The 72089-nt window shown below is 34.1% G+C and overlaps 1 protein-coding gene and 2 long non-coding RNA genes across 4 annotated transcripts; 1 reads left to right on the top strand and 2 right to left on the bottom strand.

Moving 5' to 3' along the window:
- Positions 1 to 30918: 30918 nt before the first annotated feature.
- On the bottom strand, positions 30919 to 54534 carry LOC123535008 (uncharacterized). Its single transcript, XR_006683123.2, has 3 exons — positions 49566 to 54534; positions 32860 to 32943; positions 30919 to 31357 (listed from the first exon to the last, which is right to left on the bottom strand). It is a non-coding gene; the product is annotated as an uncharacterized LOC123535008 (long non-coding RNA).
- LOC123535231 (actin nucleation-promoting factor WASL-like) lies at positions 54527 to 58318 on the top strand. Of its 2 annotated transcripts, XM_045317806.2 has the most exons (5): positions 54538 to 54898; positions 57354 to 57368; positions 57569 to 57638; positions 57756 to 57868; positions 58208 to 58318. In XM_045317806.2, the coding sequence occupies exons 1-3, from the start codon at positions 54538 to 54540 to the stop codon at positions 57610 to 57612; spliced, it is 420 nt and encodes a 139-aa protein (XP_045173741.1). In that variant the 3' UTR covers positions 57613 to 57638; positions 57756 to 57868; positions 58208 to 58318. The 2 variants fall into 2 exon arrangements, with proteins under 2 accessions (XP_045173740.1, XP_045173741.1); XM_045317805.2 differs by lacking the exons at positions 57354 to 57368; positions 57569 to 57638; positions 57756 to 57868; positions 58208 to 58318 and adding an exon at positions 55016 to 55901 and having other exon boundaries at positions 54527 to 54898.
- Positions 55757 to 57062, bottom strand: LOC128547426 (uncharacterized). The gene is made up of 2 exons (XR_008366533.1): positions 56853 to 57062; positions 55757 to 56651 (listed from the first exon to the last, which is right to left on the bottom strand). It is a non-coding gene; the product is annotated as an uncharacterized LOC128547426 (long non-coding RNA).
- Positions 58319 to 72089: the final 13771 nt, after the last annotated feature.

The following is a 72089-nucleotide window of genomic DNA, read 5'->3' as shown; positions in this document are numbered from 1 at the left end:
TTATAGTGGTTTTGGGATAAAAGCATAAATTACTGAAGTTTATAAAATACCAGCTTTCTTGTTTGTGAACCGAATTTAATAAAATTGACATGGAAATTTAACTTATGAAATACAGAAAAACATGAGAGGCATTTTATGCGTAAAATCTGACATTTACCTCAATAACTCAAAAATTTACAAAAAGATGATGCAATACCTGTATTTACACTACAGATACATTGAGGCCCGTATGTCAGTTTGTGACATATGTGTGTAAAACCAACACTGAATACTTGCATGTAAACGACGCTGAAGCGTTCAATTAATTATTTAATTAAGTAGGATAGCGAGTCACAGACACTCCATCCCCACCCCCAATGGATTAGTGCAAGCATCGCACGAGGGGTTCGACATTAAATGACATTATAAACATGACGACTGATCAAAAGAGACAATTTTGTATGCATTTTTTTTATTTCATTTACGCCTTTAAAGGACATAAATCGCCTTCTGTACTCGCAAGATGGAATACAGTATCACTCGCAAATACGCGTTCAGATCAAATATCAAAATTGGCAAGTCGGCATACAGTTAATGTTTTTTACACAGACTAGATAAAAATCAATTTCATTCAAAAACGCAATAAATACGAAACATTTTATTTACATATATTTATGGAGTATGCATACATATTACAGAAAGCATCATAGATAATTGCATTACGAATCAATCTGGCGTGATATTCATCAGTTTCGTGACTTGGTCGAGTGAATTTTCATGCAATGAGTGTGATCAGTCAAGATTTTGTGAACATTTCCTATCAGTTTCATCTATTATATCACCATATACATATATTTATGTTAGACTTATCGTTAAACTTTATTACACATACAGTGTAAAGCAAAATAATGAATTTGAAGAGGATTCTTACCTTTCGCGTGTCTGTTTATTGTTTTGAACACTCGCAAGAGGAAGAAGGGGGCTACAATCGTTTATAGGGTGTGCATGTAGTACTACAGGAAAATGGTCTTGGATTTTCCCTACGGCCAATAATAAAAAAGTTACAAAATATGCTATTTATAGTAACATAAAAGTAATTAAAATATTTATATCTCCCACCACACAGTGGTGTGGGAGGCATATTGATTTACTTCAGTCTGTGTGTGTGTCTGTCACAAAGCTTGTCCGCACTCGAAGTCGAACATTTCTCATCCAATTTTCACCAAACTTTAACAAAATGTGTTTGACCATAAAAGCACGGCAAAGTTCGATAACTAGCCAAATCGGTCCAGCGTCTTGGAGTTATGGCCCTTGAATTACCAAAAATCGGCCTTTTTACTCTTGTCCGCACTCTATTTCAAACATTTCTCATCTGATCTTCACCAAACTTTAACAAAATGTTTTTGACCATGAGACCTCGGCCAAGTTTGATAACTAGCCAAATCGGTCCAGGCATTTTGGAGTTACGGCCCTTGAATTATCGAAAAATTGGCAGTTTTACTCTTGTCCGCACTCTAAGTCGAACATTTCTCATCCGATCTTCACCAAACTTGAACAAAATGTGTTTGACCACGAGACCTTGGCCAAGTTCGACAACTAGCCAAATCGGTCCTGGCATTTTGGAGTTACGGCCCTTGAATTATCGAAAAATTGGCAGTTTTACTCTTGTCCGCACTCTAATTCGAACAATTCTCATCCGATCTTCACCAAACTTGAACAAAATGTGTTTGACAATGAACCCTCGGCCAGGTTCGATAACTAGCCAAATCGGTCTAGGCATTTTGGAGTTACGGCCCTTGAATTACCGAAAAATCCGCCTTTTTACTCTTGTCCGCTCTCTAAATCCAATATTTCTCATCCGATCTTCACTAAACTTGAACAAAACGCGTTTGGACATAAGACCTTAGCCAAGTTCGATAACTAGCCAAATCCACCCAAGCACTTTTGATTAATGGTCCTTGAATTACTGATTTGATCCACTCATCCAGACCATATAATTGGATCCACACGTCTAAACCATCTAAAGGAACTAGACATTTTACATAGGGGCAGTTGTGGGAGACATGCGCTTTTCTCAAAAGCATCTCTAATTTTGTAAGTGAACAAGAAAGGGATTTACCAAATAAAAACTAGAGCATCGCAATGCAGAGCAATATACACATGAAACAAAGTCATATGACCTTTGACCCCCCGAAGTGTGACCTTGACCTTGAAGCAAGCCATCTCAAAACAAGCGCACTACACATCGTCGTGATGTGGTGAACATTTTGCTAAGTTTCTTTGAAATCCTTCAAGCAGTTTAATAGTAATAGCAGACACGAAACAATGTCATATGACATTTGTCCACTAAGTGTGACCTTGACCTTGAAGCGAGTCATCCGGAACATGCGCTCTGCACGTCGTCTCGATGTGGTGAACATTTGAGTCAAGTTTCTTCCAAATCCTTCAAGGGGTTCAAGAGTTACAGAGCGGACACGAAATTGCTAACGGACTGACGAACGGACACGGTGGACGTCCCATCGGGCGTATTAAAATTACTAAGTTGATATATTTGTAATAGAGTCTATATGCTGTCCAGAAGTACCGTCAATGATACATTGCTTAAGTATGTGTGCATGGTCTTGATTAAATACTAACATAAACTCTTTCGTAATCAAAACATTTTTAATAAAACATGAAAATGGTCTTTCCTGAGTTTTCTGGGGGGTTTTAATATAACAACACAGAATGTAAAACTTAGAAGTCTTAAGACATTATGAAACAAAGCAAAAATAAGAATTCCCTTCACGGCTTCCATACTTTTTCTTGGTTTGTTCTACGGAGAGACATTTCTTTTCTTCAATATGTGTAAAAAGAATGCGAACAACTTTTTAAATTTTCTGTGACATCTAAAATGCTGTCAAAATTGCAACCGTATCATTAAATCTGTCTTTCGTTGGTGCTTAAATCAAGTACATATAATAAAATGGAATGATTTCAACATTATAGTATGTGCTAAGTATGTGCATGTGTATGTATAAATGCTTAAATATATGGTCAGTTCTATCTGTGAAGACCTTCCTTGGCATGCATATTAAAACGTGGTCTTTGTTAACAAGCGGTCTCTCAGCACAGGTAAAATTTAACTACTAACAGTGAAACGGGAAGAGAAAACAGTGGCCTTAATAGGAAATTTAAATAGGAGTGGCCTTTATTCGGAGGTTGACATTTACACAGGTTTCATTGTAGATTATGTGCAATAGGAAATACTTCATAACTTCCGACCTGAATAACAGTACAAGGGAGAATACATTTATAAAGCTTTTGAAACATAACCTCTCACAAAATGAACCAGACGTTGAAAAGTATAACCATTATACATTTATACAGTCACACGTTCGATAGGAGTACGTTTACTGACCTTGTGTTTAACATTGCCTTCCAGAAAGTCAGCAGTTGATAAATGTTATCGTCAACAAAATATTTTACCTAGAACTATATAAATCGGACAAAAGCGTGTGCTATGTCAGGCGAAATCTCCCTTTCTTTCAAAATAGCTGAAGGGTAAAATAAACTTCGTTTGGTTACAGTTTTAACACTCGGATAGTATTGCAAATGTATCAAAAGTAATACGTGGATCAGTTTTTCGCATGTTGTGAGGTCCGGAAGTGTGGTCCTTTTTCCTGAAAACATAAGGCATGGAAAAAAGATCATAATTTTTGTAATAGACTATATATATTTATACGCTTTACATACAAACATTTACTTTTGGTGATGCGCTTTTTCAACATATTGTTTACTGTGCTTGACTTATTTTTATATTACAGATACGATAAACGTGGCGTAAGTACATAAGACTTGTTTTTCTGTTCAAGCGCATGCGTGTCTTGTTATGATTAAATATAAGATAGAGTTAAAGTATACTAGGTTCAATAAGAATTTATTTTTATAACGTTTGACGTTAAGTCTTTATTAAATAACCTGCAATTTACAAACCATTCGTCATGTTTAAGTCAGACAATTGTTAAGATGGCATCCACACAATGTTTCTTATTTAAATGCGTTTTCTATGGATCAAATCTGATTGAATTAAGGTAAATGCTAAATGTCAAATGTAACATTAAATGGAAAACGGTACTAACAGCAATATCGGAAACTGGCATTCCAGTTTGCGTAATAAAACTTTCGCGATTGATTTCTAAAACAAAGTAATGCATTTACGTAAAATTGTTCTCTAAAAACTCTGAATAGTGTGGCATTCTCTTAGAAATAGTTGCAATATTTAGATGATTGAGAACATGATAGATACGGTATTTAATTTCTTAAAACTAACTAAGGGTTAGGGTTAAGGTTAGGGTTGAAATCGGCCCCACACTGGGGCAAAATATAGTTCTAAATAGAGGTGCACAGGGAAAACCTTTACAAATCTTCTTGTCTTGAACCACAATGCACAGAGCTTAGATAGTTGGCAAATAGCATTGTCTAGAGGATCTCTACTAACATTGTTCAAATCATGACCGGTCTACGCACGCTGAATGTTGATTTGTCAGGTGTATCGGGTGAAATATCACTGGCTATCAGTCCTGTCGGGTGTTTGATCTTATGTAAGTTCAGGAAACTATTGACTACTACAACTGAAGAAAACCAAAGAGTTAAAACTTGAATCTTGTATTCACACGTGCATTTATTACCTTATAACAGGTATGACCTGTTAGACTTTTGTTTTTAAAGTATCTAATTCTAACTAAACAGCCCTTTGCCGGCGGGGGGATAGAAAATGCCGGCTGTATCTCCATGCAGAGGGGTACGACTCCCCCGAAAATGGAGCCGCCCGTTTGCCGTGGGTGGCGGCCCGTAAGCCGGAGAGGAGGGTCCTGGATGTTGAGGTGCCCCATAGCATCCCGGGGAGGTGATGCATACTTGTTTACATGTGTGCATCCTCTTTTCGGGATGTGGGTGCCAGTACACTTCTTTGGCCTCTTATTCGGTCTAGACGTTTTGACGGTCGTATTGGCCCGATACGATCAATCGGCTAGTCATGCCAAGCCCTAGGAAATCTCACTTTAATTACTCTTACATCTTCTATTCTTCATTTAGAATTGCATTTATGTGTTTTCATCTTTATATTGCACAATATTCTTGGTTTTTTGGCAAATTTACGTTATACAAAATCTAATGTCTTCCTTTCTATTGTCATATTTTAATGCTTTCAGCAAACTTCATAGTACGTTCACACAGTTATTGAACACTTCATTGTAATATGTATTTCAATTTCTATTTCCTAGAAGGCGGTGGCTTAGGGTCAATTGGTTGGGTAAAGTAGCAATCCCTGGAGTCCCCTTATTGCATTTTTCGGCGACGCCGTCTAAATTCGTTTTCGTTACCTATGTCACGTGACTTTAATTTGCAAATCAAACTACTTGATAACGCATTATAGATAATTTATCAAAATGGAAGATTTATGCAACACTCTGCCTGATTGGACGAGAGTGTCAATTTCTTTCACTCTGTTGATTGTGCTACGCTGAGTGAAATGTAGACAGCGTTTATCCTAAACGACGCTGTTCACAGTTTTAAAGCTAACTTTGGCTCAGTATATTTAGCAAGAATATTGATATATCTCAAAATGACAAGTAAGTTTAATAAATATGATAAAAACCTGTTCAAATACCAACATATATCAAATTAAAGAAAGAGCTGAATACGGTCTGCGTATCACATAAATAAGGGTGTGATAAGAGTCTTTTATGTAGATAAGTGCTTTTTAGAAGATTTTCCTTGTTACAATTGTCGTCTGTATATGAAAAGGTTTCTTGCTTTTGTGACTTATTCAGATTGCATATTAAAATGGGTACTTGTTTGTTTTGATATATTTGTTATAAATTATTTAACTGATTTATTATATATGAATATTTTTCTTTAGTATGGTATGCAAATATTGAACTCAGTTGAAATCTGTTTCATTATATACATGTATATGCTAAATAATGACTGAATCTCATTACACTGAAATGAAGGTACGCTGCCTACAGTTTATCTATGTGATATGACTATGGTCAAACTTTGCTTATGAAACAGAAATATTGAAATAATTACAACTGTACGTTTTGCTTGACCTTCACTTTTTTATAGATGTGATGTCATTGTCCAAAGATTCTTGAATAGCGAATATGCATTTGTTAAAGCGGGATCAGTTGGCTTATTTTAGAAATAAATAAAAATAATAAATAAAAAAAATGCTTTAATTGATTTTTTCTCATGTATTCTAATCAAACTTGATTTGTAGCATCTTCATTAGGCCCGCAGCCAACTTTGTTCAGCTTGGACATTTGACCCCTTTTAGGGGCTGCTAGAGCTAAAACTAGAAATGCCTTTATACAACGTCTCATGAACAGCTTGGTGGATCTTTGTCATACTTGGTCTGGAGCATCATTATAAGATCCTCTTCCAAATTTATTTCTATAGGAACTTGGGCCCTATTAGGGACCACTATAGCTAAAATTAGATATGCCTTTCTTCGCATTAACCACTAAAATGTAATGGATTTTTATCAAACTTGATGTGTAAAAATATCGTAACAATATCCTGCTATTTTGTTACAAATGGGGATAGGGACCAATTTAGCTAAAAATATAAACACGTTTAATGACCTTCTCATGAACCGCTTCATGAATCTTCATCAAACTACTGCTGTAATTATTCGTCTAAAGATAAACGAAACAAAATTGCAACCCTACGAAAACTTTGCGAAAAATTAAAAGAGAACCATTTAAATTGTTAAAGTGCGGTGTTTAGCTTTGCAATTTGAAAAATGTTAGATGAAAGATGAATGTTAGATGAAAAATTCATAAACTTCTTTCCCAATCTGACTTAAGTACTTGATCTTCTAAACGAAGATCTGAGAACGACCCATTCACATACGTCTTCTGTATATTTTGGATTTCCAGTATTGCTATTTTTATTTTAACCAATCAGACGACTTGTTTGAATGTCAAAGAGTAAGAAAAATGTGCAGTCATTCCAGGGCTCGAACCCAGGACCCCTCGATTATAAAGCAAGTGGCCTACCGACTGAGCTAACCGGCTATCTGACACATTACGACATAAGAATTGTAAATATCAAAAGTCAAGGCTACAAGTAGATTTGCAAAATGTTGTAAGTTAAGCTCTGATTGGCTAGCGAAAGGGTCGTCAGAACGAGGCTATGAATAGGTCGTTCTCAGATCCTATGCGTAGCGTAATAGGAGATGTACTTTAGTCAGATTGCTTCTTTCCTTATTACAATTCGCCGACCATCATTTTTAAAGATATTTCTTGTTTGTAATACAGCTGGAGACATAAATAAGACTGCAAAATACCTGGCCGAGTATATCACTACAGTATCCCTAACATGTATGAGCTGGATATCCGCTCTGTTTTCATGTTCCCTTGTTGGACTCCGTGGCGGGTGGGGGCTGCGAGTGACGAATTTTAAACATTTAATATGGAAAACCAAAATAAAAAACGACCGCATACCGAAACAGTTTCTGACGGCACGGAAGGTGAGAATTCTCACCGACCATACACATCCAACATGGCATTTCCACGATTTCTTTTAATCCAATCAACAGACGAAACTTTCAAAATGTCAAGCCTCTCTCCATTTATAATTGAAAAAACGGTCGAAGGTATTGCTGGTGTACCGAAGTCAGTCAAGAAACTGCGCACAGGTGATCTGCTTGTTGAAGTTGAGAAAGCCTCACATGCTCGAAATTTACTTTCCTTAACTTCATTTTACAACCGGCCATGTAAGTGCATTGCACACCGTACTTTGAACTCCTCAAGGGGGGACATTCGTTGTCCTGACCTTGCTGGAGTTTCGGAGACGGAGATTGTGCAAGGCCTTTCAGATCCGCATGAAAATCAAGCGATTAGGAAAAGAAATTCACACAAACACTATTATTCTTACCTTTGGCACTCCGCTTCTTCCTTCAGTCGTAAAAGTTGGATATCTCATTACAAAAGTTACAACATATATTCCTAATCCTCCCCAATGCTATTATTGCTTCAAGTTCGGGCACAATGAGAAAAACTGCAAAGGCGATTTCACTTGCCCAAAATGCGGCCGGGATGGACATTCTCATGACCACGACACCTGTAGTCGTCCATTGCGTTGTGTGAACTGCAGCGAGCCACATTCAGCCAAGTCTCGTGATTGCAAGACATGGAAAATCGAAAAGGAGGTTCTTCATGTCAAATTCACACAAGGCATTGGATTTCCAGAAGCAAGACAAATTGCCAATGCCAAAGGGGGGGGGGGGGGTTCCCAGTTAGGTGTCTGCGCAAAATGTTTTTTGATTTTATTTATACTTTGTGGTAATATACCTACATGTATAAAGTTTCATTAACAAGTGTTACTGTTACCAGTTTTGACTTACTTTTATAGATATTCACATTTAAAGTGGGTGGGGTAATCTGATATGTGACCAGTGAGGAACACAATTTCTGTTATTTGTTTTAAAATGGTTATAACTTTTTACCTGAAACTTTCTTGATAAAATAACTATGCAATGGACATTCACACAGCATGTTGCATTTTAAATTGTACTAAATACTTTTTCATCACAGAGCCACAAAGTGGTCTAATCAAATTTACTGATTTTCAATGGACGAACTTCAGCCAAAAGCCAAAACATTTTTCATTAGTTGAGATATTAAGGTGTTATTTTCAGCAGATATTGTAAACTAAATAAACATAAAAATGACAGTATATCAGTATACTCTGATTAATATTAGAAGAGTGGTACACTCTCAAACTGGGTAAAAGTGGGTGGGACAAATAAATATTCGAAGCAACACAACAAAAATTGTGCAGTTGTTACGAAATGGCCTCTGATTGTCTATTACTATCTTAATTGTGCCCCCATGAGTGGTGGGGGCATATAGATTTGCTCTTGTCCGTGCGTCCGTCCGTCAATCCGTCCGAAGTTCGTGACGCGCCTAGATCAAAAAGTATTTGATATAAATTGATGAAACCTTACAAGAGTCTTTATCATGATATGAACTTGCGCACCTTCTATTTTTCGTTTGGCTCCGCCCCCTAATTTTAGTGTTACTGCCCCTGAAATAGTAAAAAAATGCACATTTTCACCTTGTGACACGCCTAGCTCAACAGGTATTTGATATAAATTGATGAAATCTTGCATGAGTCTTTATGATGATATGAACTTGCACACCTCCTATTTTTCGTCTGGCTCCGCCCCCTATTTCTAGAGTTATGGCCCCTGAAATAGTAAAAAATGCACATTTTCACCTTGTGACACGCCTAGCTCAAAAAGCATTTGATATAGATTCATGAAACCTTGCATTAGTCTTAATCATGATATGAACTTGCGCATCTCCTACTTCTAATCTGGGTCCGCGCCCTATTTCTAGAGTTATGGCCCCTGAAATAGCCAAAAATGCACATTTTCACCTTGTGCCACGCCTAGCTCAAAAACTATTTGATATAAATTGATGAGTGTTTATCATTATATGAACTTGCGCACCTACTATTTTTTATCTGGGTTTGTCCCCTTTTTCCAGAGTTATGGCCCCTGAAATATTAACAAAATGCACACTTTTTCCTAATTATGTGCCTTACTTAGAAGTATTCTGGGTGCCTTACTTAGAAGTATTTAAATGTAAATTCATGAAATCTTGCTTGAGTCTTTATCATAATGTGATCTTTGCACACATGGCATTCTTCTTGAGAATTTTAGCATTTATTACAGAGTTATGGCCCTTGAAATAGCCAAAATAGTGGATTTTTGTTTGTGATGCTCATAGTTCAAAAAGTATATGGTATAGAATAATGAATCCTTTTCATACTTTTTTGAGGCTATAGAATTATTTCCCCTTATTTGTGACAAATGTACCATGCGGGGTGGTGGTGGGGGGGGTGCAGGGCACCCCTGTGTCCTACAGACACATTCTAGTTTTATTAAATACAGACTTGGTTGATAAAATTTAACAAAAACTTTTCTCTTTAATAAGACTTTATACATGTGTGCCATGGAAAAATCAATGCAGAAAATTTAATGTTAATTTGAACAATAGCTTTCCTCAAAATATACTGCCTCAGGCAAAACCTTTTGTTAAATACTTTGAGCTTTCGGGGTTAATTTGGTTTGTCTATATGTCATGTCCAAGGTCCATGCTTTTTCCATTACACACATGTATAAAGTGGGAAATGTTTTGTTAAAATTTATCAATCAATGCTGTATTTAATAAAATTAAGATATTAATAGACAATCTGAGGCCATTTCTTAACAACTGCACAATTTTTGTAGTGTTACTTCGAATATTTATTTACCCCACCCACTTTTTCCCAGTTTGAGAGTGTACCACTCTTCCAATATTAATCAGAGTGTACTGATATACTGACATTTTAATGTTTATTTAGTTTACAATATCTGCTGAAAAATAACACCTTAATATCTCAACTAATGAAAAATGTTTTAGCTTTTTGGTAAAATTCGTCCATTGAAAATCAGTAAATTTGATTAGACCACTTTGTGGCTCTGTGATGAAAAAAGTATTCAATACAATTTAAAATGCAACATGTTGTGTGAATGTCCATTGCATAGTTATTTTATCATGAAAGTTTCAGGTAAAAAGTTTGAACCATTTTAAAAAAAATAACAGAAATTGTGTTCCTGGCTGGTCACATGTCAGATTACCCCACCCACTTTAAATGTTAATATCTATAAAAGTAACAGTAACACTTGTTAATGAAACTTAATACATGTAGGTATTTTACCACAAAATATAAATAAAATCAAAAAACATTTTGCGCAAACACCTAACTGGGACCCCCCCACCACCCTTTACATCTCCAACACTCACACAAACTTATTCATCAATAACTAAATCTGTCTCTAGCAAAACAACACAGTGCATTGATGCTTTTACTCAAACAGATTCAGTGACTGTTCAACAAAATCCAACTCAAACTTCGGTACCAAGTAAACAACCAACAAATGTACAGAAACCTCTCCAAGTAAAAACCCCAGCCGCAATACAAAACATTCCCAACTACAAGCCACAACCAAAACGTTTAAACAATGTATCAAACAATTCAACATCGGCAAAGGTGAATAAAACACCTAAACAAAAAATTGAACTGAATACCGGTGGAGTGGGGAAGGGATCTAATGATCCAATTAACCGCTACAACCGGTTTGAACATCTAGCAATAGATGTAGACATGGAGGGGGAGGAGGATGCACGCTCATCCAAACCTCCAGACATACCTCCTAAACATTTGACGGAGAAAAGGATTACTAAGATCCCTTCTCCTGAGAAGACGGATTAATATAAACACCATATTTCCAGATAAAACATTTTTATGTCGAATAAGATAATCCAATGGAACTGTCGTGGTCTTAAAGCTAATTATAACGAAATTCTCCTTCTTCTGTCAAAATATAATCCCTCTTGTTTTAGTGAAACCTTTTTGAAAGAAAATGACAACACTTCCTTTAAAAATTATTCAATGTATAACTTTATAAATAAAAATTCAGAAAGGGCTTCTGGTGGAGCATCAGTTTTAATAAATAAAGCATGTCCGCATAGAGAAATTGTTTTGGATACTATTCAGTCAGTTGCATTACATGTTACAATGCATCGACCAATTACATTTTGTTCAATATATATACCTCCAAAATACAAACTTAATCTTGAAGAGCTTGGCCACCTTTTCAATCAACTACCGCAACCTTTTATTCTGTTGGGAGATTTCAATGGTCATCATGAATTTTGGGGTTGTTCTGATACTAGTAGCAATACACGAGGTCAAATTTTTTAAACCTTCATAGAGAGAAATTCTCTCTGTTTACTAAATGACAAATCCAAAACATACCTTCATCCTGCAACAGGACACTACTCGTCTCTCGATTTATCAATTTGCCAACCAAGCCTTTTTCTTGACTTTGAATAGAGAGTACTGGATGACTTACATGTAAGTGATCATTTTCCTATTATCTTATCAAGTATCGTTCAACAAACGTCAGATGATCCCACTTATTTTAAATTTAATAAAGCTGACTGGCAACACTATCAGTCTTTATGTAAAAATGATTTGATTTTGGAGAGTTTCACAAATTTTTATGATCCTGTTGATCGGTTTTCTGTTCTTCTGTCTGATATTGCTCACAAGTGCATTCCTAAAACTTCAAGAAATGGTTTACATAAAAGTAAGCCATGGTATAATGATGAATGTAAGATCGCTGTTCGAAAACGTAGGGCAGCCATTAAAAAATGCAATATACGGCCCACAAAAGACAATTTACAGTCAGTTAAGATTCTGAGAGCAAAAGCTCGCAAAACTATAAAACAAGCTAAGAAAAGATCCTGGCATTCATACGTTTCCAAACTTAATTCTAGGTCATCGGTTAAAAAAGTCTGGGAAATGATTCGTAAAATAAGTGGAAAAGGAAAAACTTCGAATGTTTCCCATCTAACAAAATCAGACCAGTCTATTGCATCTACCAAGGAGGACATTGCCAATGCACTTGGTGAAACTTTTTCGAACAACTCTTCATCAAACAATTATGATAAAAGGTTTCAAAATATTAAATCGACTAAAGAAAGTAAACCTTTAATTTTTTATTCAAATAATGATGAAGATTATAATAAACCCTTTTCGCTCACAGAATTGCTTGACTCTTTAGATAAATGTCATGATACTGCAGCTGGTCCAGACCAAATTCATTATCAACTTTTAAAACATTTACCACAAGAATCATTAGACCTCCTCCTTGAAATTTACAATATTACATGGAAAACTGGCATTTTTCCAGATTCATGGAGAAAAGCTATAGTTATCCCAATACCAAAACCCTGGAAAGATAGTACAAACCCCAGTAATTATAGACCGATTACCCTTACTAGTTGTTTATGTAAAACTCTAGAACGTATGATCAATTCTTGGCTAGTTTGGTATCTTGAATCTCAAGGCCTAATTACTAACTTTCAAAGCAGTTTTCGCAAGCAGCGCCGCACAACTGATCATCTAGTTCGACTGGAAATTTTTATTCGTGATGCATTTATTAAAAAAGAGCATCTAGTGTCTGTCTTTTTCGATTTAGAAAAGGCTTATGACACTACATGGAAATATGGTATTATGAATGATCTTAACGACTTAGGTTTAAAAGGTCGTCTGCCAACAATTATATCACAATTTTTATCTGATCGCAATTTTAAAGTACCTGTTGGAGATACCCTTTCTGACTCTTTTGAGCAAGAACAGGGAGTTCCACAAGGTTCTATTTTATCTGTTACACTTTTTAGCATCAAAATTAATAATATTGTGAAATGTTTGTTACCATGGACAGATTGTTCATACTATGTTGATGATTTTCTGATCTGTTATCGTTCAAAGAATATGCGTACGATTGAACGCCAACTACAACAGTGTTTGATAAAAGTTCAAACTTTGGCCATAGAAAATGGTTTTAAATTTTCCCAATCAAAAACTCAGTGTGTCTACTTTTGTCAATTACGGAAACATCATTGTGACCCTGAGCTTTTTCTAAATGGTAAAAAAATACCCGTTGTTGACGAAGCAAAATTTCTTGGTGTTTTTTTTTTTTTTTGATAAAAAGCTTTCTTTTATACAATATATAAAATACCTGAAAGCCAAATGTTTGAAATCATTGAATCTTTTAAAGGTAATTTCAAAAACTGATTGGGGAGCAGATCGCAAGGTTTTGTTAAGACTTTATAGAGCTTTGATTAGATCCAAGCTAGATTACTGTTGTGTTGTTCATGGTTCAGCCAGGAAGTCGTATTTACAAATGTTGGATACTATCCATAATCAAGGTCTTCATATTGCTCTTGGCGCATTTAGAACATCGCCTGTTGAAAGTTTGTATGTTGAAGCAAACGAACCCTCCCTTTACACGAGACGTGAAAAACTGTCATTGCAATATACTCTGAGGGTAGCTGCCAACAAATCCAATCTGCTCATAAAATCATATTTAAACTAAATACCACGATTCGTATGACAGAAACCAAACAAATTAAACCTTTGGATTTCGCATCAACAATTCTATGAAAGAAACTGATTTGAATTCGATGATATAAAAGAAAATTTAGTTCTTTTACACCACCATGGACTCTTAATTCTCCAACAGTTCGTTTTGATATGAAGACTGCCTTGAAAATGTCTGAAACAAATCCTGAAATATTCAAGTCCAAATATAATGAGATCAAGTCGACATACAAAGATCATTTTCCAATTTACACGGATGGTTCAAAAGATGATTTAAAGGTTGGATGTGCCGCCGTTAGCCACCTACATCAATCAAAATTACGTTTGCCAAATAACGCTACAATCTTTTCAGCCGAGGCAAAAGCTATTGATTTGGCCCTAAATTTTATTTCAGAATATGATGAAGAAAAGTTAATCATCTTTCCCGACTCACTTTCTGTATTACAATCAATTCACAACCGAAATATGGAAAATCCTTTCATTCAAAATATTTTGTTCAGGTTTCATGAACTTTTAAAAAATCCATCATATTTTGTTGGATTCCTAGTCATGTTGGTATCTATGGAAATGATGATGCTGATACCGCAGCAGCGAAATCGCTTTCTTTACTACAATCTAAATTGAAATTACCGTATACTGATTTTAGGCCAAATATCAACAAATACATTTGAAATAAATGGCAATCTTCATTGAACAATGCTTCGTTCAATAAACTTCGTGATATTAAACCTACTCTAGGTGCATGGCACCAAGGAAACAGATCTGTTCGCAGGGAGGAAGTTGTTCTTTCTCGTTGTCGGATAGGTCATGCTCGGTTGACTCATTCGTAACTTCTGAACAATGAAGATCAACCTGAATGTGTACCATGTCAAACACGCTTACTATTAAACATATTTTAATTGACTGTGTAGACTTCGATCCACAGCGCAATTCATACTACAATGTTAAATCGTTAAAAGAGTTGTTTGAGCAAGTTCCTGTCGACAAAATTTTACAATTTTTGAAACAAATAGGCATATATCATAAAATCTGAACCTTATTTGATTTTTATCCGCAACTTATACACATTTTTATGTTTGCAACTGATTTTTAACACTATATATGTATATACCTTTTTCACTTTAATAGTTTTATATATGCTTTACAATTAACGTAATTCATTTAACTTTCTCTCGGCGATATATGACCTTTGTGTGTCGATTCGCCGTAAAACAAAACTCAATCATTCATTCATTCTAACTAAACAATTCTTCTCGGGGGGTGGGGGGGGTAATAAAACGAGGAATAAACATTTATTCTTAGTTTTTACACTACGCTTCCTTTATCAAATATACAACGTGTCCGCCGCAAATGCCTGGGGGTACCTTGGGTTTTCAGCCACCATCAAAAGCTGGGAAAACGTAACGTTAAACCTAACACGTCCTAAATCACCCCAGTGAATCTGAGGAAAAATATTTGTTGTATAATGCATTGATACATTTCTTAAACATTCACTACTACTGAAAATCACAAATGTACTATGATTAAGATATAAAGTACCTTAATATTTTACAAACCATTATTCCCTCAAGCTTGTTAGCACACCACTGATTTTATTTGTTTGTCTTTGTAATGAAACTAACTTTGCATTTCATTTTCATACATCCAGTGGTGTCGAAGACCCAGGATGCATGCAATGTCCATCATTTATTCCGTAAGTATGTCCTTCGCAATATATTTCCTGTTTACATATACCCAACAGTTTTTGAAATGAAACTTGGAAAACATTATCAACATGAAGTGGTCGAGGCCTTCATATCTGATTATTTTTAGTTATGTTTTTCTTGGACTTCGAAATATAACAACAACATGAGACCATTGTGTTTACAGCTCCTCCTGCAATTGCAAATAAAACCTCATACTTCCATTGAACACAGTATACTTTGTATCTGTAATTACATAATCCTTGTAGTCTAAGCTTATCAGCACTGCTACATATAATTTACTGCTTTATATTGACTGCATGCTGTCAAGCTGACTATCACCTTAGTTACCATGTAATTGGAGCCACATAGAAAACGAGTAGTTTGTACTCCCTCTCTCTGGTGATATAGCCCAGTAACTATATAACGAATCGAAAAAAAACCAAGTAAAAATGTTTTTTACATCTAATAAAACACACAAAGACATTATTGGTTGAATTGAACCCGCTTTGAATGAAACTATCTCAGAAATCTTGAAGAAAGTATCTAATAAAAAGTATATGTTATACTTTTTTTTATAACATATACTTTTTATTAGAAACTTTCTTCAAGAAATCTATTTAATCAGGCTACCACTAGGCCGCGCAATTAAATAAAGATTATTTAAACGGAGGTTTGGTTTCATTGAGCATTTTAAATCGTTAAAACATTTTGTTGCTTGCTGACATGAGAACGCTATAAAATTTGTGCGCACAGTAATTAAAGCAATAAGCCAGTAGATATTTATAGATATCTATTCAATTATACTTTAATTTAAAACGTATTATAGTTTGCATTCCTTTTGCACAAGACATGCAGCAGAATAGTAATTATGCTCGTGTCTAAATAGATGTAGTAAAAGACACTTTAATATCATAATTAAATATGAAACTTACCTGTAAACTACATTATAGCAGACAGTTTATTTATTCAAAAGCCTTTATGATGGTATACGGATCTGAGTAAAGTATGTGTATACGATATTACGAAGACCATCCTAATACGTGTAGGAAGTAAAACCTGTAAAAAGATCCTTTGGAAGCAAAGAATGCAACCAAGAAGAATAATAACAGACTCGGTTTGACTGAGTCTGTTCATGAGAGATAATGAATTGTGCAACACCTCTCACGCACCCTAACACCGACTTAAGCGGAACTCATATGTTGAATGGACTCAATGTTCCCAAAGGACCAGAAAATATAACAACACTGAATCAAAGTACGGGGAGACTTTTTACAGCCTCCACACGGCACTTAAAGATTGCTGTTGCAATAGTTAATAAAATCTGTAAAAAGATCCTTTTGAAGCAAAAGGTGCAACCAAGAATAATAATAACAAACTCGGTTTGATTGAGTCTGTTCATGAGAGGTAATGGAAAGCGCAATACCTCTCACGCCCCCTAACACCAGCTTAAGCGGAACTCTACTACACATATGTTGAATGGACTCAATGATCCCGAAGGACCAGAAAATATAACAACACTAAATCCAAGTACGGGGAGACTTTTTACAGCCGCCACACGGCACTAAAAAATTGCTGTTGTGTGATAGTTAATTAAATCTGTAAAACGATCCTTTGGAAGCAAAGAATGCAACCAAGAAGAATAATAGCAGACTCGATTTGATTAAGTCTGTTCATGGGAGGTTATGAAATGCGCACCACCTCTCACGCCTAATAGCAACGGCTTAAGCGGAACTCTATTACAAATATTATGTTGAATGGAATCATTATCATTAAATAATTAAATGTTGTTGTTGTTTTTTATTTCATATCTCACCAACAAAGCGTTACGTTTTATCTTATACAATTACATGATCACCAAATAAAAACAGTTTGAACAATTAGGGCATTACATTTTCTTCAAGCGAGTATCCCGTATGTCCGACCAAATTTATTACCATTAAACAAAGGTTAAAATAAATATTGTTCTAAAAACGCGGCCTACCCAAACGTGCACACGATCAACACACGTGCACCACACACACACAAAGCAAACACACAAGGACAAAACAAAGGAACACAGTGGGGCACCGCCTTGGAACGGTCAGTGGCAAAACCACCACTGGGGAACTTAAACCGGTTTATGGTGCACCTAACCTCAGCCTTACGCCCACCATGTTCCAAAGTCACAGAACAGTGTAAATAAAAGTTATCCCTGCCAAAATGTACGAATAATTGTAATAGTAATAAAAGTAAGGAAAACATGGTATGTTTAGGATTCATTTATTTAAACAATAAGAACAACAGCTATAGTACCTAGTCGTGCTAGTTACGTCACAGGGGCTCAAAATTCCTTCAAAGATACGTTGCTATATGATAAGCGGTTGTCTAGCCATAATTAATGTGAATGGTAGGCATAGATCTACTTAATATCAATGTTAAGTTAGAATATTTTTACTTTGTTATTGTCGTTTTTTAATTAAACTGATGTTATTCAGCAATCTTTAAATTCAATGAAATGTTTGCACATTATAAGCTATAAAATAAAAGTTTGGTATAATATGTTTGTGTTTTTATAAAATATCCGAAAACCTAGACGATAGATTATGAAGGATGAGTTGCAATAACATGTGTAAATGTCGAGTTTTGCTCAACCTAGGACGGTAGCTTGTATTTCCACAGGCTCAGTCAAATCTCTAATGCTGCAGCAAAGAAATCCCTTTTATTACCACAGTCTAAATTGAGATTACCATATACTGATTTTAGGCCAGATATAACCCTTTTGACTCATTCTCATCTTCCGAATACAGAAGATCAACCTGAATGTGTACGATGTCAATCACCGCTTACTATAAAACATATTTTAATCGACTGCGTGGGCTTAGCTCCGCAGCGCAGTACATTCTATGACGTTCAATCTTTGAAAGGCTTGTTTGAAACAAATTCAATCGGCAAAACTTTATTTTTTAAAGCAGATAGGCATTTATCACAAAATCTGAAATATATATTTTATGCACATCTTATGCAATATTATTATCTTTACAATTGATATTTTTAACTCTATAAATGTTTATACTTATGGCATAAATGGTTTCAGATATCGTCTCGGCGATATATGACCTTTTAGTGTCGGTTCTTCGTAAAATTCAACTCACTCACTCACTCACTCACTCACTATCTTACAGGTAAATCTGTTACGGTTTTGGTTTAATGAAAGTGACACTTGCAATCAGTACTTTATATATGTACTTTTAAAACTCTCCGATGTCATAAACCCAATCTGAATTTCAGATTTCGAAATTCCGAGTAATAAAAGGAAGCTCAACGAAAATGGTTTAGAAATAAAACTCTAAAGCATTACAATAACTATTTGATTTTATCTTAGTTAACGTTGCGTTCATTGTTTCTTATGTCTTTTCTATACATTTTAAATGCATTTTTACTTTATTCTGCAAAAGTTATTACATTTGTCGTAAATTCAAAATTTGATATAATGTCTTTCAATGCAATTACGGTTACCATTCAAATATGAGATTCAATTGTAATTGAAACATGTATTCCAACGTTTACATAAAAATAATAAAAATCGAACTTGCGTCATTTTATTATTCTGCTATAAAGTATGAAAACAAGGAAACATCTCCTATAGGACAAGCCAAGACAATTGCAACCTCAAAACCAAAGCATTGTATTGATTGATGTGTACATGATTAACATATACATAACAATCGTAAAGAAAAACATACAGAAGTCGAGGATTGAACGGTCATTTGCAAAAATATACAACTGGGAAGATATACATGTTTATTGTGTGCTCCTAACCTCACTGTTATTCCTCCGACATGTTCCAAAATCATTGTTCAGCTAAAGTACCATATAACCCCGCTAGCTGTATAAAAAAAAACACACGCAATGGTAACGAGGTATGTAAATGGTATGTAAAACACAAAATAAAATGTGCTAGTAGACATTTGCGAATTAAGCCGATACCGAATCGGAGATTGTAATCCGATATTAATACTGTATTTTAAGGGATAATCTCAAAACATTTATATGCTTAATTTGTAACATCAAACGGAAATATTTGCAAAGTATTGGTCTATCTAATTCAATGTTATATTTTTAAAACTACATTAGGCTTAAGAAAAAATTGTTTGTTTCCGGAACCATGCTAAAATATAGGGTAGGTATTTCGGTAATCTTTTGTGTGTTTGATCATTTTTTAATTGAGTTTGACCTTTGGGAATTATTTTTGTGTCAAAAAAAAATGAATAAAAAAAATAAGGGGGTTATGCCTTTAGTGCATAAGTAGTTGATTTCTAACATAACTTACCATGTTTAAAGCAGAAAAGGTGCAGTTTGGCAACTTTCTGTTAAAAAATTTAAAAAAAATCTCTAAGGCCATAAAACATATAGAGTCTGGCCAAAAAATTAGGGTAGGTCGGGATACCGGAAATACACAAATTTTCTAGACCTCATAATGTTTGGTCATTACTGTTATACAACAATGAAATTTAGTTAACGTAATTCTGTTAAGGGTAAAGAAAAAGCCACTCAAGACAGAGATACTGTACCAGACGCTATGACATTTTATCCAAGGAATCACAAAGGGCGCTCAGTAGACATCTTCCTTCCTATTTCTGGCATCATGTCTTACGTTATCCAGTTAGTACATTGGGCTAAAGGGCTATATATTATCCTAATACCTTAGTCTTTTCTGGTGCAAATAGAGATTTTCTTTTGTAATTTTTAGGATTTTTAGGTCATTAGATAGTTAAGATTTAATTTTCTTAAAAGGTTCAGTGAAGAATTTTGCATAACACGAAAACGTGTTACAGTTATGTTTCTAATTTCTTTCACAGATAATCCTGAGCATATTAAGTTCACCTGTCATGCCGTACTCGTGATGTATCTATGATCATGAGATGTCCGTCGAACGTCTGTCATTAACCCCCGTACTTACTGTTATGAGCATCGTCTCCAGTTTTGTCAAGACATAACAGGAAAATTTCCTGTATGTGCTCTTTCGATACATGAAAATATGGGGTCATCCATGCAGAGTTCCGGTTGCAACAGCAACCGAAATTAAAAATTCTTCTCTTTACTGACTTTTTTAACACTTTTTTCACAGAAATGTTAACTTCAACAAAATTTCATTAAGTCCTGGTCGCAAGTTACTTGTACAGAATGGTCGAATCTATCAGATTTCTTATTAGATATGGCTGTTGTTGCGCATAGTTTTTTATTGGATGGCCGTCAGATCATTCGCTATGTTAAACATGGCCGTGGGAGGGGGGGGGGGGGGGGAGAATCGCCTTTTTGAAGTCTGCTTAGCTGATTTAAATATGATTCCAGAGAAATGCTTCTTTGGTGAGCCTCTGCCAGATTAATTCAGATCATTTGGTACATTAAAGAATGAGACCGCCAGGGAGCGGAGCAGGGTTTGCTCATACAGCAATAGACTAGCTCCTAGACTATGATATATCTTTTAACATTTTATGACTGAATGAAGTGAACTGAGCCAGTCTATATCCCATGCCCAATATCATACTGATAATTATAACATTCCTCTGTGAAAACCTCTAAAATAGACTGGCTTTTTTCTCTGTGGAACTGAATTTGACGAAAATGGTAAAAATGTAGAAATACATTTATTATCAGTCTAGTGGCTTGTTTAATACAGCAAGAGCGTAAACTTTTGAGGTCTTCTTTGTCATAAGTAGATCGGCATAAACCTTCTACTCTGAATCTACTGTCTAGTTTTCAAAGTTATTTGGCAGAAATACATCTCTTCCAAATGTTTTTTACCTGTTTGGGCTATGGAAAATGTGGAGATGTGGCAATTTTCATGAGTATATATTTTATACAAGTACGTGAGTTCGAAAGAATAAGGAACCATACAAGATAAAAATTAAGAGAACATATATGCGAAATTGGAAAGTGAAGCATACTAAGATTTGCATTTGGCTATTTTCATGCAACATGTATTTCAGATCTCCTGTCGTGTATCTATTGTTTAAAACATGTTAGTACAGTAAACATCTATTTAAGGTATCATACTGAAAACATTTAACAGATCGCACCCATTCTTTCGTCAGAATATTGCTAACTATATTGGACGATATCTGTTCTTTGTTTTATGAATCTATTACTTCAAAAATGCATATTTTGGTATCAAGACGGAGAACACTGAATAAATTTATCATATTAATTTAAACCTAGAGAGATAACAAAATTTTCAAATCGTATCTTTTATTTTATTTAAAGTCATATTTCTTCATTGCAGTAGAATTTGTCTATTTATATGGTAGATAGGTCTAACAAAAATCAGCAACATCATGGCAATTAAAGTGTATTTACCATGTATTATGAAATAAATATTGCGACAGCTTGAGTTCCATATGCAATGAACAACACCATAAGAATAGATATATACATATATAACATGTATATATATATCACATTTGTGTGCTACAGAACGATTAACTTAAAGCGTGTAAAGTTCGATTTATTTCGACGACTACTTAGAAACATTGTGGACACAATTCTGAAAAACAAAACATGGATGCGATCTGTTTAATGTCTTCAGTATGATCTGTAGACAGTAAAACATGTGCAACTTGGTATGTATGGTAGGCAGTTCAACTAAATACGTAGTCAATCGACAAAACAGATCAACGTTAAAATATTAACCTACAATCATTTTAATCACTTGAACCACTAAATGTTTTGAGAAAGTCCCTAAAATATACCCGAAGTCAAATTCGGATTCGGCATCGGATTAATTCACAAACGTCTAGTACAAACAGTAAAGCTGGGATATAGCAAACTGTTTGGAACAATGGAAATTGTTCGTTTTAAGCGAGGTTCGTTGTATCAGTTCGTTGTATATGGACATTAGTAGGTACTGGTTTGTCATATCCATGTTTGAATCATTTATAGTTATTTATGAAGTTGGTTAATCTTCAATAATAAATTCCAATGAAACTCTTTTGTAAGTTTAATTCTTTCTGACGATTTTTAGGTAATTTCCTTTTTTCGGTCAAAGGACTAACTCGTATAATTTGTATAACATAACTTGTCAGCTGCTTCCCTACGATAACTGTAGCCTTGCTAAACATTGTAAGTAACATATTAACATTCAGTGAAATGCTCAGCAGGCAAACCGAATTAATTGAGATGTAATTTTTTTAGGATGTTGCCTATGGTATGTCAATTCCAAACTCGGATAACAGAAAATACAAAACTGAAAACAATTTCTATCGTCATTTGTACGTATTATATTGTTATATGCTTATACATGTAAATAAAAAAGATGCAGAAGCATCTGAACGTACTGAATAGCTAGTTTTAAGTAATTAGACCACCCACGGAAAATAATATCTATCATACGGGAGAGAAACGAATTAATATCTACATTTCTGCAATCTAGTATGAACACATAAATTTGTCAGTGTTTTACTATCAACCACACTGGGAAAATGGATGATCTGTATACCCACAATATAGTATAAAAATATCATTTTGTCAATTTTTAGCTTCTTAGTACCATATTACTACAATATAGCAGGAACGTAATAATATGTCAGCGCTTAGCTACTGAAAAAATAACCAGCATACAGCTACTTCTATCTAGCAAAAGAATGATATACATGTAATTTGATTACAAATTTATCAAGTTATTGCAGTGGCATGTCCTGTATTGTAATTTGCAATATCTGTAAAGCATGAAGTGAACTTGATAAAAATTACACTATGGAGACGAGTGGAGAATAGTAATTTTGTTTATGCCAGAGTGTGGTGTTCTATTCAAGTGTAATGAACACATTAGGATCCCACGTTCACAGCTTCCTTTTAAATTTTTCATTAGAGTAATTTCAACAATTCACGTTTGAAAGTCAAGATGAGTATGCATTAGACTTTCAAATTATTAAATTACTTTTAAAGTACATCCACCAAAAATACAATCCTATCTATGACGGAATCTAAGGCACTGTTGCAGATATTATCGTATTTTTAAGTATCATCCGTTTTCATATTTACATTTTTATGTAAATATTAAACATACAAGGAAATTGCTACATATGGCCGACATGAAATAAAATGTTCATTACTTTCAAAGTAGAGGCTTTTGTTGAGAAATAACATTTATCTATTTGTTCTTTTAAATCCAAAAGCAATATGTTTACCACTGTCTATATATGACAGATATCTTACTAAAAGGCAAACATTGTCTGGAAGAGTTGATTTAAAATTCATAAAATACCGTATGTGACCACTCGAAATCCTAATATTCTAAGTTCATAAGCATAAAACTGTCACATCTGTATCGCTGCTCTTGTGTGGAACGGTACCACGTTACACAAGAAAACTCTGAGCCTATATCTATTTAATGACAAGGTCCTTTTTTGATAACCCGGGGTTTTAATCTGCCCAAATAGACTTTTGCGTCAAAATATATCGTTCGTACTCTGTGCCACCGTACGTTAGGGAACTTCTAAAATTAAGTTTTTGAGGAATAAAACGACTTGTGAAAACAATGTGTTATCAAATGTACTACATTTTCTTGTAAATATTGCAACATTAATGTATTTAAACACAAATGAGAAACTCTAATGCGCTTTACACAAGTGAAACAATCTAATTATATAACTTAAATTGTTGAGTGACATCATTTGTCAACCTTAATTTTGTCTATGTTAGTTCAATGCAGCGGAATAGAAAAAGGTGTAAAACCACAGGTCGTCCGCACAACACGACATAAATGAAAATGTTGCAGATAGAGCCTATTCGTGGACGGAAGTGGAAATGAAATGTATCATCACGCCCTCTAATCCCGGGTTGAGAAGAACAAATTATAATTTTGAGACATCCGTATTCAGACGACGGTGCACATAGAACCTTCAACGATGCACCGAGTGCAATCCCATGAGAAGCGGTGTATAAAACCCCAGATAAAATACTAGCTTTGTCCCGGACGAGAAAAAATTGGCAGAACTAAACAAACTAAAATTTAGACAGGGGATCTGTGGTTATAATGTGGTCACAGAAACTGCCAAAAGACAGAATTAAAAAGCAGGCACCATATCCAACAGGTAATTATTTACTACCCAAAGCTGTTAAAGCGGAAGCATAAAAGTCTTAGTCCACGTATGTAAGCTGTAATACAAGATAAAACAGTTGTGCATCTAACAGTCCTAAAATTGTTGTCTTTGAGTTTCACAAATTTCTAGATATTCGTCACATACTTCGACGCGGATTGTTTTGTAGCAAAGATTGTTCTGTTTCTATCTGTAGCTTTTTCAATATATATATGCACTATTTTGTGGGTTTTAACCTTTAAATCGTTACTTTTTAAAATGATACAATTCTTCCAAGACATTTCTAGTTTTAACCCTTACATCATTTTCTTTTCAAATTACTGACCACTGTAAAATTTAAGTCCTTGATAACACCATTCTGGTCGAGTTATACATGTTTTGAACTGTTGGCTCCACGCAAGCAAGGCTGTTTCAAAAACACTAGTCATACCATTAAGTTCATAGACGACTTCCTAATTGAAAATAATACAGAATACTTCATGAGTAGTTTGACGTCATTCTCTTTATCATGTTTATTTGTACCCTGAGAAATACTAATCTCGCCGAAACGTTTGAGATAAATAAAAGTGACTACATGTATTTATTCCATGGTTTCATTAATTGTAATGCAAAAACAATAACGTTTAACATCAGAGTGAATGTTTAAGTAAATAGCTGCTTGCACTTGATTTACTGTGACATGTATGTTTTGTTTCTTCAGACAAAAATACCAATTTGGTGTTCGTAATAAACTTTGAATATTGAAAAAAGAAGCACGGGTACCTATTATTTTTAATTTTCATCTTAACTTGTAACACATCAATCTATAAATATGCAAAGTTATAGAAAAATATGTCCGCTAGAAATAATTGTGAAAAAACATATTTAAACACTTATCACATTATGTACTTAAAATCCATTTTAGATACAAAATGGAGTAAAATAGAAAAAGCGGAAACTCCACAGGTCGCTCAACACAACAAAAACGAAAATGTTGCAGGCTCGGTTTGATTGAGCCTGTTCATGGACAGTAGTGGAAATGCATGCTACCGTCCACGCCCTCTAGCCCCGGGTTGAGCAGAACTCAACATTTACACATGCTAAAAGTACAAAAAAAACAATTTAGAGACATCCGCAGATGTGTTCATACGGCGGTGCACATGGAACCTTCAATGCTACACTAGTGACTCACTAGTAAAACATACCATTCCTTTTTTGCTATGCCTAGATGAACTTGTAAAATGCATATCTGCTAATGCAAGGGGTTCTCCAAATGCAAATATTTTGTAAACTTCTGTTTAAATCTGATCAATACGATATTATTTTATCAAAATATCAGACATGGTAAAGAAAAAGTGACATTGTCAAATAATAAATGATCCTGAGAGCTTACATTTTGTTGTGTTTTCTCTCGTCTCATTAACCTAATGTGATAAAAGGTATCACGTTTTACATAACAAAATATATATCCATGTATACATGGTTTACAGACATCTTAACATATCTGACTTCATAACATGATTCAGCGATCGAGTTGGGTTTTACGGCGAATCGACACAAAATGGTCATATATCGCCGAGAAGAAGTCATATTGCAAACGCCAACTGTAAAGCATAAACATTGATGTAAAAATGTAAAGCATACCTAAAAACATCCACGTAAAATGTAAAGAACACTATGAATAATGTAAAACATATCTAAAAACATCCATGTAAAAATGTAAAGCATATCTAAAATCAGTTATGTAAAAATGTATATACGTGTGTGTTAAAATATCAATTGCAAACATAATAATATTGCAAGATGTAAATAAAAATATGAAATGTTAGATTTTTTTTATATATTCATATCTGCTGTAAAAACGATAAAATATTTCCGACTGAAACGTTTTCAAATAACTCTTTCAATGATTGAACGTCATAATATGTACTACGTTGTGTAGCAAAGTCCACACAGTCGATTAAAATATGTTTAATAGTTAGCGGTGTTTGACATGGTACACATAACATGATTCAAATTTTAGAGCAAGATTCAAATAATAAAAAAACCCAAAACCCAAATTATCCCAAAACCGGAAACTGTTTTTGCCTTGATTAAAGCTACTCGCCAACACTTCAGGTGAAAGTTTTCATCATGTTCGTTTCCATCGAGTTTGGCATAGAATGTATACATGACACCGAAAAATGATTAAGTGGGAGAAAATAAAAGTTAGATATTGGTAATAATGCAAGAAGAATGTAAATGTTCTGCATTATTTGAAAAGCGTTGCAACGAGGTACTATCTTCTGCACAATTGTGTTTGGTTATTAATAAGAATATCTTGCGAAAGTCTTATGTCAATAAGTTTGTAAAACTAGCCACTCTCAAAGTTCTCAAATATTATGGATTTTTGACAGAAAATATATTTCGCCTAAGGTGTGTGTTAGTCCCTTAAGTTATAGTAAAACACTGCTCACTGGACAGAGCATAAGACTTACACGATCAATTAATGTGATCTAGTTTTCATGAACTTTTTTATTCTATGTTTCGCCTGGAATCCCTGCATGCCTCGAACAAATTGTCTTTTGACTCCCTGTTATACTGTAACTGTTATTTTTACCCTCTCCTTACAGGAATAATTTGGCATATCAATCTGATTATCTTTGTCGTCATAAATCCATTCACCAAATGAATGCATTCATCCGCCGCATGACTTCTTTTCTTCTGGCCTACTCTTGACATTTCTATATCACTTGAATTCACAGCCAGCGAGAGTAAGCGACAGCTGTGTGAGTCATGTGGTCTTTACACGATAATATATACAGCTTTATATTAAACAGTTACATTATGTCTTGATATATGAAATACAAATATTATCGAAAGAGTTCTTAATACATTTCAGGTAGATCTGCACGTTTGGTGAACCGGAAGTGATGGCGTAACGTCATTTATCCGGAAAACGTAGAATAAAGCCTGGATTCGGAGTACGGAAATGAAAGTCATTTTATGAATTAAAGGCAACCTGTGAATATATTTATTAAATTGCAACAGTCTCTATCTTTCTAAAGTTAAAATATGATATAACAACATCTGACACGTTAAATAATTCAAAATAATGTCTGTCTTAAAATTAGCTTCAACTAGGCGGTTCACTTTAAGCATGGCCAAGTATATCAGAAAAAAGCACACGGACCTAGACATTTTATTTCACTATATTATAGGACATGTTTATTTAAGACTGTGAGAAGTTTCATTAAAATCTACATTGTGGAAATTTTCTATTCGCGAAACTGTTATGAAAGTTGCTATTTTCCCATAGACTCCCATAATGAAAAATTGCGCGAGGTCCAAATTTTTCAAATCAGGCTAGCAAAAAATCAAGCACACGACCCTATCCTTTTTATTTGCTGAATTTTCTAGGTATATTCTGAAGTTTTGAAAAATGAGTGTTTAATCAATTCTACATTGTAGAAAAATTTTCGATCCAAACGTGCAGAACTATCTTAAGGAAATTCAACGGTGTAAGAGGACAAAACAGTACCTCTTAATTTCCAAATATAGCTTAAAGCCCAATTATATTGATTTAGGATATTACTCGAATGAAATGATATTATTTTAGCTAGACCGTGTGGTGCAATTGTCTTTCTGTTTCATTGATCAATATATTGCTACGCCAGGACTTCGCCCTTTAGAGTTTAAACCAGGATTTTGAGCTTCATTTATATATCATATTCAGAAATAATGTTTTCTGTCTTTAATGCATCTAAACTCTTCATTTGTAATAAAACTTTTAACTGCAAGGAACAATTTTATAAATTTGAAGTGCCAGTTAGTAACATAACTAAACTTTACTACAAACAATACTCATATCCTTTAACAAGATAGGTATTATATATGTTATTCATAATATAATGAACTAAAAAACTGTATGGCAAATTAATATTTATGTCCTGCGGAATGTCGTCCCGCCGAACGTCGCCCCGCTGAATGTCGCCCCTCTAAACGTCATTGCGCCCTCCGTAATGACGTGATAGTATTACACGAGCATTTTTGTGTTTTACATGCCATGCCTTTTTGTTTCCATTACGTGTGTTAGAGATTCACCTGGCGGGGATTACTTTTATTTACACTTTCACGTATCTTTGGAAACATGGTGGGAGTAAGAGTGAGGTTGGGTGCGCACCATAAACCGGTTTAAGCTCCCCAGTGGTGTTTTTGCCGCTGACCGTTCCAAGGCGGTGCCCCACTGTGTTCCTTTGTTTGTTCGTCTTGTCCTGTGTGCGAGTGTGTGTGTTTCTGAGTGGTGTGTGCGTCTGCATGCTGTGGGTTTCGTTTTATGGAGGCTGCGTTTTTGGTGCGTGGCATTCCCTGTTTGATATTTGTCTTTGTATTTTTAATAAAATTGGAGATAAAAGTTCATAAGATTTAGTAGTTTAGTATGTGTTAGTCACTAATGAAATGTTACCCGAGGAAATTACTCACTTTTACCTCCACCCCTAACCCCCTATTACTGATCTATTAACTAATAAAGAAATCATACTGTTTTATTGCATTCTCCTTTCAAGACCTAATTAAAGTCTTAATTAACACAACTATTTATGACATTATAATTGGATTTGATTCAGGCAATTGTTTTACTTTTGAATTTGATTTGATCAAGACGTTAATATATTTTTATCTGATTTCTCATATTTTCAATTACATAAGAGTTCTTCTTCCATTATTTTAAAAGATTTAATCATATAAGGTAAGCATCTCTCGTACTGCTGCTTTAAACCCAAGGCTTGTAAATGATAACATAGAAAAGTATTGTATTAGCGGGAACGAAATGACCGAAAGGTGGACGAGTTAACCAAATTTTATTAAGCGGGACGAAGGACGAAAAGTACTGATTTTGTGGACGAGTTGATGTAATATCAATTTGACCTAGTGACATTATTTCTGACACTATATACTCCCATTTCACGTATTAAAGGTGCATTTAAAGTGTCAACAAGGTTCTTCTGTGATCTTATTTAGTCTAAAGTCAATGCGACCAAGTTTCGAGTCTTGCAAACAGTTTATGACTATAGCAATTCTGACTAAGTTTAAACTATGACATATAGCTCTTACAATATATTATATTAAACGAAACGTTTGACAGAAACAGTACAATAAAACCAGCTCTGCTTGAGCATTTTGTATTTATGTGAGCTACAAACGAATACTCAGGTACGAGGCTTCTCATTTTGAACCATATTCATGTAGAACTAACTTCATGACAAAAACTTTGTGGAGGTATGTGTAAAAAAACCAAAGACAAATATCAAACAGGGAATACCACGTACCAAAATCGCAGCCTCCCCAAAACGAAACCTACAGCACGCAGACGTGCACACCACAAACACACACAAACATACACGTGCATACACACAAAGCCAACACACGAGGACAAAACGAACAAACAAAGGAACACACACACATACACGCGCACACACACAAAGCCTACACAAGAGGACAAAACGAACAAACAAAGAAACACAGTGGAGCACCGCCTTGGAACGGTCAGTGGCAAAAACATCACTGGTGTTAACAATACAACATTCCTCTGACGGGTAGACGAACAAACAGACCAAGGCAATTCCATATCCCCAAAGCAGAGTGAAGAGATAATAAGTCGTCAGACCTCATCGCCGTTAAATAAAATCTGGAAAGTAGATCCCTCGGAAGCACCTAGAACAAGGCAAACAGTGAAAATTGCAGACTCGGTTTGATTGAGTCTGTTCATGAGCAGTAATGGAAAATGCAACATTGCCCACGCCCGCTAGCACCGGCTTAAGCAGTATTCAATCTTCAAATCTAAATGAATTGAAATCAATGATCCCGAAGGACCAGAAAATATAACAACACTGAGATATAGTCGGGGCGACTTTTTACGGCCGCCACACAGCACTTAACACCCGCTGTTGTGAAGTAAATAAAATCTGGAAAGTAGATCCCTTGGAAGCACCGAGAACAAGGCAAACAGTGAAAATTGCAGACTCGGTTTGATTGAGTCTGTTCATGAGCAGTAATGAAAAATGCAACACTGCCCACGCCCTCTAAAGTCACGCTTTCTTCTTCCTATAATGTGAAATGATAAGCCCCTTTAAAACTCAGCCATCTTTGCAGTTCGCACGACTTGTTGCCTTAACTTGTAAATGTCCATTATTACAATATCTGAGGTATTGCCTCTAAAATTTAATGAAACACCACATGGAAAGGTAAATATACAATTATTATGATTTTATGCAAATCAGATAAGTGTTCCAAAGTTACACTTTTCTGTTCTTGTCGATAACCTATCTCACTCTGAACACGTAAGAAGCAGGAAAATGTCATGAAAGTGTTCACTTGCATTCTTTTCTTCTAAAATTGCAAATAAAAAAAAAACAGTCTTAACGATTTGACAAAATGCAAAATATGATCGGAGGTATTTCATATTCTTCACTCAAACTGAGTCCGCTATTAATTTGCTTTGTTGCATTCTATATTTCAAAAGGGTCATCTTATAGATTCATTTACCAGCTTTGATGGTATAAGAATACCCTATGGGCCCCTCCAAGCTTTGCTTCAGACATGGGTGGTCGCCTTGGTAGAATTGCCGATCTTACTTAGATGGCTGCCTCACATGAAGAATCCTTGACCCTAAGAAAAAATAAGTTTTTCAGCTTGAATATTTTAACAGAAAAAAAACAACATTTTCATGAAAATGTAGGTACATGTAATTTAAACCTATGATCGAAACATAGCACAATAAAACTGTTAAGGCATTGATGTTTCTTCCCATATACAGTCATATGCCAGACAAGAAAATTCGTGCGGAAACCTTGAGGAATTAAAATCAATAAAATAGATTCCAACCAGACAAAATAATGGCAGTCCTTTTCATTCTGTATTCATGAATGGTTATGAAATGTGCAACATCATCGCGTTAACTAGAATTGGCTTAAGTGGAACTATACTATACGGATATATTTCAATTTATTTCATGTCCCATCAGGGACCAAAGTATAAGTGGACTGAGTTCAAATAACGGGAAAAAAACACTTTTAGTCCACTACACGGCATAGTACTTAAAGCAGCATGCATCCAGATCGTTCGAAAACAACAAAAAAATGTATTGTTTTAGATATCTTGAAATAAATGCTATATTTCTTAAGAAGACTTTAAAACTTAATTACTGACAAACTTTATGTTACGGAAACACATTAGAATTTGCTGTTTTTACTACTTTTTACGATGAAAATCGAAAAGCGTTTGTCACGCTTTTACTCCAGGTAAACTGTCTCGAAAATAAATTTCTATAGTTTGAAGTCATTATTCACTACTTCAGCTATAGCGTTATTGGTTACGACGACTGGAAAATGTCTTTATTGCCGCGGCGGTCCGGGGTTCGATTCCCGGCACGGTCATACTTTTTTCTTGATTTGAAACTTTTAAACTATTTTAGAAACAAAAATTCATATTCTAATGTTCATAATATGACCAAACTTCAATTGGAAAGAAAGATTATTTTTAGCCAAATCTGGAAGCATGCTGCTTTAAACACTGCCGTTGTGAAAGTTAATAAATCCTATGAATACGTCAAGCATTCTTCATAAGTTACTTTATTACTTTGGTCAATCAATATGAAACTTACAACTTTAACTTAATAAACAGTTACAGGAGAAGATCTACTTTTCTCGCATCAGTAACCTGCTGTGTCCCTGCATGTGTTTGTTTTGTCACAATTCTTATTAACAATATTTGTTACTCTATCTACGCGTTTTGATACGGGTGCGTTATAAAATTTAAACATTATTGTAACATTTTATGCCATCTTTCAGTTGAACGTTTATCTCATTTTACAAGAACACAACAAAATCTCCTATAAAATTAAGAAATTAGTATTTGATGATGAAGACATAACTAAATTGAAAAGCTTTGACACATGAAAGCCGAATTTATATGTTAAATTCAATGAAGTGTATCCCAAGGTTTGTCTTTAAAAAGACAGTGGTATCCTTTCCAAATGCTTAGTTGAAAATAATTACTCCATTACCTATAATAATCTTATTTAAATTATAAAACTACTTTTACGCATATGTAACAGTATTCACAGTTTTGATTGAAATAACGTATAGAATAAAAAGTCATTACAACAGTACCTTGATCTACAGTGATGTATTTGGCTCGCAAGACCTCGTTCAATCCACAAATGGCAAAATCCCCTCGAGTTAAATACAACGGATCTGTTAAAAATAAGTTCTGATTATCTGGAGTATTCTTGAAAAATATTGCGCTTGCGGCAAAACCAGTTTAACAAACAATATTTGGAAATTGGTTTTTATTCTATTTCTTTCTTAAATTAGTTTCATTTAGGCCATGCAAAATTAGTTTGTAGTTCTTTAGAACGATCTCATCAAAAATTAGTTTTGAAATTAATAAAATTCACTCGCACACAAATACAGAAATCAGGTTAATATATAAAACAGTTAAAATTTTACACGTTCAATACTTAACTAAAAATTAGCCAACCTGGTAACACTATGGATCTCTATTAGGTTAATGATGTTTCTGTTCTGTCTAAAGATAACAAAATCGGATGCTGAGGCAGTAATAATCTAATTAATACTCCTTTATTCTTCTGGTAGAACAAAGTGATCAGCAGAACCAGAAGTAAGGTGTAATCACAATTATACTGAAATGGACACTTGTAATAAATAAATGTGTCACCTCAACACTTGAAATATTTTGGAAAGTACATCATAAAGAAACAAAAATATGTAAATTACTTGTTGGGAAAAAATAATTGCATCTGATATATTCCGTTAGTAAGAGCTAAATTGTAGGCCTTGGTTTTGGCGAAATGGGCCGTCGGAACTTCCAAAACAATCTACAGACCTAAAGCTTCGCAGCAGGATTAAATTCTGCATGAGCAGAATAGACGTCTGATTAAATCAGTTAGAGCGGAATCATTGCTCTTACATTAGACAAAATGGCATATTTTAACAATAAGATACTGCGCTTCCTTGTGATCGTTTTAACATGCCTGCAGTATCTTACTGAATTTCAATAATTTTGTAAATTAAACATCTGTTGCATTAATGCGATTAAATGTTTGTTTTGAGATGAGAAATCTGTATTGGAGAAATAATACGTGTTAGACCGTGGGTGTTTACATTTGTTTACAGCTTTTCGTGCATTGTTCAGTGTCTTCTGCATAACAGTATGACATTATTATTATCTTTTTGTATGTCTACAAATAATAGGTTGCCATTTATTCTGATACGCAGGTATCTTGTGTATAACAGACTGTATGTAGTATTCCGGTTAAATCACATATGACCCCACTTCTTGTTGTGCCGTGCCATAATAAAGGTCTGCAATGTACAACCTGTTTTCGAGTCTTACTGTAACAACAGTATGTTGTGACAAAATTAATATAAATGGTTTGTCGGCGATTTCTAACTAAAACCGTAAACGAAAAACATTCTGTTTTCGTAAATAAGATTATTAATTCTAAGTTAAGTAACACTATCGTGTTGTTTATTTTCTATTTTCCAGAAAAACTCTCATTAAATGTTTCCGGTGTCGTGCTTTCATGGCTATTTTTAACACCTATGTCTAGAGGCAGATATCGTAAGTTGTTACTGCACCATCTGACATTCAGTTTTGCCCCACTGGTCTAATATGGCATTTCTATTCTAAATACTGTAGGTGTTGTAACCTAGATACTATCTTTCTACATAATGTTGGTGTATTTAATCTTAGCACTGTTGATGTTTCTGTTATAAGCATTGTTGATGATATCAAAGACCCAATTCAACGTTGACTTGTCTGAAACAAGTTTTGTTTTCAAAAATGGTCGACCAAACCTTGTTCATGCAATTGTAAACTTTCTATTACTCTTGAATTTGACGAAACAGTTGAAATACGAGCAGAGTGAAAAACATAATTTACCAAATATTATTTTACCGAACAAACATCATCCTATACTAAAGGAGGAAACAATTTAAACAACTGAATAAATCATACCTTTATAACATGAACTACAGACAGTTATGCGCGTTTACCATGAAACACTACGTGCTTGAGAAGTAAACATATAAATAAAACTTTTAGACTTTGATTTTTGTTTGTTTATAAACACTATAATGGAGCGTTAGCGACATTTGAGACATAAATCACATATCTATTGATGTTATGGCTTGTGTCAATAAAGTCACAAACCGCTCACGTAATAACAAGTTATTCGTCATACAACCACAGTGTTTGCATAAGTAATCACTTTCTGAGTAAATAAAAAGACTTATTGGATTTGAAATTGTTTTCATTCCAAGAAATGACAAACCACCAGCAAAACGGCCAAGATAATAAATTTTAGTGAAGCTGTAATTTAACCAATATCGCAACATTTTTGCGATTTCCGATTTGCATAAATCTGATAAACTAATTTTAACCTCATGTTGAAAGATCGATTTTCTAAGACAAAATGTTTTCCAGTTTTCTTGTATTGCAACTTTTTGCAATAATGCAATCTTTAGTTATTAACGATTTAAGAAAAGAAAGTTACACAGTGTCGTTTATATGAACGGTTATACAACCTTTAGCAACAGACAAGAATAAAATATACAGTAGAAACCGCCTCCTTTAAGTCTTCACAACACGAATCTTAATAATGTTATATTTAGGTAGTTTAGTTTGAATTCTCATTTTAACAGTTGAACGTTTGTGTGGAGTATAAACTAAATTAATTTAATCTAGAGGCGAGGTTGAGCAAAATGATTCTGTAAAGTGCTTAAGTGCTTTTTCCACACAGTTTACGACAAACTAATAATGTGAGAAAACAACATATGCGATCCACGGCAATCATGATTTAAAGCCTTGAAGTGTAGCATTAATATAAGACCAAAACCGCTGGAAAGTAATTGCGCACATGCTAAATCTTTATACTGCAGCTGTGAGCGATTTAGACAAACAACGGAAACAACGTACCGGAATCACGAAAATATACATGAAACGTCAAAGAATGTTAAATAAACGATAGGATCGTTTTCGTACTTCTAATAATGACATTAAAATAAAACTCTATAGCAATGCTAAGTGTCCTTTCCGTTCACCTTTTGAAACATATTTGTAAACAGACCTCTGTAAACACGACAACAAATATGAAACACAATTACCCTTCAATAAAAACAATATACATATACTGTCTTCCATAAAAGGTTGTGTTAAAGGGCATTTCAATATCATATTTGTAAGTCGTGCCCCTCAAGACATTATTTAAGAAATGGACTGGCATTTGTGTTAAGGAATCCTGAATTATTTTTAGTGTAAAAGATGTTTCTCTCCTAACGGACATAATTGTTTAACGAGACATTAAATTGATTAAGCGTCGTCAAGAGACGGCGAAACATGAAGAAGCACTAGTAATTGTGTTTAGGTAGAGTCGTGTTGTCTAGTAACTGACATTATGTTCATTAAGTTCCAGCTGTCTAATTTTCTTTCCATTCAGTGCTGAATCAATTTCTGTCCATAAAGTCAAAGTTAAGACATATTTGTAGCATAATTTACCAAATTCATAATATAAAGAAGTGAGAATTATGTTTAGAAACAGAGTTTTTTTAGCCGAAACAAATGATCGTAGCGAGTTATAAGTTGACTTTGGCCGAAAAAAAATAATCGTAGCGAGTTAAAAGTTGACTTTGGCCGAAAAAAATAATCGAAGCGAGTTAAAGGGAATTCCTGTAGTTTTTTATGCGCATCTTTCTGCGCAGCCGACACTTTCTATGGAAAACTGAACTGAAGTCAACATTTGTTGAAACATGTGACAGACAATCTTAAATATGAGGAATCATGAATGAAATAACATTTTTGATAAGTTTTATCAGTGATCAAATGTTGATACTGGTTTATGTTGTATTAAGAAGTATCATGCCTGACAGGTATCTTGTTATTTTTGTGGTTGTGTTTTCACATCGCATTTTAGTACAAAGACAGTGTTGTTCATATAATGTAAGATAATTGACTTAGTACTGATAAAACAATATTACCTTTCAGATTATTTAGTATTAATTATAGAAAGAATTAAGAATTTTTAAAACATTTTTTAACTTCTAGCAGACATACATGTAATCAATTTGGCCAGGTTCACGCCATTTTCCGTCGGAACAGGTTTTGTATTCTAGCGTTCTTAGGCTGAACACCACTAAATCCAGCTGTTCTTTATTTCATATAAAATCCACTCACTTCATAACGGTGTTTCGACATTTTCTAGCATATCAGATTTTCAGACACTTATATTCCCATAAAGAACTAGATCGCTACTTTAGAAAAACAAAATGAAAAGGGGGTGTTAACTTTTATATAAGAAAACTACAGTTCGTTAAATACAACCCGCTGAATTTACTACTTTTAGCTTCTTTCAATTTCTCTTTTCGTGACATTAAATTCTTACGCCGCCATTTTTATCTAGCATGCGATAGGAACATGCCGATTTCATTAGAATGCAAAGTGATACATACTGAAACGCGGTAGGGTAAAAGTAAGCACGTTGCTGCCGAGAAAATGCACTAGGAAAGGAAAAAAGATTAGTACTATTTATATTTGGACTACTTGTGACTAGACCTGCGGAGGCTTACATTCTATTTGGTAGTGATCAGCCTATAAGAGAAAATTTTTGTTTGATTTTTCCATGAATTTGCATTCATTCTCAAGGTACACCTATTTCACAATGATTCTGCTTTGTTTTGGTGCAAAATATTGAGAAAATATAGAGAAATGACAATTCATTACAGGGCACCCCCATCCTCAAAAATATGCAAAATTTAGCCCTGTGCAAGCAATATTTCAATTAATTTTACCTTATTCGTGGAATTTACATTTAACATCCATTTAATCGTTACGATGTTTGTCATTTTCATTCAGAAACATGCTAATTTCAATATTATTTAGACAACTGAAGTGCTAAAATGCGAGAAAAGACATTTACTAGGTTCTAAAACGAACCAAAATAGTGCCACCTGGTCGAAAATTCGATCTAAATTCCAAAAACACAAGAAATTTAAGCGTTTTCAGCCATTTGTTACCGTTTTACATCATAAAGAATAGATTAATGGCATTTCCATTCATTTTCGAGGGGTTTCAGAAAATAACATGTATTGCCCCTTATAGGCTGAACACCACTAAATCCAGCTGTTCTTTATTTCATATAAAATCCACTCACTTCATAACGGTGTTTCGACATTTTCTAGCATATCAGATTTTTAGACACTTATATTCCCATAAAGAACTAGATCGCTACTTTAGAAAAACAAAAAGAAAAGGGGGTGTTAACTTTTATATAAGAAAACTTCAGTTCGTTAAATACAACCCGCTGAATTTACTACTTTTCGCTTCTTTCAATTTCTCTTTTCGTGACATTAAATTCTTACGCCGCCATTTTTATCTAGCATGCGATAGGAACATGCCGATTTCATTAGAATGCAAAGTGATACATACTGAAACGCGGTAGGGTAAAAGTAAGCAAGTTGCTGCCGAGAAAATGCACTAGGAAAGGAAAAAAGATTAGTACTATTTATATTTGGACTACTTGTGACTAGACCTGCGGAGGCTTACATTCTATTTGGTAGTGATCAGCCTCTTAACATAAAATTTAGCCTGGTGACCCATATATTTTAGCCATTTTTATGCTAACAATACAATTATATATTTTTATACACAAGAAAAACAGAAAAGAAAATTATGAAAGAGTTTTTTTCAAACTTTATAAAAATATTCTTCACTATGGGTATTTTTCGTTAAAAAAAGTTCACAAAAGTGAATATGAAACAATTTTTTTTTCATTTGTACCCATTATTGTAAGGATAGAGTATTATAAATATGACTGTGATATCAAATAAGTATATAATAAAATCTGTAAAAAGAAAAAAGCTTTTTGTGCTGTCTTGATGTATATTTTGGTTGGTGTTTATAAAAAAGCAGAAAATTATGAAAATGTTGAAAAATCTCTGGCAGTTTCAGCAACAGTGGGTGTGTTCAAAACAATTGTTCACAAAAAACAAGCCTGGTGACCCATTGTTTTTTATTTGTTCATTGTCTTCAGCACAAATTTTCCTATCATATATGTGAATTTAAAAAAAAAATATGAAAGGAAAAAACTATAGAAATTCTCTTTAAAAGGTGACTTTGGCCGAACAAAATAATCGTAGCGAGTTAAAAGGTGACTTTGGCGGAAAAATATAATCGTAGCGAGTTAAAAGTTTACTTTGGCTGAAAAAATAATCGTAGCGAGTTAAAAGTTGACTTTGGCCGAAAAAAATAATTGTAGCGAGTTAAAAGTTGACTTTGGCCGAAAAAAATATTCGCAGCGAGTTAAAAGGTGGCTTTGGCCAAATAAAATTATCGTAGCGAGTTAAAAGTTGACTTGGCCGAAAAAAATAATCGTAGCGAGTTAAAAGGTGACTTGCCATTTCTAATGATGGCGGAAGACCCGATGTGGTATTTTACAGGAACAGAAAGACATCTAGGTTATGAAATAAATCCGTTACATACAATACAATACAGTACAATACAATACAATACAATACAATACAATACAATTTATTTAAGATTTAGGCCGCCAGCAAATAACAGCATACATTTCAACTAAATAATGTAGGAGTACAAATGTATTTTGTCGATTGAAGTATGGAATATATAGCTTGCGAGTAATGTGAAAGTTTCAACGATTCCACTGTCGAGTAACAAAGTAAAGGTAACACTAATAGTTTCCAAGAACCTAGCACTGTCTAAGTTCATTTTTACAGGACAAAGCAGCAAGAAGTTTTTTTTTTCATCTTCTAACGTACGTATGTTACAAAGTTTACACAAGCGACCTAAGTATATTGCTATGACGACCAGTTTTAAGAGCTATAAAATGAATTCAACATCTAAAATTTGATAGCGATGTTCTCAACTTACGAATAAACGAAACATCAAGATACTGTTCATGTTCCAAGTTTCGCTTAAATTGTTTGCATAGGTAGCATTTGCTTGATCTTTCAACACTACTAGTCTAAGACCATTTTTGGAAGTACTGGTATTTCATCCTTTTGACAATCGTCTGAATGCGCATATGATGTCCTTGCGAGTCCAGTTGTAACCATAAATTACCGAAACCATTTGATGTCAATAAATGTCTCACTTTAGAAGCCCAATTTATATGGTAGCATTTCTTAACAAGTCTTGAAATAAGCATTACCAATATTCTAAACCAATATTTAGGATCCCTTTTCCACGTCTTTAAGAACAATGGATACCGTACACAATCTCCTAATACAGCAATGTTTCATAGAGTCAAAAGCATGTCTATTGTAGAGATATTCTTAGAGAAACGATGTTAAAATTATCATTATTAGGTATAGACGGGCTCAGCTAACTACATTGAATCATAGAAATACAAAAAAAAGATATATTATGTAACGTGGGTCACTTTTCTCTGTTTCCTTGTCTGTCATGTCAAGATTCAATTTAAGCTGTTATTCAAAGCGTTTTATACATGTTATAACAAATTGGGACGCGACGCTTCTCTCTATGCATTCTTGTAAGGATATGCCTATACGGATACATCGGAATGAAACTATTTAAATAAAACAAGGAGAGTTGCGTAAAAAGGTTCACCTGGAACTATTGAATTATTTGGCAGAGTGGGTTCCCCGACGATTTGTCAAAACACGTCTGCAATATATCTTCTCCAGTCTCATCAAGCATTGTTTATGTAAGAAGAATCCCGCGCATGCCGGGTCTATTGTGTAAAAATGGTGTCGCATTCTTCATTGTCTCTAATAAACAAACTTTACCAAACTGAGTGTGCAGCTATTTTAATTGATCGCATTCTATGCTTCCACCGGATCTTCTCAAAGACTTCATTAACACAGAAAACATTGCTTCTTAATTATACACAGAGTAATTTGATATATATTCTATCACATTTCAGGCAATAAAACTCGAAAGAAGGACATAACTATGCTTCTAGACATTCAGCCGAAAGCTGAAGGAAATTACTGTCATAAAATGAGGAAATGTATCTGAGATTATTAATGAAATTGCCCTTTTATTGCCATATTGTATTGCTGTTCTCTTTCTCAGTCTTATTCTATGTACTCGCTACGGCAATGCATCAGCTTTTAAAAATTGAATAATTCTTTTTCTATTTAGTTAATAAAAAAACAATAGTTAAAGTAACTACTAAAACATTGTACTTAAGAAGCAAGAAAACATTTTAATACATGTACATATATCTATTGAATGTTTGTGTTTTTCTTAAAATGAGGCGTTCAAACATTGTTTGTTCATATATTTAAACATATGATCCGATATATACTGATGTTGATATTTCATAGCCATTGCATCTTATTGATACAGGTTGATTAAGATGTTAGTCATTTAAAGCATCATTCAAATTATCTACTTAAATGCATGAACCTAACGACCCTTTGAGCAAAACCATGAAAAAAAATCAAGTTTTTCTTTTAAATTGTCTTTTAACATATACTAGCAGATGTTTGATGGTTTTATATGTACCAACGATGAAGATCACGTAATAAACCTCGCAAAATCTTTATATTCTTTTAACTTTGTCAGTGCTAAACTAAGCAGTGTACGGAGTAAATAGATAATAACAAGCTTTAATCAAAAGTTATTCATTTCACGTGGAGTGTAATTGTAACATTATCTGCACAAAAAAAGCATTAAAATTTAAAGTTAATAACACTTCTTTTTAGAGTGGTTAGGTTGAATTGTATTCTTTGAAGGTCATCTTAGATCAAAGGAAAATTATAATGTCCAAACAGAAGTGCTTATTAAACGGTATAAAGTACAAGTCGAGACACGTGTTTGAATGACGGATCTTTCATTTTCAGCAGTGTTCCTGCTTTTGATGACTGAGGAAGACCAAGATGCCCATCTGGGCATCATTTCATCACGAACGGGTACCTGGGTAGGCGCACCAACCTACAGTAAGCCAGCTGGATGGCTTCTTCACATGAAGAATTCTACGCCGAAATCAAGGCTCGAATCTAGATTGACGAAGGGCAAGTAATTTGAATTCAGTGACTACACGCCCACGGAGGCCCCCATATTGTATATTTTCAACAGCGTAGAAGGGAGTGGTTGGGCGAAAGAGTTTATGATATGTGACAAATATGTACAGGTATGCGTAAGTGTTTCAGATTCAGACGTAAAGATGTATGTGCGATAAAAAATTTCAATACTACAACAGTCATATGATTGTATTGTACGTGACTGAAAAGTAATGGTCATTTTTTTTGACATAATCATTAAATGTTAGCTCGATAAAGTACAACAGAAAAGTCGTATTTGGCAAAGTCTTAAATCAAAACAAGTTTATCGCTCTCATTTTGAGGATCTGCTTGACTCGTCTGTTAGCATAAAGCGGATGCCAGGGTAGGCATTTATAGTGACAGATAACGTACTCCGACAAACTACTTTCATGTCACTATAAAGCACATGCTTGTCTTGTAATATAACTGTTAAGATGTAATAACAAAAATCAAATTAATATTAATATTCAAACACAGTAATATTTCAAAATTAATGCTCTTTTTTTTGTCCGTAACCAACCATATCCATAACATATGTCTTTTATGACACTGATTGACATTTCTTTAACTTTCGCAAGTAAAATGATGCAAACAGTTGTATTTGAATAGTTTTCTATGGAAACATCGGTTCTGATTTTACCGTGATAAATTTCAAAAGATTGTATTTAAATTATTCCTAAAGCAATATCCTATCATTGTCATTGTAATTTGTGTAATGCTTAATAAAAGTAATTTATCTGTGCCATGAATTCTTGATTATCACCACACTTTATCAAACAAGTATTTAATTTGATAACTAGGTGTCCTTAGTTTGCATAATACCGACATGACCTTTTCATTGGCCCCAGAACAGAGAGTGAATGACATATTATTTCCTGCCCTTAAGTATATCCTTATGTTATAATATGAACACTATGGTCAAGAACGTGAAAATAAACTAGCCTATTTCAATCGCGCAATGGGTACTTTATATTGAACAATTGATATGTATCTTCCGTCGTGCAACAGTCACATTTTATGGTACATGCACTCCGCGTGTTAATGTCATTGCCTGATGTTAAATTATATGTCAAGCGTTTCAGTTACACGAGTACGCTTAGATGTGTATATAGTTTATGAAGTGTTCGGGTTATAGAATACCACTATATGAGTTCATTTTCATTTCAAAGACGATTTTCAGTTCACCTGTACGGGTTTTATCAAAATATGTGAAAGTATAAACTTTTATAGTGCAGTATTAAATGCACTTAAACGTACTGACAATAGCTTAAAGAATGGTTTGTTTTTATAGATTTGTCTAGGTTGTTTCCGGTTTGTGGTAAAGATAACCAGGTTTCAAGTTTGAATCATTGTATCTACATATTTTGCCAATATTGTATCAATTTCATTTAATTATTTTTGAAATATGAGAAAGATCAATAAATGTAGAACAAACCCCATTACCTGTACTTTTCCTATATTATCTTGAACTAATTTTTTGTGGTCCACTAACAGGCAATTTTAGGGATACAAATCCATGAAATTAAGGTATATGATAGCAGGGTCCGTGTGATCGAGTCAGTCCATGAAAGGTTATGCGTAAAAAAATTGTTTCCGGTATCCCGACCTACCGTAAATTTTTGGCCCGACCCTTAATGTTTTATGGCCTTTGAGAACATTTTTTTTTAACTTTTTAATAAAATGTTTCAAAACTGCACTTTTTATGTTTTACACATGATCAGTGATGTTAGAATCAACTCACTGATGCTCTAAAGGCATAACCCCCTTATTTGTATTCATTTTTGACCCGAAAATAATTTCTGAAAAGTCTCAGTTAACAAAAAAAATCCAAAAAAAATTTCCGACATACCTACCCCCTTTTTTTTGCATGTTACCGGAAACAAAGAATTTTTTAGACCTTATTAAACGTGCTAAGTCTCTCAAGCGCCTTAACACAGGCTTAAAAGTACTCTGTTATCTACGCATTGAATTGATTCCATGATAAAATAACAACAAGAAAATCGTCTGTAATGCCGTTTAGCCTTATTTGGTAACCTTTAAAGTGTGCTTAAGGCTACTTTTCCATTTCCATTTACTCACATTAATCAGTTACTAACAACGAGGCAGACATTTTTCATTCTGTTTATTCTTACATACTTTGAGTATTATTCATTACATTTCGCTTCAAACTACCTTGCAACGAGGTTGTAAAAATATTATAAAAAATCGTTCTCGTGTAAAAGCAAGAGCAATGTTTCACATTCATTCGTTTACCACAGCATCTGCTATGAATCAACATAACCGTGGTTTATATAATGAAATAGCGCTCATGTTACTTTTAACTTTTAAATTAGATAACGATTAAATTATCGGACGATAATTGAATCACCTGTGTAATAACAGCAATTTCCATTCATCAATTTCGCTTTATCAGAAATTTTAATAAATCAATTCGAATCAAGGTTGTTAACTTTAAGAGAGTGTTAGTATAAATTTGATCGCAATCACATTCAGAAGAACAAACTCCAAAACAAGAGAAAGTTAGACACCTCCAACTAGTCTTTGTGGCATGTTTTAGAGCTAAGGCTGATAACTAGTATCGACTGTAACCCGGGATGGCCTTAGATGAAAATCTAACAAATTAACAGCATATACCTTAGACATGTCTTCTTAAAATAGTTTGATAAACTATGGCTTGTAACACATGAGACTTACTTTTCCACTGAGTTATTATTTTACTTAAACAGAAGAAACGTGCCATTTCATTTAGTATCAGTAACTATTTTCTACCCTATATAAAACACTACAACCCATAGTCAGTCATGTCTGCATACTTGGAAATAAATATTATCTAAAAAATGAAAATCCTTCGTAGCAAATGTAAAAACTAATTTGAATACACGCTGTTTATCTTTAACAAGTGATAACATGATCAAAAAAACGAACGTGAAACTGGTCGGAATGCATTAAATTCCATATTCCAAACAGGGATAATAACGACCAGATTTCTCGACCGCTATCGTCCTTAAGAACTGCAAAAAGATACATTGTTTAATTTTAAAAGTCGATGATAAAACATTATTAATCCTATATGTATGAGCTAGCCGTTCATAAATGCATTGATACAAAATCAATGGATTTTTTTATTAGCATTAAAAATTTTACAAGTTGCATTACTGTGTACAATGCATTTCTATCTTTACATTGACTTCATGCAAGGAAATAAAATTTAGAAATTTTTATAGAAAAGTAATAGAAATCTTCGGTAGATTTACCCATCACTTGTTTTAACAGTCTCAGGAATAAGAATAAATGAAACATACATAAAGCTTTATGTAAAAATGCGTAATTACTGATAAAACACCTCAATAAGTTAGAAAAACTATAGTCAGCTGAAACGGTAAGCATTTTGATTCAACTACATGGCAATACATTTTTTAGCAATTTCAAATGTTGTTTCTTTCCACTAGATCTTCTGGAATATTTCCAAAGATAATAACTCTGTTACTCATATGTAAACATGCTAAACCAGACTTGTTATAAACTATTGCTGTTCCAAATAAGCATTTTAATTCTACACAAGTCATATGATTTCTTTAGTAAGCATTATTCTGAGGCTTCATCGCCAACAGGTCTGGAATGTCTTAGTCAAAAAAAAATTAGATGGCTTTTCCCTAACGTACAATATTGCTTAACGAGATGCTACTTTGATTAAACGTTGTGAATAGAATGTAATACATTTAGAAACCATCATAAGTGTGCTTTACAAGAGTCTTTTTGCCTGCTAAATGATATAATGTTCATTTGGTTCCCGCTGAAGTACTTCCCTTTCATTTTTATTAGGTTATGTTTTACTTAGAAACGTCAGGGTAAGAGTGTGTAATTTGACGGACTTCAAGAATTAATATTTTGAGAGGTTGCTAATTGTTTTTATGCCATTTGGAAATAGTGAAACTTGAGTAAAACTCCTTAGCAAAATCTTGATGTTTTACTAATCTGGATATGACGTGACAATATTGTTCTTCAGTTTGTGTTAGATTACAACACAGAAAGAGTAGACAGAACCATTACACAGTTAGAAAATACCAGTCACGTATACATATCTTAAAAGTGTTTAAGTGTGACGTTGAAATTTGCTAACTGCCCAAACATGAAAACAACCACATGAAAAGTTTTATATACTACAGAAATAATCACTATCAACCGAATAAAGACAAATACATTTGCATAAGTGTGTTTCATAAAGATAATTTGGGAATTAATTTGAGAATTACCAGTTAACAATAACTGCAACTCCGACATGCTTTCATTAAAAATGTTGAGGTATGGCAGTTTACTGTTAACGAAACTGTTTGTCCATTACTTATTACTTGGTTTATGACAATTTATTTATCAATTACCGTTTAACACAAGTTCTGGTAAGTCATCCTTTGCAAACACATTCACTTTTGTCATTCTGATTAATAGTAGAATAGCATGCATATTTTATTAGAATACGGCAATATTGCACTGGAGAAAGAGTGTATACCATATTCGATCTTCTGTTTCACATAAAAGGCGTTTACTACGGTGTTCCGTTTGGACAATCGTGACTTTTTATTTAATACTAAACCGCGATGCACGATGGTACGATGACGAAAACGCGATGGCACGATGGTGAAACAACGATGGTACGATGGTGAAAACGCGATGACACGATGATGAAATCGCGATGGTACGATGGTGAAATGTCGATGTAATACCGCATTTTCATTATCGTGCCATCGCGTTTTCATCCTCATACCATCGTGCCATCGCGTTTTCACCATCGTACCATTGCGTTTTCACCATCGTACCATCGCGTTATCATCATCGTACCATCGTGGTTTCACCATCGTACCATCGCGTTTTCACCATCGTACCATCGCGTTTTCACCATCGTGCCATCGCGTTATCGTCATCGTACCATCGTGGTTTCACCATCGTGCCATCGCGTTTTCACCATCGTGCCATCGCGTTTTCACCATCGTGCCATCGCCTTCCGGTTCTGTGAGAAGAAATTTACCATTTAGATTATGCTGTTTTGCAAAATGTTTTACAAAATGTTCAGTGCTCAGTTCATTAAAACTGTAAAATCTTCAAGGCCACGTCCTTTGTATTTTATGTATGCATGAAAGTAAATAAAAAGCTGGGTGTAATAGTCACATGGTATTATTCAAACTCAACTGATTCTTGTTAGGATGTAGAAGGTAAAAATGAGATTGTATCAAGTCTGTATTTTACTGACACATATGCTGTACCGGAAGGCGATGATACGATGGTGAAAACGCGATGGTACGATGGTGATAACGCGATGGTACGATAGTGATAACGCGATGGTACGATGACGAAAACGCGATGACACGATGGTGAAAACGCGATGGTACGATGATATTACATCGACATTTCACCATCGTACTATCGCACCATCGCGATTTCATCATCGTGCCATCGCGTTTTCACCATCGTACCATCCTTGTTTTATCATCGTGTCATCGCGCCATCGCGTTTTCGTCATCGTACCATCGTGCATCGCGGTTTAGTATTAAATAAAAAGTCACGATTGTCCAAACGGAACACCGTAGTTTACACTGGATTCAAAGGTTATTAATGGATTTTAGACACGCAAAATATCTTACTTGACGTCTATCGCTCCCGTATTATTTTGACGCTATTAAAACACGTTTACATCGACCTACCACAATTTCTAATTAAGCGACATCAAATTCAACGTCATTTGACCGAAACCGAGGCTACTGTTAGTTGGGATGAAATGTCATGATGGGACATGTTTTTTGCAGCCAAACATTTACTGTACTATGAATAGTGTATTTACAAAACTTACTTATTGTTGACAAACGGCGGTACACACGAAACAAACCAATAGAACTCGATTCAAGAAAAGCGGAGTTTCCTTTGAACATACTTAATACCACAGAACAGTTCCTCTTGTTGAAATATTTTTGCAGTATTTTTCGCCGTCTAAAATAGATTTGCAAAACTGATTATGATCAAATCCTCATCAAAATAAGAGGAAAACCAAACTACTTCGCATATATTCAAAGTTTCAATTTAATGATCTGATATCAGACTTACTTTTAATGAATGTACAATTAAATGGATTATATTAATTTCATTAAAGGGAATATTTATTCAGTTCATCAATATAATATGGGGAAGGGTAGTCAGGCTCCAGGAAGATTGTAGCTGGTCATGATACTTGTTTTTTTTTCTACTTACCCCTAACCAGGAGTGATAGGGTTGAGCCGCCGCCTCGAAGCTAACTGACCGTGAAAGTATATTAATATCTGTATGTTTCCTTGTAAAAATTTTAAAAAGCATGATAATTTATATGACTGAGTTTGAGTTGAAAATGGTTTCGCAGTTTTCTTTTACAAAATGGTTTCGCAGTTTTCTTTTACAGTATAAATGCTTTCAGTTTTTGTTATATATTTTTATTTTAAAGAAAAAATATGCAAAGAGTACACGATTTTGTTGGTGTTACAGCTGGACAATATGTTGACAGTATAGACACATGAAGATGCAGGTAACAAGTTCAAAAATATAAATAGAAATAATGCATTTTCATAAAACTGCAACGATCATTGTTTGAAAACGTTGAATTCCAAATGAATGAATTTAATCGCATGATGGAACATCGCCCAAAATAAAATCAATATTAATAATGCGCTCTTTTAGACTTGTCCGCGATTAAGAAAATATTTTTTTATATCTAGCTCATATACATATTTTTTTTTGTTTTCTAAAAAATGAGGGTTTTATATCTATCATTGATGTTTTTTTACTACAGAAACAAATTGCTAGAAAATAGCAGGCACGCACTACCGACAATTAAATTAATTCATTATGAAACATCATAAATTCATAGTCATTGAGCACTCTATAATAGGAAGTTTTTAAATCCTATCCCATCTTCTGACCTGTTTTCTCGGGCCCTTAAGGGAGTGTGTTTCTCTTGATGCTCTGTCTTCTGTAAAGGCATTGAGTACATGCGATTTTGCTTAACGTTTCCTTTTTTGTTTATATAAATTTACATGAGCATTTTTGAGTTTTACATGCCATGTCTTCTGTTGCAATTGCGTGTGTTAGGGGAATACTTTTATTATCAAACGGAGATCATTTTTAAATTAATGCTAAACACATTTCTGATCTTCAATAATTTCATTAAATTTAGTTTGAAAGTAACGGATATCATCTAGAAAATACAGACGTAAAGTTGAAATAAATATCCTGAACAGTGATTATATCGTTGCATAAAATCATTGTCTTGAGTTCAGATTCAAAGGAATTATGACATTTTGTGCAATGACGTGTTAAATTTTTTCTCACAAACAAGGCTCTTGTTGCATTATGACGTCACACTTTAAGTCTTCTTTGTTTAGTTGGAAACCAAATTCGGTGGTGTTAGAATATTACTTATCATGAAAATGTTTTCAAAATTGAACTGATGGTTGATAAATATCGAAAACAATGACACATGTCTTCCTTGCAAACGAAAACTACATTGCATTTGTGAACTTATTTTTTCTTGGAGACGTATCATTTTCCAGAACAGAATTCATGAAATAACATTTCAAAACAACGAGTATTTTTCTATATCTATACTTTGCCCAGAAATAAGAAAAGAGAACCAAAGAATTCTGAAATTTCTCAGTATCAAGAGAAAATAAAGAACAACCAGCCATCATTCGATACTTACTCTGCTACCTTTTGTTTCTATTAGTTGTTTTGTACCATACATTTGTACTTACTTCTGTATTGATATTTTCCTTGCATGATGTGGGTAATCATAAAGTCTGGTTTTGGACGTGGAGTGTGCAGTTTTCAATTAGACAAAGTTGTTTTAATGGTAACTGCATTTAGTGTTGGAAGAGTACCAGTGCTTAATAGATCACCACATTCCGTTCATTAGCACTCTAGCAGACGATATTGATACACATCAAACAAGCGTTTCTGGTTTCTGCAAAAAATGAACGTACATTAAAACAAGAAATAGATTAAACAAGAAATATCTTTAAAAATGATGGTCGGCGAATTGTAATAAGGAAAGAAGTTTATGAATTTTTCATCTAACATTCATCTTTCATCTAACATTTTTCGAATTGCAAAACTAAACACCGCACTTTAACAATTTAAATGGTTCTCTTTTAATTTTTCGCAAAGGTTTCGTAGGGTTACAATTTTGTTTCGTTTATCCTTAGGCGAATAATTCCAGCAGTAGTTTGATGAAGATTCATGAAGCGGTTCATGAGAAGAGGTCATTAAACGTGTTTATATTTTTAGCTAAATTGGTCCCTATCCCCATTTGTAACAAAAAACCAGGAGACCTTACGATATTGTTACACATCGAGTTTGATAAAAATCCATTACATTTTAGTGGTTAATGCGAAGAAAGGCATATCTACTTTTAGCTATAGTGGTCCCTAATAGGGCCAAAGTTCCTATATAAATAAATTTGGAAGAGGACCTTATAATGATGCTCCAGACCAAGTATGACAAAGATCCACCAAGCTGTTCATGAGACACTGCATAAAGGCATTTCTAGTTTTAGCTCTAGCAGCCCCTAAAAGGGGTTAAATGTCCCAGCTGAACAAAGTTGGCTGCAGGCCTAATAAAGATGCTACAAATCAAGTTTGATTAGAATACATGAGAAAAAAATCAATTAAAGGATTTTTTTTTATTTATTATTTTTATTTATTTTTAAAATAGGCCAACTGATCCCGCTTTAACAAATGCATATTCGCTATTCAGGAATCTTTGGACAATGACGTCACACCTATAAAAAGGTGAAGGTCAAGCAAAACATACAGTTGTAATTATTTTAATATTTCTGTTTCATAAGCAAAATTTGACCGTAGTCATATCACATAGATAATCTGTATGCAACGTACCTTCATTTCAGTGTAATGAGATTCAGTCATTATATAGCATATATATAATAAAACAGATTTCAACTGAGTTCAATATCTGCATACCATACTAAAGAAAAATATTCATATATAATAAATCAGTTAAATAATTTATAACAAATATATCAAAGCAAACAAGTACTCATTTTAATATGCAATCTGAATAAGTCAAAAAAAGCAAGAAACCTTTTCAAATACAGACGAAAATTGTAACAAGAAAACTCTTTTAAAAAGCACTTATCTACATAAAAGACTCTTATCACACCCTTATTCATGTGATACGCAGACCGTATTCAGCTCTTTCTTTAATTTATGTTGGTATTTGAACAGGTTTTTATCATATTTATTAAACTTACTTATCATTTTGAGATATATCAATATTTTTGCTAAATATACTGAGCCAAAGTTAGCTTTAAAACTGTGAACAGCGTCGTTTAGGATAAACGCTTTGTCTACATTTCACTCAGCGTAGCACAATCAACAGAGTGAAAGAAATTGACACTCTCGTCCAATCAGGCAGAGTGTTGCATAAATCTTCCATTTTGATAAATTATCTATAATGCGTTATCAAGTAGTTTGATTTGCAAACTGAAGTCACGTGGCATAGGTAACGAAAACGAATTTAGACGGCGTTCGCCGAAAAAAGATGGTCGGCCAATTGTAATAAGGCAAGAAGTTTATGAGGTTTTCATATCAGTTGTGTTATTCTATCATATATCTAACATTTTACAAAAAGCAATTTTCACAAAGGTGTCGTAGGTGTGCAATTTTGTTTCGTTTATTCTACGACGAATAATTACAGCTGTGGTCTGGAAGACACTTCTCTACCTAGAAGACTTTAATCGATCGGCTGATCACAACCTTATTCATGTGATACGCAGACCGTATTCAGCTCTTTCTGTAAATTGATATATGTTGGTATTTGAACAGGTTTTTATAATACTTGTATTTATTAAACTTACTTAATATCATTTTTAGATATATCAATATTCTTGCTGAATATACTGAGCGAAATATAGCTTTAAAACTTGTAAACAGCGCCATTAAGGATAAACAGCGCCATTAAGGATAAACGCTTTGTCTGACATTTCACTTAGCGTTGCACAATCAGCAGAGTGAAAAAAAATAGACACCTTCTTCGAATTAGGCAGAATGTTGAAAAAATCTTTCATTTTGATAAAATATCCATAATGCGTTATGAAGTAGCCTGTTTTGCAAACTTAAGTCACGTGGCTTGGTCCGTACAGGTCACAAATTCGTTTTTAGTGCGACATTCGCCGAAAACTGATTCGCGTGACTTTTTTTTTACACAAGAGAAAACATATTCCGTCCCCTAAACGTACCTTAAACATATACAATCAAGTTCTGCTTGACTGAATATTTCTAGTCAAAGGACAATTCTAGATTAGCTACGACTGGATTCATATTTGCGACTGTGTTAAGCGGTAAGCGAAAATACATAATATTATACTTGGTAATCGTCATTCTGTTGGTAAGAATTCTGATAAAGTAAGTATGGGAACATAATATTAAGTAAGTCCTTGATCATGTCAGTTTGTCATGTCGGATGTGTTGATTCTGTATGTAACTGCATGCTACAGCGCGACGTATGTTAACTGTCTGCAAACAGTCTCTAATATGGTAAGAAAGTATTACCTTGCATTGAACATACAATTTTAAGTAAATGTAAAAGAATGATACATATATAATATTTTGCAGCATAAGTGAAATTGTAATTTGATACTTTTGAGACCCGTGGTATACACTAAAATAAACCGACATTATTAACTGAGCATTTGCATAATGTAAAACAAACAAGTATTTACTGCATATATATGTGTGTGTATTTCAAAAATTGCATTGGAAATTGTTTATTTGAACGCATATATTAACCGTTAAGTAACAGAAAGCCTAGATTATTTTGTATTACCCACTGATTGACTGAAAGGATTATACATGTATGTAAGAAATGAGCTTTGAAATATTTAAATATTTTGTTGACCGTTATGATTTTAGTACACTGGTTCGCTGGCTAAACGGTTATGTTAATAAATACTGCAAACAATTTGTAAGTATAATTAAGCCAAGTAAAAGGGCTCATTTTTTTCTAAACCATTCAGCCTGGTGAAAGTTAGTGTTGTAACACCTACATTACCCTTATGAACAGCTATGTACTCGGAACCATCAGTATTGTAAGGTAATTAAGGTTCCCATCGAGTGAAAACTTCTTCTTGTCAATTAGTTAAAAGTTATTTGAGGGAGAACATCAAAGCAGCAGCTGGTTGTTTCTTTTTTCTTTCTTTTTCTCTTCTGATACAACTTGTTACAGAGCGTTTTACCGTGTTCATTTCGAAAAATGGAAGTGCATACTCTATGTCAAAATCAAAACATGTCGTATTAAAATTTTTAAGGTTTATTGCAGTTTAATTGCAGAAACACCAACTTGAGAGTAAAGGTATCTGTTCGGATTCTAAAATAACTCCAGATGTACCCGATATACAATGTATATATCAATATTGTATACCAGGTGTTTTCAAATGCTTTTAATGTTAAATATTAAAAGACGTTTCCGATGACAACATCTAATAGTTAAAAATGAACAAACATAAAACAAAAAATCTTTAAGCGGTACTTCCGTGCGTGAATGTGAGCTTAACAGTTATAGGACTAACTGTTTAAAACTGAATGGGTTCCTTCCAGTGGTATCACTGGATCAAATTATATGATCAGTAGCTGTGTGGTTAGCCTCACTGCATGCTGTCTCCAATAGGCGAGCAGTTAAATACATAATGATAAGCTGTTTTTCCCTGCACACCCACACGCATCAAGTTTTATATTGTCTCCAAGTTCTTCCGCTAAGTGGATATCTTAAATTAAGTTCTAAATAGACTTTTAACACACACTACCAAAAACATTTAATGAGGCTATAATGTTCCTAGTAAATGAAACATGCAAAACCAATCTCGATATGATAGAAAACTTAATTGATCTATAAGAACAGTAGCAGGACGTATCAGTTTCAATTTTCCACTCTTGATCACAATTATAAGACGTTTTGGGACAGGGATTATGTATTAACAGTAGTATATAACAATCGGTAGGGGAATTTGCCTGGAGCTGGAGCCATACCACGTGGCTATCACGTCATCGCGTGGGGGGCGGGGCTAACGAGTGAAAACCCCATGACCTCACAATCGCGCAACATGATAGCGGACAGGTCAATGCCCTAGAACAATGGGGAGCCGCACCCAACATTCCAAAGAACAAAAGAGAGTAGGTGAGTCAATAGGAAATTACCATGACCTCACTGCCGCACCCAGCATTCCCAAAACAATAGGGACTAGGTGAGTCAATCAGAATTTCCCATGACGTCATGTGCCAACCCAACATTCCAGACTGTAATGAGGTGAGTCAATCTGAAATTTCCATGACGTCAGAGCCCAACCCAATAGGGGCGGCCGCACCTTCCGATGAGTCATCGGGTCAAGGTCACCTCGGTCAATGCCCTACAACAGTGCCCAACCCAACATTCCGAACTTATTATCATTTCTTATTCTATCTTCTATTGTCCAATCATAATGAAATTCTTAACCGTATACAATCATACTTTATATAAAACGAAATATGAAATGTAAACAAATATCTAACCCAACAATTGTTATACCAGTACCCGCGGATCAAATTACAAAGTGGTAACGGAATGTTAACGATCTTTAAATATAATAGACTGATACGTCACATTATGTTACAAGCCATTAAAGGAATAACTTAAGCTATATTTCTTTATTTTAATGTAAGTCATCAGGAGAGCAACATGAACGAGTGCCCCGAATGTCATCAAGATTTTTCGACAAGGGATGTCATGTTAAGGCATCAACGAGGCAAACATAAATCAATGGCACCGCCACCATCACCACTTATCCGCAGTGAAGCGTATCCGCCGCCGCAACTTATGCGCAGTGAAGCGTATCCACCGCCGCCGACGCCGCCGCTTATGCGCAGTGAAGCGTTTCCACCGCCGCCGCCACTTATGCGCAGTGAAGCGTATCCGCCGCCGCCGCCGCCGCCACTTATGCGCAGTGAAGCGTATCCGCCGCAGCCGCCACCGCCACCGCAGGATCCTCCTATGACATTGTTACAACATCCATTTACCATGATGATCTTTGGTCCAACAGGTATGAATATTACATAAAATATACCAAAACCGCATTAGTTTTTTTTTTCAATTTTATGTATAAACACAAACAAGTGCAAAGGATAGTTTTATATTCAGAAATGTATATTTATTTTAGCGTGTGGGAAAACATCAACGGTCAAAGATTTGTTGCAGAATCATACAGCTAGAATTCAGCCAACAATACAAAGAATAGTGTGGTTGTATAAACGATGGCAGCCATTGTATTCAATTATTCAAAGCTCTGTTTTACCACGAGTAGAGTTTATTCAGGGCATTCCTACAGGCCTTGATGATGACGAATTCTTTATATGGACATATTTCATACCGCGGCGAGGAGAAACAAAAGTAAAAGGAGAATGCTTTCAGAAAAGATGGGTATATTTCATAACGCGGCGAGGAGTAGCAAAACCAAAAAGAGAATGCTTTCAGGAAAGACGGATATATTTGATAACGGGGCGAGAAATAGTAAAAAGACTGGACACCTAAAAAGTAAGAAACAACAAATGTATATACCCGTGGTTCTTCCAGCGAAACAGATGACCGCCATAAGTAAGAGTATGCTCGAAGGTTGGGCTAAACCTAAAGATGTATCAATCGCTAAACCTAAAGATGTATGTATTATAGGTCGGGAAGAAATGAAACAGTCCAGTGAAAAACGCAAACGTCCCAGATTAGACGATAACACGAAAAAGAGTAAGAACGTTTTCCTTCACTCCTCATCTATTTTTAGAACATTGAAGACGATGTTTCAGCGAGATTCTAGAAACTGAGGAAATTCCAAAGTTGGACGGAGTGTATGACACGGAATAACGGGAAGATTCAAAATGATAACGAATGAACTATTATGAGCTTCGAGAGACTATTAAAGTCATATCTATTTATGTACATACATATATACAAAAGATTAAACGAAGTAATACATTATCGCAGAATGATTCACATTTAAGAACCTGATTATATCCAAAGTGTTGATACAATAAAAGACATTTAGTTCACCTAGATTGTTGTGTATTTCTCCTTTTAAAATCAATTACTCTGCGGTGGTCAAATATAAAAGAAACATTTCTCCATTGTAATACGATCCGTGTTGGTTGTTAAAACAGTTTGTTTATCTGATCTGTAATTTTAATACTAATAATTACTCTCCCTGTCACCCAAGCATTCCACTGAATTGATGGAGTGATTGAGTTGACGCACAAATCGTTTTCCAAAACATAACATTACATATTATCCCCCCGTCAAAAGTAATACATGCTTTTCACATATCAATAATTATCTCCTAAGGCGGTCATTTTTTTTCTACAACTGATCATAAAATAGCGGTCCGAAATGCAACTGATACGAAATATTGGATAAAACCAAGTGTTCATTAATATCCAATACTGGCCACATAAAGATCTGAACCTCACAATTATCCTCTTCAATTAAATCCAACAAATTATCCTTTAAATAACAACGTATAGATAAGTTAAACTTCTGCATAAGCCAACAGCACTCATCCTGTATATACTTCCACTGTTTTAAATACACTCTAGTCCAAATTCTTTGCTCAATATCCGCAATTGGTTCCCACTCTGATAAATTTGACATGATTGTAAACAATATGGCTGAAAAACTGTTACTATCTTGTCAGGGTTATTTCTATACTTATTCCTTCATAACGTATAACTTAAATACGTTCAAGTCATACTTCCATTATGATACTATAATACTGTCTTCTGAGTCATTTTCTTTGATGTGGGATGTAGGACCTGAAATTTTAATATACCTGTTCTAAAGATGAAATAATAATATTCGTTCTATTACAATGACTATAATGTATGCAAGTTGTTCAACTTCTTGTTATATCTCAGCACAAGCTGGAAGTCAATATCTTATGATTGTTCCTTTTTACATGTGTAAAATACAATCATTTTACTTAAAGCCACATATTTAAGTTTGGAGTTCCTCACTATTATACTCTTCATACGCTCGTTTTTGTGCAGCATTCAATTTCCTTATGTATGCTTTAAGAGAGGGGTCACCAAAATACCACGTTGCTTTATTTGGTTATAATTACGTCTGTTTGAAAAACAGGATTCACTGATGATTTCTAAATCGGCCTGGGTATAAAATTGCTCCAGAGAAATGCTATCATTCATATCTGTTATATATATTGAATTGCATAAGGTGACGTATCAGTTTATTAAACTGGAACAAAGGGTTACCGCACCCTAGATGAGTCAATACTAAAACGTGTTCAAACGAGTAGACCGCACCCTATATATGGTATTGAAATCAACCAGTCCTAAAATGAATCATAAACAATTAAATCACGTATATATTGTATAACATAATGTACTGATACGTGCTATTATATTGCAATAAATGTTTACCTTTATTAATGTTATTGTAACTCATATGGGTATGAAATGTAATCTAACTGTACGCATTCTTTTTTTTCCTTTTTTCAGATAAAGGAAATCATTGTAAGTACTTCTATTACGTAGAAAAAAAACTTGAAGTTAAATACCTTCTTTCCTTTTCTCAATATATATCAAATCTATATTCTTGATTTTAAACATTTATTGGGTGTAAATAATAAAGAGATTTTTGATAAAAGTATAGATATCGGGTTTTTCCCCACATAAATGTTTTATTTACAAACCAATTTTACCTTTTTCCACAGGTCATCTCTTCGGAGAGAAAAAAGAAAAAAAGCAGCAAGCTTAGATACTTCCCAACTCGGGGAACCATCTGTAAGTAAAATTGTTTTGTTGTTTCAATTCTATTAAGCGAACAGAAATGAGACAATCGTAACGCGTTACTTTAATGAAAAGACACACTATCTAAACCTTTTCACATTTGTTTTTCAGCAAAAAGTGAGGAGGGTATTATTTACCCCCAATCTTGAGGGAGAAGGTTAAAAGAAATAGAGAAAGAAGAAGAGTAGCAGGATGTGCCCTGGCATCCAGGGATTTTACGTATGGTGAGTACATGTTACTTTAGCATTTATTTAAGATCGTATAGTAAACAAGTTTTCAAGGCTTTTCAAAAATGGCAAAACTATATAAAAGTGCATTATGTCACATATGCGATTTAACCAGTTATTTCTGGAAAGAATATAAATGTCAAAGGCTGTAAGTTGTAGCATCAAGTCACATATGTTATTTAGCCACTAGGTTCCTGAATGATTATTTTGAAAACGGTAAAAGGAGTACATTCGTTAAAATATTAAGTCACATATTTCATGAATTATCTAAAATAACACATGAGCTAAACATCAGTTTTATTACTTTCATAAAAGATGTGTTTCTTTGTTTTCTAGGCTGTGGCGTTAAATGTGTGAGCAACTCAGGCAAATAAAGAGTGAAATAAGAGAAATGAAAGATGATTTTTAAATGTAAAAAGTAAATAAAATAAAGTATGATTAAATCTACTAAGTTCGTTGACCTTTTCTTCACCACTTATTTTAGTAGAGATCATGTTTCCGCCTTACCACACACAGTGTAATCTACACCGATTGAATAACTAATTGTGAAAAGATTTAAATATTAAAACCGTTAAATTATCACTTGTTATTTGATCCGCTAGTATTATGATATTGATGATTTGTTAATTGAATAAATTTCTTTACGTTAAGTATAAAGTGGAACTGGGAGTGGTTTACAGTTATTCAGTTAAGAAATCTATTATGTTAGAACAATAAAAAAGAAGATTATGAATAATATAACTATGGTGAGAATACAGTTATATTATATCCTCTATTGTCTATTGTCTAAATATAGAGAAGCTGGGTAGTAAAGGAAATTTAACGGGAGTGACATGAATCATGGGAATGTGACGTCATGGGACTTTCCGATTGACACACCTAGTGTCTATTATTTTGGAAATACTGGGTGCGGCAGTGACGTTATGGTAATTTCCTATGGAATGTTGGCTGCGGCAGTGACGTCATGGTAATTTCCTATAGACTCACCTACTCTCTTTTGTTCTTTGGAATGTTGGGTGCGGCTCCCCATTGTTCTAGGGCATTGACCTGTCCGCCATCTTGTTGCGCGATTGTGACGTCATGGGTTTTCCCCCGTTAGCCCCGCCCCCCACGCGATGACGTCATAGTCACGTGGTATGGCTCCAGCTTCAGGCAAATTCCCCAACCGATTGTTATATACTACTATTAACACAGAAACATTTTAATTAGAACATGATTACAAGGCAATTTTAAAAGTGAATGACTGAGTTAGGTAGGTTGGAGTGCCGTCTCTTACATATATACCTTGTTTTAACCAATTTCGAGGTCCGCTAAAACAAGAGCTTTATGCAAATTTATATATTAGTAAAATCAACGTATTTAATGTGTATGTTGTTTGTTTGTTTTGGGTTTAACGCCGTTTTTCAACAGTATTTCAGTCATGGAACGGCGGGCAGTTAACCTAACCAGTTTTCCTGGATTCTGCACCAGTACAAACCTGTTCTCCGCAAGTAACTGACAACTTCCCCACATGAATTATCAGAGGTGGAGGACTAATGATTTCAGACACAATGTCGTTTATCAAATAGTCATGGAGAACATACGCCCCGCCCGAGGATCGAACTCACGACCCCGCGATCCGTAGACCGACGCTCTACCTACTGAGCTAAGCGGGCGGGCTAATGTGTATGTTGTTACATTACCTTGATAGCAAGCGAGAAATGCTGTTGTTCTTTGCTTCAACGTTCTCTTACTCTTTCTTCAGTTCTGTGACAAAAATTTCAAAGCATAATTTATTTTTCTAATAATCTTACTGATGGAAGCTGACATGTGTAACATAGAATGAGGTTTTCAAATTTAAATGGATAATATACGGTTATGATGCACATTTGTGCTTCTGACAGCGCTAAATTGTAATAAGAAAAAAGTTAAGACTATTTTCACGAGAGCTGAGAAAATTACTTTGAGACAAAAAAGGATTTCATGTAGATTCTAAGAGCATTTACTCACTTACAGTAATAAGGAATGTCATTGATAATATTTGCCTATCTTGGGGCGCACATATGCTTATTTTTCAGCAAGGACTGAGCATTGCTGTGTAGTATAAATGAACTAGTAGGAGTTAAGGATGTATGGTATTATTATTTTGACTGAAACCATAGTATTGTTAAGAATATCCCATTTCCGTTCGATAGATTTTTAGATATCATATATTTAGCCCTATTCAGGTGTAGAAGAGATCATATCAAACATCCTCTTTTATTATCAATATCTAAACTATGATAATTCTGGTGAATGTGACGGTTAAATTTATTTTATCAGCAGTAATCACATTATTGTAACAAATAAATATCCTGAAAATGAGTTTTTTTAATACACGTATATCTTATATTTCTTGATATTGCCTCTTAGTTTCTAGTCATCCTGTAAAAACATTTTTTACAAATGTACCAATTTGTATTCTACTCAAGATAGCTTTTCTTTACTTCTTTTTGTCAATATGATTTTAAATGTTAAGAAAGTAGATTAATTCTGAAATCAGGGATGGCATGAGCAAATAATTACATAAAATATGAAAGAAAATATTATATATGGAAATGAGTGTTAATGTTCCAGCTAAGCATAAATTAGGATTTAGCTCTGATTTCCGATTTATTTACTTGCTGCACATTTAAGAATCAGAAAATAATCCTACACTAACATTGTCTGTGATCATTATCATTCTGTGACGTAAAGTGTTACTTGTTTTATATAACTCTCTGAGGTATCAACTGAAAATGTAACATCACACGCAATAGACAAATAAATTCATTTATATTAAAATGTATTATCCCTAATTGATGAATGTTCCAAAATTGTATGGTTTTGCTTTCTTGCCAATACCTTTATTATCTGTTTTGTATTACCATGTCAAATTACCGGATGTACTATCGCCTGCGCATGTTTAAGTCTACATTAACTAGCAGAACAACACCAACAAAAGAATTGTTAAAATATTCATACAGTTTTGTTCAAACGATAAACAGTCATCTCATCCGAATGTCTTCCCTCTTTTTGAAAATTTCTTGGACACACGTCTTTTCTATGTTTCAGCGACAGATAACATCCCTGAAATATGTGCTCTGTTGTTTGATTCTCGAAATTGCCAACTTTTATCCACAGTACAATATGTATGGAGTCATTTTTACCATATCTGATTTACCTTTCAAATTACATGTTTGGTTTTAAGAAAGCATTTAGAATTGTTTAATGTTTTATGGTATTTAAAGGTCAGCTTCTACCTATTGACCTACTAACTTTATGAAATCATTGTGTGAAAACAAGTATAATACAGATGTACTACAAGATGGCAGTTGGACAATTTAAGACCCTACTGTTTTCACAACATTATCTGTTAGCTCTTTTTAGCTTTTTATTCAGTCAGTCTTAGTGTATTCTAATGTTTCCAAAACACAGATAAATACTATCTTACACTGTGGAAACAAGGTGTGATCTAAACATAACTGAAGGCAGCAAGTACTGTGCATCCTGCTATATTATATCAACATTAAAACATAGTCTTTCTCTGTCACTTTGTACTTGAACAAACAATGTAGATGATACATGAATTGTTCAATTTGTCGATGCAATTTATGGATAATAAAAATCATGGAAACACAAAGAAATACAGTCATTCTGTGGTTGGTGTTTTATTCATTGTGGTTATACAGAGAGGAACAATATTATAAGAAAGAAGACTATCAGAATAAATATTTGTATCAAAGGTAGTTATTTAAAAGTAGTAACTGATACTCTATTAGCTCAATAAAGGACACGTTTTTTTTGTTGTTTTTTTTAGAAGTTATTCTTAGACCGTACGCTGATATTCAAAACGTGTACATTTATTGTTATGAACCTTTAAATCTCAGCCACTCGTGGAAATAAAGAAGAAAGCGCAACTATGAAAGGATAGCATGTATATATGTATCTACGAGCGCACATAAAAAATGAAAAGTTACCTGTAAATGCAAAATGTCTTGACCTATTTTTATCCAAATGATCTAAACTGGTATTGCGTTCAAAGCAAAAAATTTAGAGCAATAAATGATTAATCTCTCGGAAGTACAATAAATTTATAATAGCATGCAGGCTTTAGGTACATCCATTTACGGCGAAAGTATCTCTTTCATTATTATTGTATCGAAAGACTACTATAAAAAAGGGATTAATGAAAAATACACGATTTTAAGGATCTAGCAATCTTCGCTTTAAAGAGCTAATAAAGCAGTATAAATATGGAAAGGCTCGTAGCTAGACAATAAAGTTAACGTTTATGCAAGATTGGAATAACAGAAGACAGTTTCTTTGAATATCGGCAAATTTTTAAAGAGAGAATATTTAAAGCTCTAATACATGTATTTAACTAAGTATTGCCTTTATACATATATGGAGCGTTCCACGAGAAAACCCGTATTAGTGACAAAAAATTCAAAACTGAGATAATAACATATTCATAAAGAACATTCTTTTATCTTTCAAATCCGAAAATTTGAAGCGATTATTTTCACTATCTTAAGAGCTACAGTTTTTTTTTAAGTTCGTCACCGGGGGTATTTTGAGACGTGACGTTAAGAACGCCATGAAAGCAGTATGACGTCGTTGTGTATGGCGTGTATTTTTCAAGTCATTAATGGAACAAATTATGCGTAACACTTACTTAACATCATACATTTGAATATTTAGGAACAGTTTAAAGCGATTTTACTGAAAAATAACTTAACCGTATATTTTTAGTTTCATCACAAGCCTTTTATCTATACACCTCTATATTTTCATGACGCATGGGTGCTTTGGAATTTCCGTTGCCATGGCAACAGAAACAACATTTATATGAAAAATATGGTAGAATTTGATTTGTCTTAGATGACACAATTACAAAATATTAGTTTCTAGTTTCTTGAGCAACATAAGAAAAACAGCGATTTTTCATTATTTTACACTACTAATTATACAATAGTTATATCATGTCACTAATACAGGTTTTCTCATGGAATGGCTCAATTATGTTTTTAATGTCTCCCCATATTGAATTATATTTATACATATTTTTGTTCAATTATAGAAGAAAACAAAGATGCAAGTATCACATACATAAGCATTATTTTAGAATTAATGTAATTACAACCTACCCGCTCATCAATTGTGTCTTATTCTTTAAGTTCTTATCTACTTTAAAATTCAATGTATCTGACTTATTGAAAAAAACTTTTCAATCAAATTGGAATGATAACGCTACATTCATTTAACACATAGGGATATTTTTATAATTTCTATATAACTTTATTTTAAAAGCTTCACGATGACTTTAAAATTATATTAACTGGAACATCAGATACAATATTATATCATATTTGAATTGTTATGGTACTGAAAGGATTCCTAATACTCTACTCTATGGAACGTTGACTTTAATGATTCCGCTAAAAAAGAAAAAGGGTAATTCAAACTTTCGGTAGAAAAACTGTGCAGCAACATCTTACATTATACTCTATATGTCTTAAAACTTGATAATTTATCTTTACCTTCAATATTCTGACATAAGTTTCATAAGGTAACGTTCGCCGTTTTGTACATAATGGCATGGGTGTCATTTTCACATGTGAAAAATAAAAACGTGTGTCATTATGCTGAACTTGCTTTTAGAATGTTAATACAATAACATGACTGAGTAATGCACTTGATTAGAAGTATGAGTAGTGTCATTTATATCTATTTGCAATATTTTTGAAGTAGCAGAAAACATTATTGCTTATTTATCAAGATATCGACATGTGCAGGACGCATGGTAATGGTAAATGTCGCAAGACTGACGCTACTAGCAGCAAAATGATACTAATCTATAACAAGCATAAACGCTGAATAGCAAACTTTGAAATCCGAGTTTAACGGACGCAATTGTATAATCATTTTTGTTTCATATATTTAGGAGCGTAATTTTATTTTTTCTTTTACTTAGGTTGTTTCTCGTGCTTTTAAGAGAAACGCGAAATATCTTCAGTGGTGATCTTTGAAGATTTATGTTTAAAGCGAAACAACCCAAGAAAATATTTATTTCCCTGTAAAGTCATAACTGAATCAGGGTTCATCTTGATATAATATATATAATAACGATGACTGAATGCGCAGTGATATTACTTCTGGGCCAACCGTCGTGCATTCCAACTGTTGACATTATATTACAATCAGATGTTTTAGAAACAGTAATATATTATAAATTACCATTACCTGGTCACCATAGGAGAAAACTAACAACACAATTATATGTTAATCCGTTCTATTCAATTCAAGTAAATATTCATATCATGATATAATATTAAGAGTTTATAAAAAGGATGGCAATTGACTGACTGTTAATAAAAAACATTGTACATGCAAAGTTTGAAGAGATATTATACAAAAATGGTAGTATAACTTTGACTGCGATTGCAAATATGCAAGAAAAATGTTTAGTAATATAAATACCAATCATGTACAATGCCGAATGACTTGAAACAACGTGAATATGTTATTGATAATAGCGCTAGAATGCCATATCAAAACGTAACAAGCATTGTCTACTATGGAATGAACCTTAACGTGATTATCTTAGATAAATTTGTTATAATGTTGAGCTATCACATACATAAAGTACTACTGCAAATAATATTTTCTTAATTCACTTTGTTATTATACCGTTATATCGTCAAGATCCCAAGAACACTATAGTCTCATAACTATTTCACATTAACATCATTATTTTGATAAAAGTGTTATTTTAAGTCATATAGATTTTGTAATGTTCAGCTATCACATATAGATCTATATAGTTCTGAAGACGAGGGTCTCCTGCAAATGACTTTTCTTAATTCACTTTGTTATTATAACGTGGTATCATCAAGATCCCAAGAACACTATTTCACATATTACAGCTATATAATTTTAAAAATAGTCACAGTGACAGTTTCTGCATATTTCGTAATCACTGGGATCCTGTTTTGGAAGTCTGTCAAGGTTCTTTCCAGCAGTCAGTCATGACGAAAATCATATGAGCATACCGACGAATAGCATACAGTAGATCTAAGTGTTATCCTGAAAATATAAAGAAACAGAACGAAGCAACTCATCGATACTAATGGGTTTTTGGGGTGGGAGGGTTAAAGATTTTAAGAGAAAGAAAATAGTCGACCTTCCTGCTTGAATCCAGCGTGGAAAAGGACAATTTCACGCCTGATCTCGATGTCGTCACGTATTTATGATATCACAAATTGCACGCGACCAAAGCAAAACAAGCCCGGAGGAGTTTTCTCTCTTAATACTGAATGGGAACCTGATAACTGCACTCATTTAAAGACAAGCTGTAAATGACTGGATTTACATGGCTTCATTCATGCATTTAGTGACACATCACATTACATTAAGTCATAGTTTTCCATTATGAATTTTATTTTAACAGTTTATTACCGTAACCACACATTTGTTTCTACCGGTGTCATTCCAAATATAAAGACAGTCGCGTGCTTTCGTTAAAGTGTGACAAGCAAGAAGCTCATGTTTCACAAGAATTATACATGAATGACTCCTTTATTATCATGAAAAGTTTTTTAGGAAACTATCAGAAATATTTAGTTCTGTATCAGGTGTAGTCACAAACACATTAAGCAAAATACATGTAGCTATGAAAAGCGAGCGGAAAACTGAAATAAGAGCGTGCATTAAAGTACGTTGTTCTTAAGAGATACCTGTCATACTTCGTATTGGAAGTTTGCAGAAACACAGAAAACTGTTAACAAGTGGTTGCGTAAATTCAAAAATGGTCAGGTAGTCCTTACAGACAGAGCTCGTCCTTGATGACCCAAAACAACAGTGGCTGACGTCAAAGAACATTGCTGCTGTAATACGTCTAATAAATGAAGACGCCAGGTATAAGGTGTGCGATAGTGCGTTGTCTTAGCGCATCAACGGGAAGAACTCATGAGATTCTCACTGAGCACTTGCGTTTAAGAAAGGGTTGTGCCTTACGGGTGCCTCATGTGTCATCCAAGAAGCAAAAGGCAAATAGGGCCAAATGTGCTGAAACGCTGTGAAAGGTCTCAAATTTAGATGATCGCACAATGTCAAAGCAGCTCCTAACGAGAGATGATACCTGGATATACTTTTATCAGACACAGAGTCGCGTTGACAACACTGATGCAGCAAAAATGTGACCGAAGACCAGTAATTTCATAAGGATCTAAAAGTGTAAAACAGGTTTTGTATTCCATCTTCTTTCGCTCAAGGAATACTGTTCTACAATTTCCTACACGGTCAGGAAAGTCAGTGACTGAAAAATACTGACATAGTACTGAAAGCTGTTAAACGAAAGTACAAAAAATGCGTCCAATGATTGGTCTTTGGAGTCTCCAGTTTATCAGTTACAACGCCGCGGCTCACAAAAAGTGCTATCATTCAAAGGTTTCTGAGAGAAGGAAAATAGAACAAATTAATCATTCCGCTTGTTCACCGGATTTAAGTCCTTGTGAGATTTTTATCTTTCCAAGGCTGAAAAATATGCTGGCTGGGCGCAAATACTTACCAAATTAAGCACACGGTGATGGTATATTTCAGTTACTTGAGACCATACCAAGGGACGACTACACTGCAGCGTTCATCTCCTAGATTTCTCGACTGCGGAAGTGTATGGAAGTCAAATTTGAGGTATGTACGCTGCAGACTGTGTACCAGATTCCACTACAATTATCATTATTTTCAGAATGGCCCTCGTATGTGTACCGATCGTTCGCAGTTAAACATTAATTATACCTGGATCTGGATATCACTTCAAAACAGTGGCGATATTTCGCTTCGAACGTCCGAACGGCCGGTCAAAGTGACCTTGTTTTAATCATTATAAAAATGGCCGTTTTATCATTTCAGTAATGCCATCAACACCAGTGATTTGTCAGAGTAAGAATACTTGATTCAAGAACAGTAATGTTACATATAAATAATAGTTGAAAGCTTGTTTCAATAAATTCATAATCCCCCTGACGTGTTTAATTTTAACAATATCCGTAACATTTCTGTACTTATTGTTATGATAATTTGCGTAAAGCTGATAACATAAATTTCAAAATCGAATATCCGAGACTAAATATCGACAGATATTGTATAAAGTACACTCTAAATACCTGGTTATCTCTGTACCGCTCTTGTAATACAGAATAACACTTTCAATGCCTCTCAAGTTATAAACCGCTGTCAGCCCTATATCACTATTTATTATTAAAAGACTATTTGCAAAGATTGAAACTTTTGTGTGTTTCCCCCAAATCTTCATAAAAGACCTGCACAGTATCATTTTATATGAACGCTATTGCAAATATAGTTAAGCCTATATAATTATGTTCAATTGAATTGTTTTCCTTGTGAAGAGAAATCAAATTTTATGTACGGAATGCGGAATGAGAAATTAATTGACAACCAGTTTGTAATCGGGTGTCAAGAGTTATACCACTTTCAATAACATTATTCGAAATTCAAAAGAGGCAAAGTTCAAAAAAAGATAAAGGTAAGACTTTCTTACTAGAATCTTAATATCATTTTCTTGACGCTGTGACCTGCAGAAACACCATTACATATTATTATTATTATACCAGATTTATATAGCGCCCTTTTCATGATAAACACGTTCAAATGCGCTTTACATATACTGCAGCCACAAAGGACGCGAAACATCCTCTACTAGTACAGATACAGAGCGATCTGGCCAGTGGGACAGAGTGAGATAAAGCCCCCAGAACAGACAGAGAGAACTTTTCAGATACAGACGGTGTCAGGCTAACTTAGCCTAGCTCTTTTAGAATAGACAGTCTGGTTCTTTAACGTGCCCGGTGTATATCACCGATACACGCGGAGCCGTCTTTCCAGGGAAGAACCAGTACAGGCCTCTAGTTACATAGAAACTAATTGTGTGATGTACAACCTTAATCATGCTTCATTCGTAATTACCACCTACAGCAACGGATTTACAATGGGAGCATCCACATCTATTACATGAACTTACTGTAAAATTAAAACCATTAGAAATCGTAAAATGCATTAAAATATCTTTCACAGTTAATGTATCTTACAGGTATGTATGTGCTAAAACTGGCTTGAAATCAAATAAACGTTTGAATATTTTTGTTTTCTTGGACAAATTTGAAAGATTCCAACACCCACTCATAATAGAACCTATAAGTGGAAATGACGGTCATACCAAAACCGACGTGGTTGAAGTTATCCGACTGTTACAAAAATTACAACACAACATCAGCTTCTTTTTGACATTATAACGTTTTCTTCTGGAAATTACAATTTACCTAAAAACATTTACTCAGGGTAAACAACAATGGTAAGACTTAGAATATGAATGACACGACATTGAATAACAATATCAAAGATACAATACCAATAACGAAATATAGAATAACAATAATGACTTTTAGAATATGAATGACAAGGTATTGAATAACAATAACAAACATACAATAATAACATACATATATAATTTAGCAACGTTTGACATGCCATATCCTTCTACTAAGTTTCAGTTCACTTACTCATCCAATTTAATATGTTGTATAAATGGTTTTTGTACATGGTGTGAATAAATATTTAGGACTACTTCCCATATACCCACAGACTTACAACAACTGAGTATTTCACGTGGTCTTATATCAAAGGGAAAAGAATGCCTAACGATAAGTAGATTATGTACGAAAAACTATGTAGCTATTCATAACGGTAAAAGAACGTTTTAAAACCGTGTTACTTGTAAAAATATGGTAGTTTGCAAATGCATACAATTACCGCGGACGGAGCTGTTTTAGCGTTTGTCACGTCATTTACACACTGCTAAATTATCAAAATAGTTAAAATTGTATAATAACAAGACCAAATCGAACACAAATGGATCAATTTTTGTAGCATATATACGAGACACAAAAGTGACCTATAATGATTTCGTAATCAATGTTTGTCTTTAAGAAAGGACGGCAGCTAATATTTATAATACAATACGACAACTGTCATCTCTGTTATTGATTCTTCCGAACTGTCTCTACTTGCTTTGTTCAGAAACATCTCGCGTCATCTTAAGACACGATTATCTTTGAATGCAGTTATATGCACAGTTCTAATTACAGACATTAATTGTTTTACTATAAAATGCAGTCGAATAGGAACTGCCCCTAAATTGGTATTAATTAAGCCTTTTTAGTATACAATTAAACAGTAGACTTATTTCTAAACTACATCATAGCAGACAGTTTAATTGTTACATGATAGAACAACGAGGCTTCTTTGACGCCAACTTTATGGTACATGAATTTTTTTATGACCGAATTTTTCAGATTTTTAGATGCATTGTACTGAAAATACAATAAAGGAATATTGGATATGTTCTTGATGATCCATTGTAAAGATGTGAGGATGATTTCTAATCCCTCAGCCATAACCAAAGGGCATTGATAAACTTTACCAGACAGTAAAATATATCTTTGTTGCGGGCTTTTCAAGCTGTCATTACGATTCAATTCTTGATTTGTTTTCTCTACATAACATATTGCAACAATGACAGACTTTGTACCAAGTGACACTGTGTAATATTTATCGATAGTTATTTCACATTCGCACTAGAGCTGAAATAGAAAATTGTGTTGGTAACTATGTATTTACGTATTCCTTAAAAACGAATACGCAAAATAGTAAAAGAATATCAGGACAATGTCGTCATACAACTATAAGGCAACATGAAACAACTCTCTGAAATACCGCAAAAAAATAATATATTATTTGAATTATGGAATGTTAGGGTATGTTACGATAACGTCGACAATATCACTAAAATAAATGTGTTTGGCAAGCATGAGCTGAGCCATCCTCGTGAAAAACAAAATGTTTCCATAATAAACGCAAACGTTAAAGTCTATTGCTAAAGGCAGAGTATTGAATAAGTTGTCTAATTGGACGGTTATTTTATTTACGTAAATCACGACTAAAGAGGCATTTCATATAATGTCAGTAAAACAAAATAGTACAGACAACTGTTGAAAATAGCACAGTTTCTTATATTTCAAATCATTGTGTATAAAGCGATCCACTGTATTAAAGTTCCATAAGGCTTTAAATGTTATGTTGAAAATTGATAAAAACAGCTGTCCAAATAGATGTTATGCAAAATTATATGGTTAAAAAGCATTACTTTTAATACTGCACATGAAACTGTACATTTAGAGCTACAAAGGGAGGTAATGAAAGACAACAGATTCAATAAACCCTTCTACTGTATTCACCAATATTCAAACCTTTGTAAAAATTATAGCAAACAATTATCATACATAGGATTTAACAAGAAATAACATATTTTATGTTAATAATGAAAATTGTGGCAGCCACATTTTTAATAAAGGCATTATGAGCCTTTAAGTCTTCATTGTGCCACTGACAAAAACATTATTCCATGTCTGAGTGGGATATGTAAAGGGTAACTGTAACGTTTAGCAAATACTTCTAAATTGTCGTTAAAACTTAAATACCCCGTGCACGATTCTAGAGTCGTTCGGCCGGACGTTACTGGAACCCTTAAAATGCGGTTTCAGCTTTCCTTGCCAAATATGACAACATGTTTCGAACCGAAACCAGAAACTGCTCTGCATTAGACACAGTTGGCACATTTCTTCCATAAAACGTAAAAAAAAAACATATTCAATCTATATTCTGATAACATATATATCATGCTTCGTGCGATTGAAAATGCTGCGTATTGGAGTGTAATAACAGAATAAACGATTAGCCAATGAAAACCCGTGAGCTGGGAATTTATTATCCAATAAAACCTAGGATCTCAGATTGGATTGATTTGCTTTCTGGAAAGAAAAAACGTGTGTTCTGAAACGAAAACGTAGGTTCTCGACCCAGAACATACGTTCTTAGAGAAATTATACATTTTTCAAGTCAGAACCTAGGTTTCCTGAAAAACTTGTGATCTGGAGTGAGAACGTATTTTTTTGGTGAGAACCTAGGTTCTCAGCCGAGAGCGTAGGTTCTCACCTGAGAACATAGGTTCTTGGATTTATTGTGCAATTCGCGTGCCACAGTAGAGCACCTAACGCTGTATTGTTTAAATAATCGCTTACGCAGAAAAGCGAAGCTTGTCGTATTACCAAAAACATGTGTCAAACGAAATCTTCATATTTTCGATTTCGTAGATTTTTATGAAGTTTTTAAACCTTTTATATATAAATATATATGATGTATAATACGGGAAAATAAAATGTATTGTTCCATTGTGTTTGTGTTTGAAATAAATGTCCATGATTAAAGTCATTATTTCATTTTCATGTTTATTAACATGTTTTATCTTTCTTCTTTCCTAAACGACAATCTCTTACTTTACTGATGTTAATTACCAAGAATATCACTTCTGTATATATAAGGGTAAATGTGATTGACTTAAATACCTGCTGGTAATCATTTTAGATCATATTGAAATCGACAACAGGTATGTCATATGCCGATTTATCTTGGTGGTAGATAAAGATATCACGTGAACCCCTGTGCGAGCAGTTCGTTTCAGGCAAGAAAGACACCTGAGAAGAACCCTCGACCTTCCGTAACCATGACTAATAGTTTACCAACGTGAAGAATTCTACACCGAAAGTGTTTTTCTAATCGTTATGTGATCGGATGCCTTATTTAAAATAAATGGAAACACTTCAACTTTTACGTAGGCAACGGTATCAGATTTATTTGTGAACAATTATTGAAGGTCGGTACCCTTTCAATAAACGATACCTGTGCCGTACCTAACACATCTGTTCGATAAATGAAATTTTGGGCGTTTGAATTTGTGAATTAGACAAAACTTTATTTCCCTTTGTTCATAAATCTCCGATAGGTGTCGTATATATATATCAGCACGAGTTTTCGTGTTTGACCGAACAGCGCTTTGTATCTATTCAGCCTTGGAAACACCGACGATACAGACGTTTATTTTATTGTGTAGTTTACGGACATTGTGTAATGGAAGAAAAGTCGGGCGTGGCAAGTCGGAGTTGTGCAGAACCGGTTCTTTCGAGTATAAACGATAGTTTAAAAGAAATTTTGGAGGAGTTACGTGGACAAAAACGTGAGCTAAATTCTTTACAACAAGAGGTTCGTGGTAATTCTTTGACAGTTTCGGAAGTCAAAAAACTTAAAA

The sequence above is a fragment of the Mercenaria mercenaria genome, chromosome 12 (genome assembly GCF_021730395.1).
Source record: "Mercenaria mercenaria strain notata chromosome 12, MADL_Memer_1, whole genome shotgun sequence".
Taxonomy (NCBI): Eukaryota; Metazoa; Mollusca; class Bivalvia; order Venerida; family Veneridae; genus Mercenaria; species Mercenaria mercenaria.
This window is presented reverse-complemented; position numbering and strand designations above follow the sequence as displayed.

Coding starts and splice junctions, on each gene's coding strand:
- LOC123535231 (XM_045317805.2), top strand. CDS start 54,538: ATGAACGAGTGCCCCGAATGTCATCAAGATTTTTCGACAAGGGATGTC. Junction 54,899..55,015: donor GATGATCTTTGGTCCAACAG/GTATGAATATTA, acceptor TATTTATTTTAG/CGTGTGGGAAAACATCAACG.